The sequence below is a fragment of the Aulonocara stuartgranti genome, assembly GCF_965226115.1.
Source record: "Aulonocara stuartgranti genome assembly, chromosome: 1".
NCBI classification, from domain to species: Eukaryota; Metazoa; Chordata; class Actinopteri; order Cichliformes; family Cichlidae; genus Aulonocara; species Aulonocara stuartgranti.
The window spans coordinates 25,536,214-25,608,302 of NC_138939.1; the positions used below are offsets into that span (position 1 = coordinate 25,536,214).

General features: G+C 39.4%; 3 protein-coding genes and 1 long non-coding RNA gene across 4 annotated transcripts; all 4 read right to left on the minus strand.

Moving 5' to 3' along the window:
* Positions 1–21,114: 21,114 nt before the first annotated feature.
* LOC309705371 (G2/M phase-specific E3 ubiquitin-protein ligase-like) lies at positions 21,115–25,115 on the minus strand. The gene is made up of 9 exons (XM_082531156.1): positions 24,966–25,115; positions 24,808–24,899; positions 24,530–24,582; positions 22,947–22,986; positions 22,771–22,838; positions 22,551–22,637; positions 22,157–22,470; positions 21,420–21,592; positions 21,115–21,250 (listed from the first exon to the last, which is right to left on the minus strand). The coding sequence occupies exons 5-8, from the start codon at positions 22,782–22,784 to the stop codon at positions 21,558–21,560; spliced, it is 450 nt and encodes a 149-aa protein (XP_082387282.1). The 5' UTR covers positions 22,785–22,838; positions 22,947–22,986; positions 24,530–24,582; positions 24,808–24,899; positions 24,966–25,115; the 3' UTR covers positions 21,115–21,250; positions 21,420–21,557.
* A 5-nt stretch (positions 25,116–25,120) lies between these two features.
* LOC309706100 lies at positions 25,121–26,104 on the minus strand. The gene is made up of 3 exons (XR_014276677.1): positions 25,659–26,104; positions 25,354–25,472; positions 25,121–25,272 (listed from the first exon to the last, which is right to left on the minus strand). It is a non-coding gene; the product is annotated as an uncharacterized lncRNA (long non-coding RNA).
* Positions 26,105–32,500: 6,396 nt separating this feature from the next.
* LOC309708972 (uncharacterized protein) lies at positions 32,501–36,533 on the minus strand. Its single transcript, XM_082537370.1, has 3 exons — positions 36,325–36,533; positions 33,048–33,207; positions 32,501–32,855 (listed from the first exon to the last, which is right to left on the minus strand). The coding sequence occupies exons 1-3, from the start codon at positions 36,523–36,525 to the stop codon at positions 32,716–32,718; spliced, it is 501 nt and encodes a 166-aa protein (XP_082393496.1). The 5' UTR covers positions 36,526–36,533; the 3' UTR covers positions 32,501–32,715.
* LOC309709258 (uncharacterized protein) lies at positions 36,530–46,952 on the minus strand (the record flags this gene model as incomplete). The annotated part of the gene is made up of 6 exons (XM_082537812.1): positions 46,794–46,952; positions 44,863–44,895; positions 37,353–37,570; positions 36,929–37,016; positions 36,595–36,850; positions 36,530–36,541 (listed from the first exon to the last, which is right to left on the minus strand). Coding segments are annotated over exons 2-6 (576 nt in total). The 5' UTR covers positions 44,865–44,895; positions 46,794–46,952.
* Between the last annotated feature and the right edge of the window lie 25,137 nt (positions 46,953–72,089).

The following is a 72,089-nucleotide window of genomic DNA, read 5'->3' on the forward strand; positions in this document are numbered from 1 at the left end:
ACTTGACTTCTGAGGACAGATTTAAGCCCAAGAGCCACTACTTTTCAAATGCATCCTCATTCTGAGTGTTTAAGCCCCAACTTGATTTCTGTCATAGACAGTGTATGCACACTCACACATATAGATATATGTATATTAATGTACAGCTTGCAATATCAGAGTCTTTCCTTCTGGAACTCTACCCACACTTTCTCCTTTTCCAACGATATTCCCAGAACTAAGCCTCTGATTGCGCCACACAGACAGCTGGGGTAGACGTACGTGCAGACGCATTTTAAGCAGAGCAAATAAATCTATATCAGCTGCTTTCTGGAGCTCTCAAGTGTGTCTTAAAAACATGTATGTATGTCTTCTTGTCAGAGCCTTGGGTAATGTGCTTTGGTCCGGTCAGGCAACTGAGCACAACATGCTTGACATGCCCCTGAGAGAACAGTGTGAAAATATACCCAGTATGTGCGTGTGTACATCTCTGGCAAACCATCTTCAAGGTATTCTGTGAAAGCTCTGGATTCACTAGATGAAAAAAAAAAATCAATGAACTAAGATTTAAATATAAACCGTCACTGATTTGATTATCTGTGACATCACAGTGTTACACAGATTTGTTTTTGTTGCTTTCTGTGCAACTAATCAGACATTTTTCTATTGTGTCTCTGGGGAGAGTATCCCCCATTCAAAGTATCGCATCACTGACAGAAAGCCCTGACCATTAAAACAAAGGAAAGCATAAGTATTGATTGTCACTTGAATCGCCACCTTATCGTGCTGGAGTAGACCACTCTATTTAGAATAGACTACACATTTCATTGCGTGTCTATCTGTCTATCTACTCTTAGACACCAAACACTTTTGGGTTGATTACTGAAAAAGTAATGTATTGCACATTACTCGTCCCTTTTGTTAAAAGTAATACTGTACATCTTATACTGTGCTTAATTATTTCCCAAATAAAGTCATTTGTTACACTGCTTTTGCATTACTCAGCCACATGATCTGAAATAAGCTGTTTCACTAGCTGGGCCCACGTCCTCATTTTAGGTTTGACAGCGTTTTAGTAGGTAAAGGTGAATGAACTGAGCTGCGGTTTGGGGAAGGCCTCGAAGGGGCCTGGCGACGGCTCCCAGGCCTGGCAGATCCCCATGTACTAAATAGGAGTAAAGAAGTTAAAGAATCGAGAACAAGGTGGGAGGGTGGGGCACGTAAACGAGAATGAACAGCTTGCAGAACCTATGTACACTCAACAAAAATATAAACGCAACACCTTTGTTACTGCTCCCATTCCCCATGGGATGGACGTAGAGACCTAAAATTCATTCCAGATACACAATATAACCATCCCTCCCAAACAGTGGTCACAAATCAGTCCAAATGTGTGGTAGTGGGCACATCTGCTATATTGAGATAATCCATCCCACCTCACAGGTGTGCCACATCAGGATGCTGATCTGACATCATGAGTAGTGCACAGGTGTACCTCAGACTGCCCACAACAAAAGGCCACCCTGGAATGTGCAGTTTTGTCTCACAGCAAAATGCCACAGATGCCACAAGCAATGAGGGAGCGTGCAATTGGCATGCTGACAGCAGGAATGTCAACCAGATCTGTCGCCCGTGCATTGAATGTTCATTTCTCAACCATAAGCCGTCTCCACAGGCGTTTCAGAGAATATGGCAGCACATCCAACTGGCCTCACAACCGCAGACCTCGTGTAACCACACCAGCCCAGGACCTCCACATCCAGCAGGTTCACCTCCAAGATCGTCTGAGACCAGCCACCCAGACAGCTGCTGGAACAATTGGTTTGCACAACCAAACAATTTCTGCACAAACTGTCAGAAACCGTCTCAGGGACGCTCAACTGCATGCCCGTCGTCCTCATCGGGGTCTTGACCTGACTCCAGCTCGTCGCCGTAACAGACTTGTGTGGGCAAATGCTCACATTCGATGGCGTCTGGCACGTTGGAGAGGTGTGCGCTTCACGGATGAATCATGGTTCACATTGTTCAGGGCAGATAGCAGCTGAGAATGTCCCAGTTCTTGCATGGCCAGCATACTCACCGGACATGTCACCCATTGAGCATGTTCGGGATGTGCTTGACCGGCGTATACGACAGCGTGTACCAGTTCCCACGAATATCCAACAACCTCGCACAGCCATTGAAGTGGAGTGGACCAACATTCCACAGGCCACAATTGACAATCTGATAGACTCCATGCGACGATGTGTTGCACTGCATGAGGCAAATGGTGGTCACACCAGATACTGACCGGTTCTGGGTCCCCAGACCCCCAATAGCGCAAAAAAGTGCACATTCCAGGGTGGCCTTTTGTTGTGGGCAGTCTGAGGTACACCTGTGCACTACTCATGATGTCAGATCAGCATCCTGATGTGGCACACCTGTGAGGTGGGATGGATTATCTCAATATAGCAGATGTGCCCACTACCACACATTTGGACTGATTTGTGACCACTGTTTGGGAGGGATGGTTATATTGTGTATCTGGAATGAATTTTAGGTCTCTACGTCCATCCCATGGGGAATGGGAGCAGTAACAAAGGTGTTGCGTTTATATTTTTGTTGAGTGTAGATGACAACCGGAAGGAGCTTGTTTGGAGGCGTGGCGTTCCTGAAATTCCGATACATAATCTCCAATAGTTCCAGATGCAATCGCTATTTTATATGATCTTTCTTTTAGTCTTTACATGTAACAACAAAAATGACGACACAAAACAAAACTGAAAACCGGTCCAAAGAGACAACACTGCAGTGATCTTACTGTAGGAACATGCACAGGCTACAAGAATGACATCTTCGTTACCTGTTAAAGTCTAGTTTCAAGCTTTGCGGCTGGGTTCTTTGGCAGCTATCTGCTAGCATGGTCTCTGCGCAGATGCTTGAAAAGAGCCAATGTTGTGTTCTTTCGCTTAAAAGGGAGTTTTTCCCTCCTACTGTCACCTAGTACTTTCTCATAGAGGGCCATGTGATTGATGATTGGGGTTTCATTCTAATATTGTGGTGTCTTTAACTTACAGTTTTAGCAGTTGGAATCAATTGTTGTTGTGAATTGTTGCCATATATAAATAAAATCAATTTAATTGGATTGAATACACCTAACATTGATGAGGATCTACAAAATACTCGACATTATTTCTGATAAATTTCAGGACATATTGTCAGTTTTATTTCACAGTGATAATGACAGACCTAAGTGCATGAAAATCAATGAGCATCCTGGAAAACACTGTGCAAAGTGGAGTGCAGCAATATTTACCCTTGCCTCGTGTTGTTGTTTCATGTTCGTGAAGGTGGTGCAGAGCTCATGAGCGTTTCCAGTTTGATCACTGCCATTTCTCATGTCCTGTCATTCAAGCTTTGCCCCTAAATGATTAATCTCAGATCATTCGCACCTGCAAATAATCACGGCCAACATCATTAACCTGGTTGACCCCCTGTTCCCTGTCCAGCTCATTTTTCTCGACTGCTGAGCCTGTTATTCTGTCATTCATCACTCCACTCTGACATCATCTCCAAACACCATGAGAGGAGAACAGCATGTCTTATTGATCTACCGTCATTGCCTAGAATTGACCAAGACGAAAGTGATATAATACTCAGACTTTGGTATTACGGTAAGTGTATAAAAGAGGAAAAGAGAGACAGCCCTTTGTTACTGAGTATAAAATCCTTGCCTAGAGAAATTATGGTGCTAATAAAAACGTATATGATGCTTTCTTAATTTTTTAGGAAACCGTTTCTACTTTTTGCATATTTGTGACACTTTCACACTTTCAGATCATCAAACAAAGTTTAATGTTAGAAAAAGATAAATACAAAATATAGCTTTTGAATGGTTAAACCTACCTGGTCCTATGTGAAAAAGTGTTACGCCCTCATACAAATTTCCATCAATTCATACAGTTCCTGAAGCAGCGACACAGCCCCCGATGTCACACTACCACCATCACATTTGTCTGTTGGTATGATGCTCTTTTTATGAATCTTATGCCAGATGTAAGCAGAACCAAAGATTTCTGACTTTGTTTCTCGGCTGTTTCTTCAAATTGTGGCAGGATGTGTTACTTTTTGAGATCTTTTAGCCCACTTTACTTTGTCAGACATGTTCTGTCTAACTGATTTCTTGATTTAACAGCTCTGGCAGTAATCAGGCCTGGCTGTGGCTAAAGACATTTAATTCAGTTTTCCCAAAAATGTGGTTCATCACAATTCTTAACTATGGGGCCAATTCGTTTTTCACATCTGGCCAGGTAGATTTGGATAGATTTTTTTCCCCTTAATAAATGATCAAATAAATTGACTTTATTTTTGGATTATCTTTGTCTAATATTAAAATTTGTTGGATGATCTGAAATATAAAAGTTTGTCAAATGCAAAGAACTCAGAGTTCTTAATTATATACAAATCATAGATGGTAAGAGTGTTCGCTTAAACGAGGACCTCAATAGAATTTTGGAGATGTGTGTTTTAATGTAGTGTTCCATTCATCTTTTTTTCCCACAAGAAACAGCTATGAACTATTTTTCTTGCCTGTTACATTTTTCCCCACTTTTAACACGAACAAACAGAGATGATGTGATACTGAGCTTCTTCAACTGACAATGTGCTGATAATGTATTCACAACTTCACAAAAAGCTTTATTTCTTCTGTTTCTGCCAGCCTTCTGCTTCTGGTGTCCTAAAGCTCCATTCACACAGGAAGCAATTAGCAACAATGTGGTGACCAGAGACATAGAAAATGAGCGATACTCACCGACTTCAAGTGATGACAGGCAGTTCTTTTCCACAAGCGGCGGAAATACCTAATCCATAATGATGCTGTGCATTTTCACTGAGAAATATCAGGTTATATACAGGTTGGCACTGGCACATTACTGCAAAATGACGTAAGTTGGAACCTCTGCTTTATGATGGAAAAGAAGTAAAAACAAGATAAGAGTGCAAACAGTAACATCGAGAAGTCATGGTAAAAGTCGAGCTGAACCTTCAATATTTAATATTCAATTATGAAAGCGATTTAAATGCAGGACAAATCTCAAAGGCAAAACAATTAATGAAAAACAGTCTGTAATGACCCTCTAGTCAACCTTCTCCCTGCTGGGACCCAGTGAGCAGAGCTGTACTGTTAGGGAAATTCAAATTACTCAGTCTAAATCCACAATGTGAAGAGGTGTCAGCCAGCTGTCTGTAACCCAGTGCTTACTTTGTCTTTAGGTTAATATTCCTTTTGGTTTTCTAAAATTCTTTGTAATAATCACCTCTAACATATTTGTCTAGCCTTGAAGTTGTGAAGACACAATAGCACACTGGTATTGCTTTCTCTATTTTTGTTAAAGACTCTGGCTATGGACTTTAAATCTATTGCTTTCTAAATATTTATTCAGCTCACCGTATAATACACAAATGCTTCCCTCCTTGAAAAATAAACTTCAAACAGGACTTACTCATCTTCATGCTCTAAGGCAATGTTTTAATTTCCTCTGTCTGCACCAAAAACTGCGTGCACAAAATACTACTTTTAAAAGACATCTGTTGTAGAGAAGCACAGAAAATGAGCATTATAACATATTTTTTTCAAGGTTTGTGTTGAAGGTGAAATTTCAGCTGTTGTGAGACTAAGGTCATGCCTTTGTAGAACAGTTCTTCAAGATATACGGTTCCTTCCTTTCAAAACTTTACTAAAAGAAATACTTGTCAAAACATGTTTCCCATTTGTTAGTCTCTTTTTAAAAATTGAAAAGCATTGAGCAAGCCCAGGTGTGATGACAAAATACATCTTAGGATAGTCAGAGAACTGAGCTTTTGTTTCTCTGTCGTATACCAGTCAGCAGGCATGTCATATTTGTCACAGTTTATATGGTACTTTCTCTTTCAGTCATGAAGCCTTGTCTCAAGTCTCCAGAGCTTGTGTGGGAGTAATTGTCCCAAACAGGGAACTGAAGTTTCTGTCATCAAGACATCAGACCGGATAGCAGAGGCTTCTGCCAGACATCAGTATCTTGGGCTTAATCAAAATGGGTTTGATGGCAGAGCTATTGAGTTTCACAGTTATATCAGTTACCACATACTTGTCGAAACCATTTGGGCATTGCAAATACTGCACCTACTGAATTCTATATGATCTGTGTTAGTTATAACTACTGCATGCATGCTGCACTTGCTCTGCTTGACACCAATGGCAAACTTGAGGGGCACAAAAGCTAATGTCATATTTTGCATGTTTTTCATCTCTCTGCCACATTTCATGGTATTTTCATGGTGTTTGTGATGAAAGCTGTACATATCAAAAATCACATCTAGAAATGCACAACTGTGGCAAGGTTAACATGTAGGCAGACAAACGTCATCACATGTCTTACCCCAACCTACACGTGAATGTTTTTTCCTTACGTGATCAGATAATTTGATATTCTTGCTGATTTTTAAATAAATTGGTAAATCTAATGGAGTAAGATTGTCATTGTTTCAAGCTGGAAAGATGATTTCTATGCATGTCAAAATATGACAGAAGCCACAACATTTTTATCATAATGCCTAAGAATAACCTAAAGCGCTGACCATAAAACTGACCTCTGGAAACTGGCCTGATCAAAATAACTTATACTTACTTACCTGTAGTTTCCTATTAAACCAGCACAGATTTGTGAAGATATTAAGATAGAAAGAAGCTTAATCATTAAACTATTTTAATCATTAAATTTAATCATTAATTACTTAGATACAGATACAGGAAAATGAAGAATGACAAAAAGGTTTTCTCACTATTTTAGGTCACGTGTTATATGATTCTTTTTCCCCACACAAAATGATCCATATGAGTTCCACCTACTCTAGTCAGATGATCTAGGAAGACCTATAAAGAACATAAAAACTGTAACAGTAAAATGCAGCATTGCTAAAATAAGAATAATAAAGTATAAAAGAATAATAGAGAGGTGTGATCTGTGGCTTGGCTGTAGGTCAGGGTGGTGCAGTAGGTTCAAGGGATCTTGACCGGCGAGGCCAGCAGCTATCATCTAATCATGCCTCCCCTATTTCTGTGGCACACCAGGACCTGGAGGAAAGAACTGAATCTGGGACTGTAAATAACTAAAAGGACTGTTAAGCACTGAATATATTTATTTTATATTTTCAATTTATGTTGATATTTTTTTCCAATGTAATGGCGGCACTTTCAGAGTCTGACAATTCCGCATAGCCTAATAAAGAGGATGTGGAAATTACATTAGTTTGAAATTAATTTTATTTATTCTTGGTGATAAACGGTTTCAATCTTCTAATCTGCGTGATAGTATCTGCAATTCCAGGAATGTAAAACAGATGTAACAGCAGATTAGATTGAACTACGAAAATATTTATTCATTTTTTTTGCATTACCAACTGAATGCATACGAATTCCAGTGAAAAGGTAATGCACAGTTTGTGATGCTGTAACTTTACAGCTGGGGTTCATTTGGTTGTTTTAGTGAGGCCCAGCATAAGTTGCACATATAAATCATATTTGCCAAGCAGAGAACCACTGAACCCATGCAGTAAATAAAAGAATTTGCACTTGTAGCTGATTCTAAACCAAAACTCGAGCATAACCTGTTCCCATAGTGACGTAGAAAAAAAGCCACTGTCGTGACACTGAAACTCTGGCTTTAAGCTCAACGTAGCTCTCTAACTCTTTAATCTCACTTTGTAGTGTGCACCTCATGGCTTCCTCAGCCCTCTTAGACTCTTCCTTTTTTAGTGTGTAGCTTCTTCGCCCTCGTAGCTCTTGACCTCTTACCTTTAATGCTCTCGCGTTTTTGCCTTGCTTTTTTCACTTGTCCCCATGTTGGTCTCTTTAATTTCATTTTTTCTTATCTTTCAAAGATTTTTCAGTATTTGTTTTGCAGAAATTAATTTTGATGTGCGCTCTCCATGTGGATGTTTTTCTTTATTTTTTAATAAGTTAAAGCCAAAAACCATGCCACAGATTCTATTGCTCCATATAGATAAGGAATGTAAAAACACAGAGATTAAATCACAATCAAGGAATCAAGGACTAACAGCTTCTTCCTGCCAACCACTTTTTCCTTGACAAGTCAAAATCAAGTGGCTGTGCCCTGGCTGAACCTGCTCCATCTACTCTGGCCAGACTGTCAGAGTGTCTGAAAGGCAACTATAAATGAAGGCCTCCAGAGCTGAATTAGGAGAAGACGTTCGTGTCATTGTCGGTCATCTTCAGCACAGAAGGATGTGTTTATCTCCCAAGCCAGCTTGTGATTTCAGCAGTAGGCAAACCAGTTTAACTTCATCTGCCTCGTGGTAAAAGTAATGTCACTGGTACACTGAAAATAATCATCTGAAAATAATAATAAAAAAAATATATATATTGAAATTGCTTTAAATTACTCTGAATAATTTATTCAGTCTCAGAAAAATGTGATTAACTTCAATGGCTCTTTATTTTATTCATTTGCAACATGAGATTCAAATCTATAACTTTCTTTTTTTTATTGCCTCATGAGTTTATGGCACTTTGCTCATGTTTCTTTCTAAGCTCGAGCATTCATCTGCTCATCGCTTCTCCTTGAAAATATCTGGTAACATCAATTATTGCATTCTTGTTCCTTTTTTAGATAGATCCTTGTAAATACACATATTTTACACATTTATTTTTAATTCTTGTGTTTTTTTCCTTCATGCAGAGGTTTAGAAGAAATCTATGAACTGGCCAAAGATAGATAAAATGGCTTGAAAAAATGTAAAAAAACAAAATTTCAACTTGCTGAGCAAGAATTAAGCAACAAAGTTGAGTTTTACACAATAAACCTTCTTAAGAGTTGTCATCAAAATAGCTTACAGGACTTAATCATTCAGGATTTCAACCAAATAAAGATAATATACCAAGTTCTGACTGAAAGATTTCTAAAAACAAACAAAAAAAAATATCATACATTTGGATGGAAATGGAGATAGACAACTAAGTAACTAAAGAGCTATGACTAGGATAATATGTATATATTAGCACAGGTAAGATGAGGGTTAAATTGTTTTCAATTAAAGTTCATGTTGAGGGTCCCCAGAGGACAGAGATCATGTGGCAGAAAGAAAACAGTGAAAATGGACCAAACGTCAACTAATAAATTACTCACTATGAATACGATTATTCACTATGAAAAAGTTTGGATTCTGAGCTTATTGTTCAAACTGAAATCTTAGTCCGCCTGAGAGTAATTATTTTCTGAAGTGTTTAAATATTTGGTGTCTGGGACACTGAGTTATTAAACATTTAGCTTTAAGACGTGCTGCACATGAACAGTGCTAAGCTAGAGAGGCCATCAATGACCACATATCTTTTCTTTTTTTAATTTAATGGCTTGTTTCTATTAAATAAAACACAAAGCAAGTGCAGGAGATGTTCGGGTGTGGAAACACAGTCATCATTTCATCAGCACAACAAGTGGATAAAAACCTGTTTTTTCTTTAGCTTTTCTAAATGTGGGAACTAAAAACCTCTTAATCAGAGTGTGAACTGGAAGCAGTGTTGTAACACTTTTGCTGCCTACTTTACCCTACCAGTAGAAGAAAAACAATGAAATGTAAGTCACATGGACACCTTCTTATAGGTCTTTGGCTGTCACTGGACTCCCCCCACTCAGTCAGACTGCTAGAAACTGTTTATCTTTATGTGAATTGTGACACCAAATACTTTAAAGGAAATGTATTTAGAATTTTACATTTAAAAAGTCATACTGTCAATCTTTCACAATCATTATCAGCTGAGGACTAAAGCAAGAGGAGACTCCAAGAACAATCATATTATTGTGTATCTTATGAAAAGGTCTTGTATCAAATGGCGTGCACGTTCTCATGTGGCAGACATGGTGATGTTAAAAATGACACTGTGGAAACAAGGACTTCTCTATTGGAAGTTTCAGGCCTTTTGTCCTTGTATTGCTTTCTTATTTTTAATGAGCTCCTGTGTGTATAACCTGCATGACAAAAATGTTATAGTAAAGCAAAAAATTAATTGTGATTTGGAAACTTAAAGCCACTAGTACATTTGAACATTTATATAAATGTAGAGAGACATGTCTGAACCTGCATTTCACCTTTATGAAACAGTCCGTGCTTCATGGTAGTGTTAGCACACTCCACCATACAATCACTTTCAGGCCCCATCTTATCTTAATGACCTTGTAGTACCATATCACCCTATTAGAGCACTTCGCTCTCGCTCTGCAGGCCTACTTGTTGTTCCTAGAGTATTTAAAAGTAGAATTGGAGGCAGAGCCTTCAGTTTTCAGGCCCCTCTTCTGTGGAACCAGCTTCCAGTTTGGATTCGGGAGACAGACACTATCTCTACTTTCAAGATTAGGCTTAAAACTTTCCTTTTTGCTAAAGCATATAGTTGGGGCTGGACCAGGTGATCCTGAATCCTCCCTTAGTTATGCTGCAATAGACGTAGGCTTCCGGGGGATTCCCATGATGCATTGAGTTTTTCCTTTCCAGTCACCTTTCTCGCTCACTATGTATTAACAGACCTCTCTGCATTGAATCATATCTGTTATTAATCTCTGTCTCTCTTCCACAGCATGTCTTTTATCCTGTCTTCCTTCTCTCACCCCAACCGGTCGCAGCAGATGGCCGCCCCTCCCTGAGCCTGGTTCTGCCGGAGGTTTCTTCCTGTTAAAAGGGAGTTTTTCCTTCCCACTGTCGCCAAAGTGCTTGCTCATAGGGGGTCATATGATTGTTGGGTTTTTCTCTGTATCTATGAAGCGCCTTGAGGCGACTTTTGTTGTGATTTGGCGCTATATAAATAAAATTGAATTGAATTTAATTGAATAGCTAAAAAAAGACGCTCAAGAACACAGAATGCCCACTTAATCAGTGATTGCTCCAGAGAAATGGACTTGCTGACCACATTTACAATATTGTTTGACCACAGGAATTAAAATTAATATCCTCTATTTGTTTCCATTTAAAAAAATAATTTGCAAAGATTTAAAGAAATTTTTAAAATGCTGTATTCATAGCAAAATGTAAATGAAACGTTTCTGTGCACAAAAAGACAAAATCAGACGTGCCATGCAGAAGAGACAAGCAGAAGAGTAAGAGTTCAGTCATCACTTTTAGCTTCCTTTCTGGTGCCATTTATCTAGCGAAATTAAACTTTTCTGGCCTTCAGGTTAAAAGCTTCAGTCTCTGCAAGGTTCCCATATGGATTACTATCAGTCTCCACGGAAACTGTTACAATAACTTTAAGTTTTATTACTAACCTCAGCCACCTCATATTGGACTGCATCTTTGCACATTGTCCCCCTGGCACACTTACGGCAATTACATCAAGTTCAGTGGTAGAATTATATATCCAACCTACCCAGCAGATGTAACCCATCCCATGCCATTAAGGCCAAAAAACTTTTTTTTTCTTTTAATACTTGACGATAATCTATAGTATTTTTTGGCATGTGAGTAGCTCTAATAATGCAAATCAGTTCAAATAATTCAAACAGTGAATGAATTTGCATGAAAGTGATGGAAATGTTCTCGTGCCCTGCCTTTTCACATACCCCAATAATTAGGTAAAACTTTTTCATTCACATTTCTACATACTAACATGAAGTAATAACAATGGCAAACACTGTAACAGTCTAAAGATTTTTGTGTTAATGTTCTCACTGTGAGCATCTAGCATAAAGTACTGCTTTGAATAAACAGACACATTATCAGAGCTGTAGAGTTTTACCAGGTGATGACTGAATCTTTGCAGCTTGCGTGACTGAAAATATCAAGTGTCAAAAAGAACCCACCTTACACACGTTAAGTGCCCTCAAATGGATGTGGTTTTGCTCAAGTGCTTTGCTTAAAAGACTTTATTCAAACAAACATGTCTTTGGACTGTGGGACGAAATCAGAGAACCTGAAGGAAAACCACACGTGGAGAACATGCAGACTGTGCACAGGAAGGCTCAAGCCAACAAGAGAAAACTTTTAGCTGTCAGGCAACAGTAACCACTACATTATTGTTCGGTCCCATATGAGATTAATTAGTTTTCAGGGCCTCAAATGGAAATGTGTGTTGTGATGTTTCACTGTCGTTGTAACTGCACTGTGATTTTGCTTTGCTTGCACGTCCCCAAAGTCTGAGGTTAGAAGGATTATGTCTTGGCAGGATTGTGTTCATCCTGTAATGCACAAAAGGTCCCACTATTTATTGAATCAAGGTTCAATTTTCCAATTCGAACAATGTATGAGACTTACACAATTCAACATGCAAAATCAATCTGTCTCTGTGTGGGACTGGAATCATGCCTTTATCACAGCTGAAGGGCACAAAGTGTGTTCTAAGTGTTCATTCTATTTGTTCAGCTCTTTGAATAAATTTCCTGTTATTCCAAGAACAGCTCAGGTCTGTGGCATGCTGGCAGAGGTTATTGTTGGAAGCAGCTGCAGAGTCCAGGAGTGACAGGCGCAAATACAGGGAACATAAAGAGGCCTTTAAGGTGCACAAATAGTTAATGTGGGCTAAGGGTCAATGACCTCTGCTATTGAGCAACCATGCCTGGTGACTGCACAGCCTTTTGCATGGGACAGAAATGCTATTACATATTGTATATGCATGTTTTCTGCACTTTCAGCATCTGAATCTGTTTCCCCTTTGTGGTGGGAATTGTCTGGTTTGTCAGCTTGTTAATTATTCTTTAGAAAATCTGTATTTATCTACATGTCACACTGACATCATTCACTTTGAGCTTGCAGTAAGGAGCATAGTTTCTAAAATGTTGAGCTCGTTTAGGAGATGTGTGAATTTTAGCGCTGAAATTTATAGGGGCAGATTTTCATACTGAGATTTTTATACATTATAAAAATGAAGGGGATCCCGTGGGAGTGCAGTCAGATTTCTTCATACCTAGTCAGCTTTAAAAGCCTACTGCTTTGACATATGCGCAGCTACAGCCTCAGAATTCACAGAACTTGGGCCCTTCGATGCCATGTGTTTGTGTAGAGGTGAAAAGTAAAAGAATTTTAGAGCTTTGTGGAGATTTCACTAGTGTGCCATTTATAGAAACCAGTTTACAGTTTGCTGCTGGAAACTGAAGAAAACGTCTCAGAATCCTGCAGCTATATGTCAATAAGCCCATAATATGCATTAAAATGTAGCCACAACACCCTTTTCTCACACAATCCCATCAATGAACACAACTGAAGTTTGACATTTTAGATACGAACTGATAGATAACCCAGCTCTTATTGACTGTAATGGGAAATGCAGGCAGCATTTCATCTGTGGTGCATAATACTTCATTTTTTTCTCAAGGTCAGCTAGCCAAGCTTTAACTACAAAGAGAAGATATTTGTGATGCTTTATAGTACCACTGTGAGTAGCTCAGAGGATAAGTTCTAGAGGATCCATCATAGTTTTTGAGTTTTTCATGTATGCACCCATACACAGTAACAATGAGAGCTAGGCAGTTCGCTGATTTCATGTAAAACACAAAATTTTAAATAATTTCAGACAACTTTCATTAGTGAAACATCTGCACAAATAATTTCTTCAGTTTTCTTTTTTTTGTCACCCTTGGAAAGTTTGATAAATGCCCTCTCACTCGTCAGTTCTCCAGATCAAAATGAATAAAACTAAGAGATTCAGATGGTGATGCTCAGTGATGTTAAACTAGCAAATTATACAGATAGCTCTGTGAAGATCTGCATGTAGAGGCAGCAGCCAAGGAGCAATTTCGCAGCATGATTAATCATGCCGATTCCATGGTGGGCTTCATTTTGAGGAAATAAAATATGTTCCTTCTGTTCAGTTTAAAATGATATTAGGGTTAATTTAGTGTTAACTAACATGAATATAAGGATACGGGGGTGTCCAACTTTCACTATACAAAAGTCTACGTATATACCAAGCACACACAACAGATATTTAATAAGATCCCCATGTCTACTGTATGTGTGTGTACTAGCTCTAATTGGGATTTAGAGAAAGTACTTTTAAATCTATTACTAAAACTACTAATATTGAGTGCACGGGGGTCAGGCCAAAATGATAATTGGATGATAAAATTGATTCTCACTTCTGTTTTATTTGCTTCAGGCCAAGGTTGTCCTATTTCTATTTCTTTTTCTATCCATCCAATTTCCCTCCATCTGTAGTAGAAGCTGGCCACCATCGGAGTGTGGAGGAGGTTATTCAGCAATCGTGCACCCACTCAGACGTGAGGGAATAAGCGGGGCGGAACACAGAGCTATTTTAGTTTAGCTCCTCTGTATCTAGGTCTAAGTGATTAAAACAGAGGCTTCCGCCAATATTCTTCTCAATGAAGGTGTTTTTAAATCGTCACTTCTCTCAAAGTCTCCAACAAAACTTTGAAAACTATTTTCTTTTATTGAGGATGGCTCCTTTTTGTTTGTTTGCTTTTTCCCCCTTGTACTGTCAGTAACACTGACAAATTATTATTTCCTCTACAGTATTTCTTGTCTTTTTTTCAGCTGGTACCCAATGCATAGTGCAAATGCCACATTGACTCTCATGGGCCTCACATCTAACCCAGATCCTTCTTTTAACTTGAAAAATTGCTCCTTGCGCTACCCACAAGGGACTGCAAAGAGGAATGTCTGGTATGCCCACCCTGCTCTATTAGGTTACTTATTGACTTTAGCATCTCTCTTACTTCATTTTCCATGTCTTACTCCCAGAGTCCTTCCTTGTTCACCCCTTCGATTCCATCCCCCTCCCAACCACCATACAGGTTGGCCAGTTTCAGCTTCAGCTTTCCACAGTCAACACTGCAAAGAGGTTTGTTATGGAGACCTAGTTAAAGCAGTGAGCACTGGGGCAAAGCCTTCTGGGGTTGGGCTGAATGGATGAGCTGTCAGGCAACCAGCTCTGTGATGAGAGACCCAGACTTCATGCAGGCTCAGATGGGGGAAGATACTGGTTTCTGTCAAACCCAGAGCAAAAGAGGGGCCCCACGTCTGAACTGCCCTGAAAAAAAAATGGGTGTGAAACTAGGAGGGGCGGGAGCCTGGAGAAATGCTAAGGGGCTGTCTGGGGAATATGGATATGGACTTCGTCTTCACTTTATCAAGTCCACCTGTGAAACACACACATCCAAAGCCACACAAGTGTACATATTCACATTGTTCAATGGGTACTTCACTGTATTTTAATTAGATGGTGTTACATCCCAGTACATGTTACTGAAACATTTCATTGTCAGTGCAATATTCTTGATCCTCCAGTGTCTATATTCTTTTTAACTCTGTCCATATTTCATTTCCATCTCTGGATTGTTTGTTCCAAGATGTACCGCTGGGAACTTGGGAAGTGACAAGAGACTCCTGAGGAAGAAAGAGAAAGTAGGAGGGGAGAATTGGAGAGGAGTATGTAGAGGGAATAAGGAGACAAACAGGGTTCCCAAGAGAGTGTGAACAGATGAGAGAATGATGGTGTCTGAGAGCAGGACGTGGAGTGACAACATAGAGAAGAATTAGTAGAAAGAGCAGAATGGGAACGAGTACAGAACTTAGAAAAGAGAAAAAAAATGACAGTATTGGGCAGAGATGATTAAAAAATATCATTCTGAGCACATGTGACTAATATAATGCTGTTTTTTGTTGGTTTTTACTATTTTTAGCTTCACAATGACACTGATTATAACTTTCTCCTGATATGCAGCATAGTCAGTGATTACAAAACACCTCATTTTATTTGAGAAACGATCTCATTTTATCTATCTTTGACGTTACAGTTTATCTGTTTGAAGCTAGAGACAGGATGTAAGAATTCTACAAGTATAAGTTCATAGTCTAACTTTCGAGTCTGAAAACAAAACAACCCCAAAATAGATCCTGCTGAAATGAAAAGCCTTACTTCATTAGCTGTGATGGACGTCAATGCAGCAGTTGAGATTGTTAACAAGCTGAATTAAATGCAGAACCATGAAAGCTGTGATGAGAATGTTTTGCATCAGCTTTTGGAGTATATACATATATGCACAGTAATAACTGAAAAAATCTTTATTTAAAAATCTGTGGATCACAGTTTGGTGAAGTTAATGATAGTTGAAATAAATATAACAAATGTTTTGGTATTCTGAATCCACTATCAAATGTGTCAATATAAAAAAAACCTGTTTAAACTGTAGAATTAAGATTGCTGAGTAGATAGATACAGTTTTAAAAATAAAAAGCGCGTGCTCTAAAAAGCGTAAAATCATACCCTACTTAAAATGAGATGTTATCCTCAACATGAAAAAGTTGCAAAAACCAAGGTAAAGTGCATACAATAGTATTATGACTTCACTAGAATAGTCAGTGACATCTTTGAATCTTGATATATTTATTTACTGCAAAATAGTAATGAAATGAGTGCAAATAACATGCACATGAATTCAGCAATAGGCTAGAATAAAGGGGCACAAAGTAGCAGACGTATTGAGAAACTACACCACGCTTGAAGACAGGCAGGAGAGAAAAGTAGAACTGGCAGAGTTGAGAGGAGCAAAAGCAGGAAAACATCAGTGGAGAACTCATCACAATGCAGTGCAGCAGAGCAGCTCCCGGCCTGCACCACAGGAATCTCATCTTCAGGGCTCGGAGCAGGTAATAGGAATGCTCTAGCCATTAATGCTGGGAGAAGAAGAACAGGAAAAACCCTGTGTTCTCTGTTGAAGCCTTAGCCTTTCTATTGCCCACCTCTGATTCAGCAGCAAGCCACACCAGCACACCTAAAAGAAATGGATTAAAAGCAGTTCAGAACTCACATTGTGCCCAACTTACATACAGTGTCCTGCAAAACAAGACAGTGAAAACATATAAATACACCTTAAAAATGGGAGGTATTGCTCCTGCTTTGTTTCAGTTGTAAGACCATACATGGAACCCTTGTTTATGCAGTCTTCTGCATATCTATCTACGGTGGCTGGGAAGTGCAAATCGCAACAAATTAAAAAACCGCAACAAATTACAAAAACCCCACAACAAATTACAAAAAGCCCACAACAAATTACAAAAACCCCACAACAAATTACAAAAAGCCCACAACAAATTACAAAACCCCCACAACAAATTACAAAAAGCCCACAACAAATTACAAAAACCCCACAACAAATTACAAAAAGCCCACAACAAATTACAAAAACCCCACAACAAATTACAAAAACCCCACAACAAAATACAAAAAGCCCACAACAAATTACAAAAAGCCCACAACAAAATACAAAAACCCCACAACAAAATACAAAAAGCCCACAACAAATTACAAAAAGCCCACAACAAAATACAAAAAGCCCACAACAAAATACAAAAAGCCCACAACAAAATACAAAAAGCCCACAACAAATTACAAAAACCCACAACAAATTAAAATAAACCCGCAACAAATTAAAAATCCTTGACGGAAAGGGATTGTCTGAAATACCGGAAGTGACACAACGATTAGGCTTACTCCATATTTGTAGCTCAGAAAAGTGATTCGGGATGTAAACAAACGTCGAGAAACGCACTCCTCACAGCGCTTCCTCATTACCCTGACCGTGCTCGCTGCACTAAACATAGATGGAAAATGTTTTGTCCGTTTTGTGGCGTTAGCTTCTGCCTCTTCACCCCTTTTTGTGCTTCCTGTGGACGGTCTCTGGAGCTTTTGCGGGACACAGACCAGGCCGAAGGATCAGACAAGCTACAGTGCTGCATTAAATATTTCAACGAAGGTCACTCATATAGTGTTATCATGGACATGATGTTAACTTTGCATGGTGTAAAGATGAGTTTAAGGAGTCTTAAAAGTAAACTCAATAATGCTGGACTTTACCGAAGAAAACATTTTCACTCCAGAACAACAATCATTAACGCAATCAGAGCGGAGCTTCAAGGACCTGGGCGATTGTTTGGGTATCGAACAATGTGGCAGGTACTTAAACAAAAGCATCATCTTAAAGTGAAGAGGGATGATGTGATGAAAATACTCCGGGAGCTTAATCCTCATGGATGCCAGATGAGAACACGCAGAAGATTCATTAGGAGAACCTATCATTCGCTGGGACCCAACTACATGTGGCATGCTGATGGTTATGACAAGCTCAAACCATTCGGTTTGGCCATTTCAGGGTGCATTGATGGATTTTCACGCAAGGTTTTGTGGCTAGAATGTGGACCAACCAATAATAATCCAGTGGTCATAGCTTACTATTACTTGTCATGTGTTGGGAGCCTTGGTGTTGTACCGATGAGACTGAGAACTGACTGTGGGACAGAAAACGGCATTATGGCTGCAGTTCAGTGCGCACTACGTCACCATCATGATGACCACTTCAGCGGAGAGTCCAGTCACATGTTTGGTTCATCAACGAATAACCAGCGAATTGAGTCCTGGTGGTCCATATATCGAAAAGGAAGGTAAATATAACATTTAAGTTTGCCTGATATTTAAAGGTGTAACAAATTTGAATGTTGTGCAAAAGTTGATTTATAGTCAGTCTGCCCCAGGGCAGCTGTGGCTACAACTGTAGCTGCCTCCACCAGTGTATGAATGTGAGAGTGAATGAATACTGGAATTGTAAAGTGCTTTGAGGGCCTCGAAAAGTGCTATATAAATGCAATCCATTATTATTATTATTATTATTATTATTATTATTATTATTATTATTATTATTATTATTTCAGTAATTCAACTTAAAAAGTAAAACCGATATTAAATACTCATTATTTGCCAAACTAGACATTTTTAGCCCATTTAGTAATTATGATGATTATGATTTTGAACTTAAGAAAACCCAACTTCAAAACCAGAATATTGTGAAAAGGTTAAATATTTTAGACTTAAAGTGCCACTCTGCTATGAGCTAATTAATTCAAATCATCTGCAAAGGGTTCCTGAGCCTCTAAATGGTCTTTCTAATTTAGGACGACTCACAGGATGGACATGACTGCTGTCCTGACAGCTGTGGGGAAAAAAAACACATAATTGACACCCTCCATAAAGAACACCTTAAAAGACGTTGGCTGTTCCCAGAGACTATCAAAGCACATTAATAGAAAGTTTTGTCCAATGTAAGTGTGGATGAAAGGGGTGTCACATAGTGTAGTGGCTAAGACCGCAAGGCTGCTACTGAAGCATCCTGGTCTTCCATAACACCTCAACACATCCACAGACTGATAGCATCCATACCACGCTGCATGGAGGCAGTAATTTATGCAAAAAGGACCCAAACAAATAGAACATGTTTTTCATAAGTTCTACGTCTTAATTATTAACATTATAACAAATACTTGAAATGCCTCACTTTGTATGTAATGAGTCAATATTGGTAATTTCACATTTAATTTGAATTACTAAAATAAATGAACTTTTGCACATTACTCAAATGTTTTCGATTTTTGCCTGTATGCAATCCCTTTCAATAGAAAACATTTAAACTGACTGGAGTCTATATATGATTCAGTTAAAATGAACTGTAAAGTGCCATGCGATGACATGTTGTGAAACGATGCCATGTAAACTAACTAAACTATTTCTAAACAATTTTTTTTTAACAATTTCTGTAGGGCTCAGTTTTGGTTGGAGCTGTTTGCGGATCTTCGAGACGCTGGATACTTCAATGGAAGTCATGAGCATCAGTGCCTTTTGAGATTTTGCTTCACTGACATTGTTCAGAAGGATCTTGATGAATGTGTGAAGTTGTGGAACACTCATCGGATTCGTCCTTCAAGAACAGCTTCATGTCCAGGAGGCGTGCCAAATGAACTGTACTACCTACCCCACAGGTAATGGATAATAATGATCAAATAATTACTTTGTGTAAACCTATATTAATGCAATTGTCTTCCATTGACCACAGATACGGCTCCAGGGACTGTGGATTCCTGATTCAACAATCTGAACTGGACACTTTTCCTGAGTCTAGGTTGTCAGTAGTTGTATGTGGGGACTCAAACATACAGGAGTATCTGGATTTTGTAATGGAGCAAAATCATTTTCAAAAGCCAGTCTGCTGGGAGTCTGCCACTGAACTTTACATGAAGTTATTAGAAATTGCAAATTTCTAAAAAAAAAAACCCAAAAAAACCAACCTTTTTTTTTTTGGTTTTTTACCAAAACCTATAGCATATGCTGTATTTTTGGACTAGGCTACATGAGTTGGCTGAAGATGCCAAAAGTTTAAGTTAGTGTTTGTAAAAGCACATTCTTACTGCAATGTCTTGCAAATTGTGATGCTTGTTTAGCTGATGGAAGTTGAGATACAGTCCTGAACATTTCGATAAATAATAAAATCAAATCTTGCACTGTATTGTGGGTTTATTACAACTTTTAAGAGTAGAACAGGGTGCACTTTTAAATGCCTTTACTTTTAGCGGCACTGTCAAACCTTTGAACAAATCAAGTCAAGCCATTGTATTTTCAATCTCCTTTGAACATATGTACCTACATTTTAGAATAAAAAAAACACGCTCAAATACATAACTGATTTCTGGATAAGTCCTGTATCAAAAAAACCTACAGAATTTACAATGTAATGCCAAGAAGAAGCAGCTGTAAGTGACTGGGTTATCTAATAAAATTACACCTGGTAAACCAAAATGGATTTGTGCTGTACCACTAGTATGTCCCACCTTCTCCTATTCATAACATATTTTAAAAAAATCTTGACTTAAAAACTAGAGAAACAAATCAACAGCAGGTTTGAAATACAAGGCCAGACATCCTAGAAACATCCAAATCCTGGGGAGTTTTGAATTCCAAAATCCATGTTGGATTTAAACACAGAATATGAGGTTGTCATGGGTAGTTTCAATAAGTTTAAGCATGTATTTGCCATCGGGAATAAAGAGTCATCCAGGAACTGTAGGCTTGGTAGTGGATCTAATCCAGAAGGTGGCAGTGATGTTAGCCCAGTTGCAAACATCAGAACATCGCCCACCGACACAGCAGTTTGTGATTCTGCAAAGAATTAAAAAAAAATAAAAAAATTATATATGTATATGTGAATTCAACACATTGTCTTGTAATGAGTACTAAAAGAAATACTGGTATAAACCTTCACAGTCCAGCAGATAGTCTGACCAGTAGCCCACAGTTTGACTTTCCAGATGTCTCCTGTTACTTCCAGATGGGCTGAAGTCAGGTTTGAAAAGTCTCTCAAGTTCAAGAGCTGTGAGTTTCTTTTCCATGTGACACAGGACCGGGGAAAGCAAAGTAGGGTGTTGCTGGAGCGCACTCAGGAAATTAAGTGCTGAAAGACCCTCTTTAAATCTAAAGAATGAGGAGAACTTTGTGTCATTTACCAGTTCATAATACATGCATAAACTATGGACACACTTTGAACTTTGGAAACCTTGGAGAATGTAAAACATTTCAGTTGGAAATTATAGAATTATTGTTATGACGGTGTTGTGCATAGTCTCTTCTATAATAGTCTTACCTGTCAATTACAGATGAGTTTCGAGCAATTATATACCACCGGAGATAGTCAGACACAATGCCTTTCTTTTCCTCAACTGTGGAAACATGCCTTAGACAACCAGCCACCTGTAGCATAGTACTGTGTTTTATGACACAGTCACGCAGGACATCCACTGAACCAGCACTGTCGATCTGAAAAACCCATAAAAATGGACATACACAATGTAAGCTTACGTGTCTGATTTTCATTCCTGTTTTTTTCCCTACACAAAGAAAGAAGATTTTAATTTCATACAGATGAAGAAACTATAGTTCTATCCTGCATTCAAATCCTGCGCTGTCCTCACCTCTAGTAAAGCTTTCCCTATGTCGTCATCTGTGACTGAGGCAACTGTTGCTTTTACTGAAGTCTGGCCTGCAAGATAATGTACCAGCTCTTCTGACAGGAAATGGGGCCCTGGACCACCATGCACAACTGACACTGCTATCATCTTTCCTGCTAGGTAGTAGTCATCCTCTCTTACAGCTGTGAATGAATACAGTAAATGATAAACTCTCTCACACACACACACCTCTCTCTATCAATCGATCAGAGCCGATCGATGTCAGATCAATCGACCAGATAGACATACTAATGCTGTGTTGAAATAATCCAAAAAAAATGAGTTGCTTCTGATAATAATTAAAAACAAATTGATTTACAAGTCCCAAAAATGTTTTTAAATTAAGTTTATCAAAGATCTGATCATTGCATACCCTTTGCATTGTAGACGAGGAATCGATGTCCTTCTGGTCCATCAAAAATGGGACGATCTTTCATGTGTTTCATTAGCAGACTCAAAAACTCTCGTTTTGGGCCACCTACATCAAGTCCTTCTTCTAGAATGCCAGCATCATCAGTAAATTTAACCAACATGTCATTGGTTTCAGAGTATGACAACCGCCTGAAACCTCTGACTGCTCCATCCCAGACATTTGCTCTTGAGATGTTGAATCTGCTGACACTTCCATGATGAATAGCACTGGATAAGTTTGCAATGATGTCAGGTAGAGTAATGTTAACGTCTTCCCTGTAATCACAAAAATGAAAGACAGAATGCAAGACTATACAATTTAGCGTTGTTATTTGAAGTATTATTTGATATTTTACAGTGTTTTGGAATCCATCGGTGAAGCAACTTCAACCAGCTCTTCATCCTCGTCCTCAATGCAGGGGGCACACAGGTCTGCATATTTACTGTTGAGAAATTATAATTCCAACATTTGAAAAACTTGTGTTGACCCTATAACTATCTTTACCCATTTCACAAACCCAAACGTGTACTGTAGTTACAGGTTTAAAATTACGTATAAGACACAATTTTATTTACCTATAGGGACTCATGACTGGATTTGTTTCGTTTTGGTGATCAAGATCCTCTGTATCAGATATTACAATCTGAAAAACAAGAACAACAAAGATTGCATACTGTACATAAACATACATAGCATTGTATTATTTCAACAATAGCAAAAAACCTCATGCTGACATAAATTGCCCAAATACCTGACATGGCTGTATGGTAGATGAAGGTCCTGGAGCATGTCTGAAACAGAATTGGAATTAAAATGTCCAGATAAGAAGCTCATACAGTTTTATATTTTTTATGATACCAACATTATAAAAATGCTATGAAACCAATAAATATTTGTATTAGGGCGGGGCAATAAAATAACAATATGTATTGCACTATACTTTTTTCTCAATGAAAATATGAGACTATTGCAATAGAGCTATCCATCCATTTTACATGCTGCTTATTCCTCTAATCCCTCTTTTTTTCATTGACATAAGAATAGTCAATCCTTATCAAGTTGCGCAGCAACCAATTGCTATGGGAACAGCGTCATGTCCAGTTAGGGTGACTTGTTACCTGCAGCACAGTGAAGTAGCAACACCACCCGTGGAGATGTTTGGGCACCATTTACATCTAAACAAACCATTAAAATAAATATACAAGGAGAGATTAGGAGAATTTGCTTTTATTTCTGCATGGTCCTGGGTCGTTGACCCAGCGTTTTGTGTTTATTCTGATTTTGTATTAGTTTCGGGTTGAACCTGAAGTTTGGTGTATATTCAGCCCTACCTGTGTCTGTCCTTGGTGCTCTGTTCATGTCCCCGTGTTGTGTTGTAAATCAGTCTGTGTGTTTCCTGCTTTACTTTGAAGGCTCGTGTTCTGGACTTCCTGTTCTATTCTGACGGTCTGTGTCTGTTATTGTGTTCAGCTTGTGTCCTCCAGTCATCATGTGTATTCAGATCAGCTGTTCTTCCCTCCTGTGTGCGATTACCCGATTACCTTGTGTATGTGTGTGTGTATATAGTGGGTGTCGGTCTGTGTTCGTTGTCGGCTCGTCTGCGTTCTATGGTGTTCCGTTCCTGTCTCTCTGCCCCGCACCCCTTTTGCATGGTCTCAGGTTTGTCATTTAGTTCTCCCCAGTTTAGGTTTCTGCAGTTGTTTTGTCATGCCTCACTGCCTGTTTTTGCCACAGCAATACTTGTAAATAAACACTCGAATCATCAGTCACTGCCGCATTTTGGGTCCTCCTTTTCCCCCACACCACACGGCTCACCCCGCCAGCCGTGACAATTTCTTAGCTTATTCATATGATATTGACAAAAACTGTCAATTTTATGTCTGTTCTCCTGTAAAACTTACTGTAAACTAAGATTTATTTTTAGAATCATTCTTTTTGGTTTTTAAATGTAATTGACCAAGCAATTGAGTGATATGGTGTTTGTTGTCTTTTGAAACTGGAAATCTTTATCCCTGACTTTTTATCTAGTTTTTAACATGTACCTTTTTTTAGTTATCTGAAAGGAATGTAATATGGTAATACATCTGTCTGTCTGAACGTATGACAGGAAATAAATATTTAAATCAAAACAAGCTTCTGAGGATTTCACATCTTACTTATGAGCAACGGCACATTTAATATGTACAAATCTAGCTGTTTATATTGTGATATTTATTTATTTATTATTTATCTATTTATATTATCAATATTCCCTGAAATAAAACAAAGAAATATTGTGACATATTGTATTGCCCAACTCTAATATATAGCAGAACAAGCTCTGAAATAACTTACTCCTTCTCTGCATGTTTACCATTAGGGGTACTCTGGTCTTGTGGTTTGAAAACCTAAGATGAAAAATATGCACTTTTCAAAGCTTTCAACAACTTCGTATTGCATTTAGTTCATCAAAATAATAATAATAATTTTTTTAAAGAACATACAATCACACAATGAAAATAATCCACCCATGGATGTTACAGAATTATGATCATTATAGAGAAAAAAATAGAGCACTCAGCCTGGGCCACTCACAGGCCTCTGGCATGGTGGAGGGGGGAAAAGGTACACACCAATGTGTCTGCCTGGTTGAACTCAGCTGTGCTTCTTGATGTAATCACAATCTCAGGGTCTGAGTCTGAGGTACCATCCTCTGCAATCAGAGCTGAGAAAATAAACACATTATTAGTTGTTGTATATGTAAATACATCAAAATATAAAATTAACAAACCTTGTTTGAAGTGGCTCTCTGGGCAAATGAAAAGAGAAATCCTGTTGTAGTTCTTTCCTATTTCATCTTTGTAGTCTGCCAGTCGGAATGGCCTTTCTGTCCCAGGCACATTTATCACCTCTGTGCAGTCGGGATACAAAAGGACATATGGTCCCTCCACCAAGTCCTTGTTGAATGTTATCATTTTTTCTACAGCCTGCTTCAGGAGGTCAGGGGCTGTAATTTCGGGGCTAATAAATAAGGGCAGTGTTTTCCCTCTTAGCGGTTTTAAGTCCGTTTGTTGTTTCGCCATTATTCCTATATTGATCTAGAAACAAATAATAAAAGCAAGATCACTTTAAGAATAATTGCCAAATCCTCGTTTATAAATTTACCTGTGATGGCTTACCTTGACAGGTTTACTCTGTTGCTTGAGTTTTAATTTTGCTCCACAGTTGAAGGCTTGACGCTCTTTGGATTTTGATTTTTTGTACTCCATGAACTGCTTGTATGACGGACATGTTTGTTCTGGTTGAATGAAAAACGTTTAACATCAAAACGGGGTTATAAGCACTCTCCATTACTAAACGTAGACGAGAATACAGTATAAGGAAACATAAAAAGAAACAAAAGCCAAAATGGTAAATAAACGTGCTATTTAACTGAAATAGTATAGACTGAAGAGAAAAAAAGTGAGTAATATATCAAAATTACTTTGTTCAGAATTTTTTGTATGTTTTGATGTCCCTGGGGAGTCTGATCCTTCGGCCTGGTCTGTGTCCCGCAAAAGCTCCAGAGACCGTCCACAGGAAGCACAAAAAGGGGTGAAGAGGCAGAAGCTAACGCCACAAAACGGACAAAACATTTTCCATCTATTTTTAATGCAGCGAGCACGGTCAGGGTAATGAGGAAGCGCTGTGAGGAGTGCGTTTCTCGACGTTTGTTTACATCCCGAATCACTTTTCTGAGCTACAAATATGGAGTAAGCCTAATCGTTGTGTCACTTCCGGTATTTCAGACAATCCCTTTCCGTCAAGGATTTTTAATTTGTTGCGGGTTTATTTTAATTTGTTGTGGGTTTTTGTAATTTGTTGTGGGCTTTTTGTATTTTGTTGTGGGGGTTTTGTAATTTGTTGTGGGCTTTTTGTAATTTGTTGTGGGCTTTTTGTATTTTGTTGTGGGGTTTTTGTAATTTGTTGTGGGCTTTTTGTATTTTGTTTTTGTATTTTGTTGTGGGGGTTTTGTATTTTGTTGTGGGCTTTTTGTATTTTGTTGTGGGGTTTTTGTAATTTGTTGTGGGCTTTTTGTATTTTGTTGTGGGGTTTTTGTAATTTGTTGTGGGCTTTTTGTAATTTGTTGTGGGGGTTTTGTAATTTGTTGTGGGTTTTTGTAATTTGTTGTGGGCTTTTTGTATTTTGTTGTGGGGGTTTTGTAATTTGTTGTGGGCTTTTTGTAATTTGTTGTGGGCTTTTTGTATTTTGTTGTGGGGTTTTTGTAATTTGTTGTGGGCTTTTTGTATTTTGTTTTTGTATTTTGTTGTGGGGGTTTTGTATTTTGTTGTGGGCTTTTTGTATTTTGTTGTGGGGGTTGTGTAATTTGTTGTGGGGGTTTTGTAATTTGTTGTGGGCTTTTTGTAATTTGTTGTGGGCTTTTTGTATTTTGTTGTGGGCTTTTTGTATTTTGTTGTGGGGTTTTTGTAATTTGTTGTGGGCTTTTTGTATTTTGTTGTGGGCTTTTTGTATTTTGTTGTGGGGTTTTTGTAATTTGTTGTGGGCTTTTTGTATTTTGTTTTTGTATTTTGTTGTGGGGGTTTTGTATTTTGTTGTGGGGGTTTTGTAATTTGTTGTGGGCTTTTTGTATTTTGTTGTGGGCTTTTTGTATTTTGTTGTGGGGGTTTTGTAATTTGTTGTGGGCTTTTTGTAATTTGTTGTGGGCTTTTTGTATTTTGTTTTTGTATTTTGTTGTGGGGGTTTTGTATTTTGTTGTGGGGGTTTTGTAATTTGTTGTGGGCTTTTTGTATTTTGTTGTGGGCTTTTTGTATTTTGTTGTGGGGTTTTTGTAATTTGTTGTGGGCTTTTTGTATTTTGTTTTTGTATTTTGTTGTGGGGGTTTTGTATTTTGTTGTGGGTTTTTGTAATTTGTTGTGGGCTTTTTGTATTTTGTTGTGGGGGTTTTGTAATTTGTTGTGGGTTTTTGTAATTTGTTGTGGGCTTTTTGTATTTTGTTGTGGGGGTTTTGTAATTTGTTGTGGGCTTTTTGTAATTTGTTGTGGGCTTTTTGTATTTTGTTGTGGGGTTTTTGTAATTTGTTGTGGGCTTTTTGTATTTTGTTTTTGTATTTTGTTGTGGGGGTTTTGTATTTTGTTGTGGGCTTTTTGTATTTTGTTGTGGGGGTTGTGTAATTTGTTGTGGGGGTTTTGTAATTTGTTGTGGGCTTTTTGTAATTTGTTGTGGGCTTTTTGTATTTTGTTGTGGGCTTTTTGTATTTTGTTGTGGGGTTTTTGTAATTTGTTGTGGGCTTTTTGTATTTTGTTGTGGGCTTTTTGTATTTTGTTGTGGGGTTTTTGTAATTTGTTGTGGGCTTTTTGTATTTTGTTTTTGTATTTTGTTGTGGGGGTTTTGTATTTTGTTGTGGGCTTTTTGTATTTTGTTGTGGGGGTTGTGTAATTTGTTGTGGGGGTTTTGTAATTTGTTGTGGGCTTTTTGTAATTTGTTGTGGGCTTTTTGTATTTTGTTGTGGGCTTTTTGTATTTTGTTGTGGGGTTTTTGTAATTTGTTGTGGGCTTTTTGTATTTTGTTGTGGGCTTTTTGTATTTTGTTGTGGGCTTTTTGTAATTTGTTGTGGGCTTTTTGTATTTTGTTGTGGGCTTTTTGTATTTTGTTGTGGGGTTTTTGTAATTTGTTGTGGGCTTTTTGTATTTTGTTGTGGGCTTTTTGTATTTTGTTGTGGGGTTTTTGTAATTTGTTGTGGGCTTTTTGTATTTTGTTGTGGGCTTTTTGTATTTTGTTGTGGGGGTTTTGTATTTTGTTGTGGGGGTTTTGTAATTTGTTGTGGGGGTTTTGTAATTTGTTGTGGGCTTTTTGTAATTTGTTGTGGGCTTTTTGTAATTTGTTGTGGGCTTTTTGTATTTTGTTGTGGGCTTTTTGTATTTTGTTGTGGGGGTTTTGTAATTTGTTGTGGGGGTTTTGTAATTTGTTGTGGGGGTTTTGTAATTTGTTGTGGGCTTTTTGTAATTTGTTGTGGGCTTTTTGTATTTTGTTGTGGGGGTTTTGTATTTTGTTGTGGGGGTTTTGTAATTTGTTGTGGGGGTTTTGTAATTTGTTGTGGGCTTTTTGTATTTTGTTGTGGGGGTTTTGTAATTTGTTGTGGGCTTTTTGTAATTTGTTGTGGGCTTTTTGTATTTTGTTGTGGGCTTTTTGTATTTTGTTGTGGGCTTTTTGTAATTTGTTGTGGGGGTTTTGTAATTTGTTGTGGGCTTTTTGTAATTTGTTGTGGGCTTTTTGTATTTTGTTGTGGGGTTTTTGTAATTTGTTGTGGGCTTTTTGTATTTTGTTGTGGGCTTTTTGTATTTTGTTGTGGGGTTTTTGTAATTTGTTGTGGGCTTTTTGTATTTTGTTGTGGGCTTTTTGTAATTTGTTGTGGGGTTTTTGTAATTTGTTGTGGGGTTTTTGTATTTTGTTGTGGGGTTTTTGTAATTTGTTGTGGGCTTTTTGTATTTTGTTGTGGGCTTTTTGTATTTTGTTTTTGTATTTTGTTGTGGGGGTTTTGTAATTTGTTGTGGGGGTTTTGTAATTTGTTGTGGGCTTTTTGTAATTTGTTGTGGGCTTTTTGTAATTTGTTGTGGGCTTTTTGTAATTTGTTGTGGGCTTTTTGTATTTTGTTGTGGGGTTTTTTAATTTGTTGCGGTTTTTTAATTTGTTGCGATTTGCACTTCCCAGCCACCGTATCTATCAGTTTCTTGAAGCTCACAGATTAAGCTGGAACTACAAATAGAGGCATGTTTACACTAGCTCTTACTATGCTCCAGTTATCTTCAGGTTGACATTGTTGAAGATTTCAAGGAACACAATACACAATCTCTTTATAGTGTGTGCTTTCATCTTTTATTCTAAAAAGAATTACCAGAAAACAATTTCATGAGGTTATATTTTTCGAGATCATTTACAAGGAAGCCTTGATAAGATAACCCCATTTTCAGTTCTCTGTAGCTCCTTTGAAAGAAAAACAAAGAAAATTTAAGTGTTTTACATTTTAAAAAGTCACTCATGGGTGGGCTGTATTGCGTGTCTGTGCATTCTGGGATTAAAAACAAAAAAGGATTTAACAGATTTGATAGTTATCTAAATCTACTGCAAATTTGTAATGTCAGTGTTGAGATAAGTATAGCTGGTAGGGTGCCTGAAAATATAATAATATGCAGACTCACCAAATCTGTTCAGTTTAGCTTAGCTTCCTCAATGCCATATTCAAAGAAAAAAAAGCATAACTACCTCATCTACCTCATGTTTCACTGCAGATTCATGTCAGTCAAGATACTGATCTGTTTTAGGGAGATGATTTTTTTAGGGAGCCACAACCATCTATTTCCTCCAAATTATTAATCTAAGCAAAACATTTTCTATCAGAACAATGTAAAACAAACAATTAAACAAATAAAAAGACCAACTTGTCCAATTTTCTCAAAATTATTTAAGACACTCAAGATATGTAAACACTTTACCAAGGGTGATTTTTGTTGCTGTTTTGGTTTTTTTGGCCTCTTTTGGTGTCTGTGATACTTTAACTCACAAAGATCGAGAGGTTACAGCTGCAGGACAGGGGCTGTGGCACCAAAGCTGTTATTTTGCAGACATTTTTGTGTTTGCAGACAGTTATTCTATTCATTGCGCAAAGCCTATGTTTATTCAACTATTATACATTTCCATCAAACATGCCTTGTCTATGAGAAAGGGCTTTGTTTATTCATATTTTGGTGGGCTAACTAACCCTTAGTTAGTTAAGGCGTGCAGCTCTGATCATGACACCATCTGTTTGCCTGTGTTCAAAAATGTTAAAAGCAAGGAGTCAACATGCTCACGTTTGGCAAAAATGGGCCGATGTCTTTCAACAATACCTTCTACACCGTCTTTTTCTAAGAGTGCAGTGTGGTTTTTTTCCCTTAATTTGGGAGGTACTTAGGTGTCATTCATAATTAAACTTTGACCAGATTGCTAGGTCAGACACTAAGTCAGTTGTTCATTAAGAAGGCATCTTCGAAATGAAGATGCTTGTCTCTCTTCCTGCTAACTAATCAGCAGCATAATCAGCTCAGTCTGTTTCATGGTCCTTTGTGAACAGTGGAGTTGAAGCCATGTATGCCAGCTTTTCTAGGTGGCAATCGCCATCACTCTGTAAGTAGATCAATTGTTATTGAGCGAGTGTCTCTCATTGCTTTTCCATATTTGTGAAATCCTGGCATGGATTTAAGTTTTCCCTTGGACCAGTTCATCTGGTCATAATCAGATTTTTTTAAAATCAGTTTTCGTTCTTGAAGGTTAATATTACCTCCAAATCATTTCTGTTCTGTCGTTTGGGTTAACGTTGACTTAATGCGTGCAGCTCTGATCCTGACACCATCTGTTTGCCTTTTCTCTGCTTTGCCTTTTTCCCCCCTCACAGCCAACAATATGCAACAGCTATTTTCCTGCAAGTACAGGACAGTCACAGCGTGACTAAACAAGATTTCACAGAGACAATAGTTATTTGGCCCAAACATCAGCTAAAAATCAGCCGCAACTGCCAGCTTCTTCTTTTTTTTTCTGTCAGGGAAATGCTGCATTCTGCTGCACTGCACCCCAGCCAACATTTATATGTGGGGCCCATATGGTTTGGAAATGGGCTGAAAAATGGGCCCCATATAGGATTGTCCGCGGGTTCCGTAATGGCCCCATGTTAAATGCCCATATAGGTGTTATATTGGTAAAATCTAGGAACTAAATGGGCCCCAACTGGGCAACATACACAGAAACCCACCCGGGCCCCATCTTTTAATTTTTTTTGGGTACCATGTGGGCACCACATAGGCTAAAAAGTGGGTTTTAAGTGGGATTGTCCGCGGGTTCCATAATGGCCCCATTTTATAAGCCCATCTTGGTGTTATATTGGCAAAATCTAGGAACTAAATGGGCCCCAACTGGGCAACATACACAGAAACCCACCCAGGCCCCATCTTTCAAGTTTTTTGTGGGTACCACGTGGGCACCACATAGGCTAAAAAGTGGGTTTTAAGTGGGATTGTCCGCGGGTTCCATAATGGCCCCATTTTATAAGCCCATCTTGGTTTTATATTGGTAAAATCTAGGAACTAAATGGGCCCCAACTGGGCAACATACACAGAAACCCACCCAGGCCCCATCTTTCAAGTTTTTTGTGGGTACCACGTGGGCACCACATAGGCTAAAAAGTGGGTTTTAAGTGGGATTGTCCGCGGGTTCCATAATGGCCCCATTTTATAAGCCCATCTTGGTTTTATATTGGTAAAATCTAGGAACTAAATGGGCCCCAAATGGGCAACATACACAGAAACCCACCCAGGCCCCATCTTTCAAGTTTTTTGTGGGTACCACGTGGGCACCACATAGGCTAAAAAGTGGGTTTTAAGTGGGATTGTCCGCGGGTCCATAATGGCCCCATTTTATAAGCCCATCTTGGTTTTATATTGGTAAAATCTAGGAACTAAATGGGCCCCAAATGGGCAACATACACAGAAACCCACCCAGGCCCCATCTTTCAAGTTTTTTGTGGGTACCACGTGGGCACCACATAGGCTAAAAAGTGGGTTTTAAGTGGGATTGTCCGCGGGTTCCATAATGGCCCCATTTTATAAGCCCATCTTGGTTTTACATTGGTAAAATCTAGGAACTAAATGGGCCCCAACTGGGCAACATACACAGAAACCCACCCAGGCCCCATCTTTCAAGTTTTTTGTGGGTACCACGTGGGCACCACATAGGCTAAAAAGTGGGTTTTAAGTGGGATTGTCCGCGGGTTCCATAATGGCCCCATTTTATAAGCCCATCTTGGTTTTACATTGGTAAAATCTAGGAACTAAATGGCACCCAACTGGGCAACATACACTGAAACCCACCCAGGCCCCATCTTTCAAGTTTTTTTGTGGGTACCATGTGGGCACCACATAGGCTAAAAAGTGGGTTTTAAGTGGGATTGTCCGCGGGTTCCATAATGGCCCCATGTTAAATGCCCATCTTGGTGTTATATTGGTAAAATCTGGGAACTAAATGGACCCCAACTGGGCAAAGTACTCAGAAACCCACCTGGGCCCCATTTTTCAAGTTCTTAGTGTGTACAAGATGAGGAAAACATGAGCTAAAAAGTTGGAATGGTATTATCAGTGGGTTCTGTAGTTGCATCTTACTTCTTGTTTGAATTGGCTAATTTCTGGCACTGGGCGGGTCCCATGTAGAAAAACAGCCACAAAATCAAATTAACAGACGGCCAATACGGCTTCTGTGACACAAAGACACTAAATATATTAAAGCTGACTGCAAATAGAAACATCAAGAGGGGACACAAAACACATTTTGTTCACATTTATTTTGTCACACAACTGTGGGTTTAAGTAACTGTATTCCAAGGAGTGTGAACTTAAAAAACTAGAAATATCAAACTACATTCAAATTGCTTAGAGTTGAAACTGTAGCAACATGGGAAAAAATAAGAAGGGAAACTCAGAACCTTGTCTTGAATCAGCAGAGGTGTCTGTTATGTTTTTTTACAGAGCCGTTAGTCTATTTTGTCCCCTAGCAGCCCTCAGTCCTCCTCTGTCTCTAGCTCCAGTGAACCATTTGGAGAGAGCTTTCTCTGCTTCTTGCAGGTTGACTTTTGCAGTCAAAGAATTCTTCTTCAGTGCCTCTGCAAATGAAGAAGAAAAATGGGTAAGCCAAAGTAAAGGTAACCATAGCTTACTTCCTTTGGTAATGATTTACAAAGAACAATGTTTATTTCACTTTCTTGCCTCAAATATATAAGATGGCACAATAACCAATCTCACTTACACTTTCAAACACTTTATTAAAAAAAGTGTCTCAAGTGAAATTAACTTACCATACACAACATTAAAGAGGCGCAAATCTCGGAACTTTTTCTTCCCATGTCGGCCAAGCAAGTTGTACTCCACGGCAAGCTCGGGTGATATGAGGAATTTCATCATTCTCCTTGTAGCATCATCTACACTTGTTCCCCCTATATCTGCTACCATGGCAACCTGAGGGGAACATACAAAAAGGACAGATTAGATCATAGGTGTCAAACTCTGGCCTGCGGGCCAAATTTGGCCCCCAGCCTACTTATATTTGGCCCGCGAAGCCATACCAAATTACTATTAGAGCTGGCCTACTGGTATTATACAGCTAATATATATATATATATATTGTTTAGTATTAAGCTTTGCTTGTTCCATATTCAGTTTTTCAGAAAAATGTGTTTGAGTCCATAAGAAAAGATTCATTCCTATATCTGGAGGAATAAATATATTTCAATAAATATTAACGTTAGCCCGCGACTTTGTTCCAGTTTTGAATTTTGAGTTTAACACCCCTGGATTAGATACTGGCATCTGGGTAGGATGGGTAGGATGCCTCCCTGGGGGAGGCGTTTTGGGCACATCCAACCAGGAAGAGACCCAGAGGAACACCCAGGACATGCAAAAGGGACTATGTTTCTCTGCTGGCCTGGAAATGCCTTGGGATTCCGCTGGAGGAGCAGGGCCAAGAGACTGGAGAGAGCGAAGTCTGGGCCTCTCTACTTAGTACCGGATTGGGTCACAGGGGGAGCAGCCTAAGCTTAAGATAATGGACCAGGAATGGAGGATAAATGGACGCTTTACATATTACTTAATGTTAATTGTGTGGAGATAAAAAAATACTACACAGCAAAATCTCCAGTTTTAAATTAACACTGGAGAGTGTCTATATGGGTCCACACCTCAGAGTGTTAAATACAACACTGTTGAGTGTTAAATTAACACTTTTGACAGTGTTATATGTTTAAAAGTAACCTAGTCAGTTTTGAAGATTAACAATGGCTAACACTGAGCAGTGCTGATTTTCTAATACTGGAAAATAACTCAAAATGTTAGAAATATTCCAGTACCGTCATGGAAAACCACCATGGTGGAAAACCAAAACAGCAAAAGTAAGAGGGAATTCATGACGATGTTTACGTGAAGCGAAATTTTCAGTGTAGTTTGGATCTTCTTTTGCTGCTGGTTCAGTCAATATTGTTTGAAAAAAGATAAAACCTGCAGCTTCAGAATCTAGCACAAAAAACACAAAGTGCCGTCGGCTGAGAAAGGCCACATCTCACTGATTCTGATCTGTCGGCGGGTCCGCGCTTTGTGTTTACATCTTTGTGCAGAATGCGTGTGCCTGCTCTCATTTACTTTCTCCAAACTAAAATAGGTTTTATTTGATAAATCTATAATCAAAACCCACCCCTATTCCTTACCCCTTTATCATTTATCCATAATGTTAAGCAGGACACCTGTGAATATTTTGTTGTTTTAGCTGTAAAAGTGTCATAAAATCAGCTGTGAGTGTGTGTGCTTTTTTCCATTTTTTCAGGATTACTTCTAGTTTCCACATCTGCTAGGTTTTTTTCTCTACTGTATACTATAAGAGTGTAATCGGGGATTAATAACAGAAAAGGGCAAAAAACAAACTTGAAATTTTACTGTTGTTTTAACTGAAAAAGGGACTCATAATGTACATGAATAAAAGATTTCGAATAGGCAATTTGAATTATTAATTGTAAAACAGAACAAAAACAATTTTGTGACCTTTGGCCCTGTGGTTTGTTTTTGGGCATCTCTTTTCTTCTAAATAAGTCCAGCTGTGTTGGGCCCCTGGTAGAGCTCTGGTTGGAAGAGACAGGTTGGAAAAACCTGTCATCGGCGACGGGTTGGGGGCTAAAAGGTTAAAATAAATAGGAACTGGCCAGAATTTGCATAAACTATCATAGCAGAACAAATATAAGAAATCTATCCGTTATCAAAATCAGAATCAAATGCTTCATTAGAATAAAAAAAATGTAACTTTCTGGAAGGTAAACATATGGTATAGGGCTGCCACAAACGATTATTTTGATAGTCGACTAGTCACCGATTATTTTTGCGATTAGTCGACTAATCAGATCATCATCCATTGGACATAAAACGTACAGCTTATTGCACCAGCAGCATCTGCTCTTATATAACTATCATTAGCTTACAGCTTTAAGTGTTTAAGGTCTGTGCTAACTAAAAATAAAGAAAGACAAGATGATAGTTTATTAAATTTTAATGAAATTTGCAGATTGTTTCGGTGAAGTTTAATAAACTCCTTGCTATCTAAAATATAACAGGACACCGGAGTAAATTCTCCAGCATCTCACACTTCTGATAATCAGCTGTCTGCTTGATGTTTATTCAGCTGTGTAAAAACTATAAATTTAATCTCAGCCAAACCGATTTACTCAGGAACAAATAAAATACAAAAAAAGCCAAACAATAACAGTTTTAAGTTATCTAAGTGACTCATATATCATGTTTAACCTGAGTAGCGAAAGACGGCGGTAGGTTTGAAAACGATTTGCCGGGAGTCCGGTGTTCTCACGGCTCTAGTGAGCCTAGCTATCGAGCTAGTGGGTAACAGACGTCTCCGAAAACGTCGGAGCGCTTTTGAAAATATGTGGTGTCTTGATAAACTGAGCAGATATTTGAGGTTTATACAGCTACATTCTCGCCTGAAAATATGCTAAACGTTTATTTTGTGACCCAGAAAGAATAATAAGAGTAATATTAAAACTAAGTAGCTGCCGCCATTGTTGTAAACTGAGCTGGGCTGCGCTATGAATTCTGGGACAGAGCTACTTCTTCTTCGGGGTTTAACGGCAGCTGACATCCTTGTACATGCAGTGCTGCCATCATCTGTTTCAGTCCGTTATTACACTCTTAAATCCTACTACTTATTCCTGCGTCTTTTGTGATCTTACAAAGCTTCAAACGACGTGTCGACTATTAAATCAGTCGTCGACGATTTTGATAGTCGACGTAATCGTGACTAGTCGACTAATCGTGGCAGCCCTAATGTGGTATAAAAGTAACATCTCAGAAAAAAAAAAAAATCATAGCAACAGAAAGACATGGTAGCAGATGTGATGGTCTCTGGCCTGCTTTGCTGCCTCAGGACCAGTAAGACTTGCTGTGTTAAATGAAACCAATTATGCTGTATACCAAAAAAAATCATGAAGGAGAATGTCTTTCAGAAAATATATCAAAGAATTTTTCTGGCTACTGTATAAAGAACAGTGGCAAGCAGAATGGGGAGGAAAAAAAAAAACTTACTACAGCAGACATGAGACTGGAGTCCTCCAGTTTTCCATTAAGAGCCTCAACATCGTCTTGGGTTTTAAGAGGTAAAACAACCCCTTCAGGGACCTCCGTAACTGAACCGTTTTTCTGCTTCAGCAAGGCATTTAACATCTTGCTATGAACCAGTTGAGTCTCCTTCACTTCCTCTAAAATGGCAAGTACTTTCGAGAACATGGCTTCACAAGTGGGGCTGGTGGCACTCCGGGCAGTGGGGCTGGCGGCACTCCGGGCAGTGGGGCTGGCGGCACTCCGGGCAGCGGGGCTGGCGGCACTCTGGGCAGCGGGGCTGGCGGCACTCCGGGCAGCGGGGCTGGCGGCACTCCGGGCAGTGGGGCTGGCGGCACTCCGGGCAGCGGGGCTGGCGACTACACTATTGTTTTTTCCAGAGGGTCGCTGAAGGAGTTGTTCTGGAGGCGTGGGTGGAAGTTCTTCATCTGAATCAGAAGGCTCACTTGATTCAGTGTGGCTGCTCAGTTGATTGATCAGTTTAACACTTGGCCTAGAAAGGTTAAGCACAGAACATTTATGACACTGCAGGAAATAAACTTCATCTTGTTTGTATGCTAGTACCACTTACTTTCTTTTTCTTATGCCATTCTCATTGTCCGTCAAGTCTGATGAATACTCTGCTTGATGCAACTTTGCCCTGGCATTTGCATAAGTTGCTATAACATAAATTGTACAGAATACAACATGTAAGATACAATGTAAAGAAGAAATAAATCTGCAAAAACAATGACAATGAAAAAATGGTTTCCAGTAGAATAGAATAGAATAATCCTTTAATTGTCCCACAAGGGGAAATTTGGTTGTAACAGCAGCCAGAAAGACACATATAGAAACAAACAGTACACAGGACACAGAACAGAAACATACAATAATACAGTAATACAGGGCCTTACAATTTCAAAAGCCTCCAAGTAAAAAAAAAAAAAAGTTCATGTATAAACTTTTAAAGAAAAGGAAATACAGATGTAGTGTACAAATAAAGTCAAACTTACCTGCATTTCCCATGACACGGACATTGCAGAGTATCCAGTTGCTGGTTGGTGGTGTTCCTTCCTTTACAGCCTTTGTCACATTCACCAATGAGGCAGGAGGCCACCAGCATAATTTTCTCTCTGCGTCATGGAACCACTCTGATGGAATGATGTCTACCTTCTTGCAGCCATCAGAGTCAACTTCATCCACAAACTCGACCACACTGAATGAAGACATCCTGTAAACGCCATTAAGTTACATGCTGTGTAGCTGAGGCAAAGCTACAAATGCATTACGAAAAGGTAACAAAATAATTGGTTTTGTAAATTTAGTTACAGGAGCACTAGCAAGATGACCTGACAGTTTTGACAACAAATGTACACCCAGAGATGTTGAATCAATAGGGTAGTTAAAAAACGCTGTTCCAGTCTCAAACAGTTCAAACAAAACATGTATTTCTCCGATGAACAGCACAATGTTCCGCACAACTGCAACTTTGCCTTCAAGATCAAAACAATTTGTTCCACTGGAGGTGGAGATTATTTGATTTCCATGTCTGTACATCTTGTACTGAAAAGAATGATGGACAAAAAATTCAGTCATCATAGGTCCAGATGTATGTGGCTGTGTGAGTACACCCTCTGGCATTTTGCAAGACCTGTGAGGATACAATTGCTTTTCACAAACTCGTCTGACAATTTGCTGTACAGGATCCTGTGGTCTTCTCACCATCTTTTTTAACTGTCCCAAATAATTCTCAAATGGAAAACATGAAACCAAATCCAGAGGGCCATACTTTGTAGCATCATCTGCTAGGTGCAAAAGACTGTGTGTATTGTTAACTAAGAATTTAGTCCCATAAATCTTAGCAAAGTTGGCAACAAAGCATCTCAATAATTTTTTTGCATAATAGCAGTACTCTTTACACAAAGGAGACAAAAGTATCCTCATAGCAGATGACAAAACCAGGAAGTTCTTGTACTGTGGATTGCACAGTTTCTGGAAAAGCACAACTGGTCCAGTATACAACAAAAATTGTCTTAATTCTGTAGCTTTCCATTGTCTGTACTCCATTAGGGACCGTGGCTTTCTGGAAAACGTGCGTGGCAGACTTTGCCTACACTGTTTTAAGTGATCTGAAATGGCAGACAGAGTAGAAGTAGGAACCCGACACTGCAATGGTCCCTTAATCCACAGGGCAAGTAATTTACGTACAATACCCAAGCAAATTAAATGCATATAGTCTAAGGGAAAGGCTGAAACCATGCCAATGCCTAGCTCTTGAAGAGGTGATTTGGAGTTGTGGTGATCTTCATCTAACATTTCTTCAAACTGAGAATCTGATCTGAGACTTGAATCCATATCTGGAAAAATAACTTTCCCATCAACATAAACACCATACTGTGTACAGCGCTCACAAGAACTGTAGCCACCATGACCTTTGATGCATTTTAAATAAGCTCTAGCTGGGGTGTCACAGATAAAAGCATCTGGAAGGGGTACATTGAAGTGTTTTCCATTGAAAACAATACCAGTTTTTGTGACCTTTTTTACATCTTCTATAAAATCATGCATGTAGTCGTTCACCGACTCAGGTTTGCAGGGACCAGCATATATACCCATCATGAAAACATTTGCTTGTGGCAGTTCAACTATCTTACCTAAAATAGGCCACAGTTGCATATTAGAGCTCTTAAAGAGAGGCAAACCATCAACATTCACACGAATGGTTAATGTATCAGTTTTCAGTTCATGTTGATTTATCATTTTCAGTTCTGACAATACTGCACTTTCAAGACCAAAATGGTAGTAACTTCCCCTGCCAATTTGTTTCACTTCACAGTCTTTTAATGTACTGAGCAAAGTTCTGGGATCCTTTGGCAAATCGAGACCAAGCTCCAAAAGTATGGTTAAGAGCTCTGACAACACAGAATGAGACACATTTCGGTTTGCTGCCCATTCAGCAAGTTTCCTCTTAGCATCAGAGTTTGACTCCACATCAGGAAAGTCACAGTTTTGTTCTTCATCCGCTTCACTATCCATGTAAAAGTCATTACTATTAAAATCCAGAGGTAAATCTTCATCCAAGCTGTTACTTGAATATTCCTCTACATTGTCCTCTGCCTTGTTGATAGTCTCATCTTTATTTTCTATATCTTCAATATTTTCCACTGCTTCATCCACAATCGAATGTTTGTTCGCCACATCTTCAGTGTATTGCAAAGCCTGGTCCACGGCCTTCTCTGCAAGTTCCACAGCATCTAAAGCAAGGCTCTGTAAATGCTGCTGAACTCTAACTTTAATTCTCCTTCTCCTCGTCCGTGATTTGGCAAGAAGGTAATCCATTTCACTAAAATACACAGAAGATTGTGTGCAGAATAGAAGTGTGAGCCATTTTCACACATACGGCAATCCATAAAATTGCAGAAGATATTCTGAAGAGGAATACAGTAGCTTGCAAAAGTATTCACCCCCCTTGAACTTTTCCACATTTTGTCACATTGCAGACACAAGCAGGTAGGGCTGGGCCATATTATACCATTCACGATAATACCGGTATAATGTTAGGCAACGATAGGAAAATGAAATATCGCGATAGAATGGGAGTAAAACGCGCATGCGCAGTGCCTTTGTTTTCATACGCACATGGCCGGTCGTTGAGTGAAACAGATGAACCAGAATTGGTTTGTAAAAATGGTGCAACTTCAGTGATGTGGAACTGGTTTGGTGTTTGTCCGTCAGATACACAACAAAGCACATTTTTTTGCTGAACATGCAAGCGGCCATCGTTATTGTCGTATTTGTCGGACTAAGATGCTCTTAAATCTGGGAGTAATCTGGGCCCTAAGCTCCGTATTCTTCATGTCAAACAACACTGCAGCATCACTTAGAGTTAAAAACTGTCTAAATTCTTTCATCTTTAATAAAACGATCAGCATTGCTGCTTTACCAGGTGTAACTATAAAGTTTAACTTCCAGGCATCCATGAAAACAAAAGTTATTACATTTAACGGAGTTAGAAGTTAGCAGGAAGCTAGCGGAAGTTAGCTCGCTAGTTTCGCTAGTTACCTAAGCATGATATTGCATGTTCTGACTGAGAGATTTCTGAAAAAAAATCAAACGTACAGCTCTGCTATCACTTCCAACATAAATGAAGACAGGAAACTAAACAGCAGTGACGTTTGTAGGGTTACTGAAGTTGGGCTAGCTGGTATATAATGATGTGCTACGTGATCGCTAGCGACACAGCTATGTTAGCATAACATAAACAGTGAAGCTGGAGGACGAACACTAACACTTTTCCACTTATAAAAGTTAATGTGAAGGTTCTTCATGGTTAGAGACAAATGCAATCGCATGGCAGGATGCTGTAAACGGACCAAACTTCAGTCAGGAGAACAACTGAGATAATCCATCCACAATACGAGGTTAGTTATTAATATACTGCAACAACATGGGAATAGAGCAGCTGCAGAGAATTCAACATTAATGAATCAATGTTACAGAAGTGGAGGAAGCAAGAAGAATGAGTTTAATAAAGTTTGATTTATCTGACTGCTTTGTTTCGCTTAATGTGCCTTATAATCCTGTGCACCTTATGGTCCGAAAAATGCGTACTGCACACTGCAGTTTAATGTTGCAAAGCACCTCTTTTTAACTTCAGTGGATATTATATATATTATATATTATATATTATATTATGGTTATGCTCAGGATATGTCAGCCCATTTCTACTGGAAATGCCTTTTGGTTAAACTTTCAGCAAGGAATTTGCATTTGCACTGTTACATTTCTATAAAGCTTTAATGTACATAAAAACCAGCTTCTTGTTTAAGTGAAAATAAATGGAAGGTTGTCTTTTTGCGCTAGTAATGTTGTGGAGTTGTATTTTGTCTCGCATCAATTATATCGTCGGTTATATCGTTATCGCAAATTTTCAAATATATATCGTGATAAATATTTTTGGCCATATCGCCCTGCTCTACAAGCAGGAATCATTTTTATTGGAATTCCATGTGAAAGACCAACACAAAGTGGTGTACACGTGAAAGTGGAATGAAAGTCATACATGATTCCAAACATTTTTTACAAATAGATAACTGCAAAGTGGGGTGTGCGTAATTATTCAGCCCCCTTTGGTCTGAGTGCAGTCAGTTGCCCATGGACATTGCCTGATGAGTGCTAATGACTAAATAGAGTGCACCTGTGTGTAATCTAATGTCAGTACAAATACAGCTGCTCTGTCACAGCCTCAGAGGTTGTCTAAGAGAATATTGGGAGCAACAACACCATGAAGTCCAAAGAACACAGCAGACAGGTCAGGGATGAAGTTATTGAGAAATTTAGAGCAGGTTTGGGCTACAAAAAGATTTCCCAAGCCTTGAACATCCCACGAAGCACTGTTCAAGTGATCATTCAGAAATGGAAGGAGTATGGCACAACTGTAAACCTACCAAGACAAGGCCGTCCACCTAAACTCACAGGCCGAACAAGGAGGGCGCTGCAGAGAAAGAGAGAAATGCAGCCAAGAGGCCCATGGTGACTCTGGACGAGCTGCAGAGATCTACAGCTCAGGTGGGGGAATCTGTCCATAGGACAACTATTAGTCGTGCACTGCACAAAGTTGGCCTTTATGGAAGAGTGGCAAGAAGAAAGCCATTGTTAACAGAAAACCATAAGAACTCCCGTTTGCAGTTTGCCACAAGCCATGTGGGGGACACAGCAAACATGTGGAAGAAGACACTCTGGACAGATGAGACCAAAAATGGAACTTTTTGGCCAAAATGCAAAACGCTATGTGTGGTGGAAAACTAACACTGCACATCACTCTGAACACACCATCCCCACTATTCTTCTTTCACGTGGGATTCCAATAAAATCGATTCATGTTTGTGGCTGTAATGTGACAAAATGTGGAAAAGTTCAAGGGGGCCGAATACTTTTGCAAGCCACTGTATTTGGAAACATTGTTTGTAAAAAACACTTCAGCCAGAGTGGAGATTTTCCATCAATCTACACTGTAAAATGTATAAATCAGCAAGTGATAAATTCTCACTGCTGGTATTTTCTCAAAGAGTTGTATGTGATAGAAATTGCTGTTTATAGTCCTTCTGTACATCTGCATGTTGCTTCCCAATTAAAATCTATAATTGTGGGGATTCATATTCATGTGATACTTATAACAACAGTTATCAAGTATACCAATTTAACTTTGCTGATGTGCTTGAAGGAAAATGGTTATTTCCATGTATTTCCCTATTCTGCCTTTAATTTTGAGGAGTTCCTTCTAGCTGTTATAGTGCTGTGGGCTCAAAATGTGGTCATAAATATTTTGTACTTGTAAATCAGGATTTGTATGTGTAAAAAAGATTTGTGTGTGTGTGTGTGTGTAAGAAAAGATTTGTGTGTGTGTGTGCATAAAAAAAGATCTGTATGTGTAAAAAGAATTTGTGTGTGCGTAAAAAAGATTTGTGTGCAAAAAAAAAGAACCCTGCAAGTTACAAGTATGAATTTTGACCCTATTTTTCTTCCTTTCATCTGATTGGTCAATGTCATGTCACAAATGTAACAATCCAATCAGAGAACAGATGGGTTTGGCTGTCGGAGGGGCGCTTTTTTGAACTGCAGGTCTTTGAAGGGAATAAATGCCCTTTTACATGCCAACCCAGCGTTTTCCTTCATCACCACGAAGGAAAACAGTCTGTGGTCATCCGACTTTGGTGATTTTTGTGTCACAGGTCTACGTGCTTAATACAGGGACTTCCACAGCCTTTTCAACAGCGCTGCGGGGGGGCAATGTTTTGGAAATGACAGCTTTCATTACAAAGCTTTCTCCGTTATGAATTAGCATACATGTTTTTATTGAACATTTGAAGAACTAGCAAAAAAACCCAGAAACTCTTGTAGAGGACATAAAGTCAGAGATAGAAACGACAAGGAGCAGATGCATCTAGTACAGGTAGAGCTGCTGCAAAAACCCACAGAGCCCAGCAGCCAGCGCTACAAATTCTGGATCCTTTGCTTTTAGTTAGCAGTTAGCATTAGCAGCACATCCTGCGTCTGATGTGAAAGCACTTTTATGCTGCGCACTGTGACTCACAGCAATGGTCCCGGGTCAGCCCTGACTTTGTGTTAAACTAATCCTAAAGTAATAATGGTATTTCTAACCAGTGATATACCACAACTTTATCCTTTCAACAGCTGCTGAGAGTTAGGGGACCTAGCTGCTATCGGATATTTATATAGAGATCCTCCAGCTTCAAACTGTATCACCCTTCAAGGACCTGCAGTTCAAAAAAGCTCCCCTCCGACAGCCAAACCCATCTGTTCTCTGATTGGATTGTTACATTTGTGATTGACATGACATTGACCAATCAGATGAAAGGAAGAAAAATAGGGTCAAAATTCGTACTTGTAACGTGCAGGGTTTTTTTGGCCACACACAAATACTTTTTACACATACAAATCCTGATTTACAAGTACAAAATATTTATGACCACATTTTGAGCCCATACAGTGCACCTAAAACAAAAAATCTGCAGTGATTTACATTTGTTGAATGATCAATTTTGTAAATTAACAGTCTGTTTGTGTGCACAGCTTACAAAACTGTACTGTAAGGCATGCTCTGATTGCATGCTAAAATGTTGTTGCTTAAAAATAAAATCTGTAATACATGATAATTAAGAACATCAGCATAAAGACTTATTAAAAAGTAGATACACAATTTCTATAGAATGGAAAACAACTCAGTTAATTTTTGTTCCTATGAATATCAGCATCTTAAACAACTCCAACAACTACGACGAAAAACGCTTTCCTGCTCCCCTCACCATCCGCTGATTAACACTGAGCTGCTGCTGTCAACACCATCAAACTTATTTAATGTTTAATGTTATGTTATTTTTAAATCTTTACCAAAGCTTAACGACTATGGATGCTCACACCTGCTGTTAAAAAAACTGTTAGAAATTACAGGAGTAATTTCTGTTTTTTTTTTTTAAAGCGGCACTGCATTTTTATTGGTTACCATGTTTATTACCACTTTTATCAGTAAAAACCTTCCTATAAAGTATAGATTTCAATTCAACTCACCTTAATGAGCAGCACTACTTACAGTCCTGTGAGCTCTGGTTACTGACAGCAGGTGTGAATGTTTGGAGTCCTAAACTCAGATAGAGATTCGAATAACAAGGGAATGTAAAATGTTTTGATGCACCTGACAGCAGCAGCTCAGAGAGAACTCCAATTGTGAGGGGAGGAGCAAAACTGTCAGAGTTGTGGGACATGTGAAGAGAGCACTGTTGGCATTATGTTAGCACAAAACATTGAAATTTCAGTAGATGTCTAATTATGAAATTGGTCATTGACTCCTGCAGCTAAATAAACATTTATACCGATTACCAGAAGAAAAAAAATAGTAATGCACTCCTTTCACAGATGTACCATTAACCATCACTTTTCAAAATAATCCGTGCAAGCTATTGAATATGGCTAATAAGTAATACAAATAATATGAAAATGACTTACATGTCAAAGATGGTGTTTGAGATCCCAAAGAATCTAAATGTCATAAGGAAATAAAAGAAAGTACATGAGAAAGAAAAAGTTGCAAACGTTTCCATTTTTTCCAGGATAATTCAATATAGGAGATTTACTTACTAATGCACAAAATGAACAGTGTAATTATAAGTTTGAAATGCACTGCAAGTGTTTATATGGTAAACTGATCAACTCCAACAGCAAACACTGGCAGTGCAAAAATGTACCTAACTAGCTGACAAACTTTAAAGTCACGGGAAGATATATATAAATGGTGACATATCCCAGAACAAATCTGAACATAAAAATATTATTAATTGTCTATCTTCAGCAACTGTGTGCTGTACAAGCAGTATAAAATTTTAACATGTTTCATTTACAGTTGAATGACACAAAATCACTTAGGGGGGCACATATGACCTGCAGGCTGCACTTTGGACATCCTGCAGTAGACTGCTACATAGACTACTTAACTATGCATAGGGGGATATTTAGTGAAAGACTTAATTTTATTAAATAGTTAATTAAGCCATCAATGGGAGTTAGATTTAATACTAGTGTTTTACACAGCATTCAGCTATAGTAACATGTTCTGCATTTTCCTACATCACCATCTGATCTGCACTTACTTATTAAATTAATAACTGCCTTGGACCAATAACTAGATGGAACAGCACAGTATTTAAGGCTACGTCCACACGTACACGGGTATTTTTGAAAACGCAGATTTTTCTGTGCGTTTTCACCTTTCGTCCACACGTAAACGGCATACGGTTACTGAAAGCGGAGACTTTTTTGAAACTCATGCCAGGGTGGAGATTTTCAAAAACCGTTTTTGCGTTTAGGTGTGGATGAGGGAAACAGAGGAAACGCAGCATCAAAGGTCTGTGCCTTTTTTGACATCACACCATGTGCCAGGTTATTGCTTCGGTGAAATGAATTTCTACAATGACTTAGAAAAAATACCATTACTGTTAATTTTACTCTATGCAGTGTTTCAATGCTTACATATACACAGTTACTGTCCCTCCACACATAGGACTCAGTTCTGCTTCTATGCACCATCTTTGTTTACTCTTTCCCACCCAGGCTTCATGACTTCTGATTGGCCGACATTTCTACACGTTAGGAATATATCGCCACCTGCTGCTTTGGCATGTTCCTAGCAGCGTTTTGGCTTTTGCGAGTGGACGGGATTTTTTTTTTTTAATTTTTTTAACGAAAACAGAAAATGTCCGTTTTCAAAATTACCCATGTACGTGTGGACGTAGCCTGACAGTGATCCAGGCAGTGTTTAGGCTGAAAAAGCTGTGTTTGTCCCCCATCCCCCGTTCTTTTTGCACACCATAAATGCATATCTGATAACATTACCATTTAAGCTGCAAGCATCTACTGCAGTAATTTAAACAAACATCTCATATTTTACACCCCTATAAAGTGAGCTTGCCACATTGCACATGTATGTCACGTGGTACTGTACGACTAACTGCCATTTTGTTTACTGAGTAGTGCATAATGGCCGCATTACCTGAGCGGGAATCCACTAAAGCACAGTACTAAAAAATAAAAAAAATCATTACTTTTTGAATTAATTAAAAATAGCTGGTTGCAGATGCACAGAGGGAGAAAAAACGCGGTGTACATTATATTACGTAAATTCACAAACTGTATAGAGATATTGGTGCGATGGAAACAGAATAAGATAAGATAAAATGTACTTTACTGAGTAGAATATAGGCAGTAGGAGTTTTGTGAGTAACTTTTAATTATATTCGCCAAAGACAATAACAGCAAATTAACCCAGTTCCACCTGCTAGCTAAGGATGTTATATGCCTCTCTCCCTTATACCGTTTAGGACAAGTATAGAAAGCAACTAAAATAACCATTGATGATAACTTATCAAACCTTCAGTATTTACCTTGGTGTTAGTTTTAAATTCCTTTAAATGATGTCCTCCACGTACTCCAGGAACCAGCAAGTCAAAAATCTGCTCACAACTGAGGACAGACCACACTAGTCCATAGGCGGCGCAATCTGCTCCTCCCTCATTTCAACAAAAAAGACTGCGAAGACTGGTTGCCGCTCACTTTAAAAAACAACTTTATTTAAAAAGTCGTTTTATGCCTGATACAAACATTTTAAAAGGCAAACCATGCACAAGTTAAAAAGATAAATTTTAGTTTTTAAGTATAGGAATGGTTAATATGTTTTAAAAAATCATATGTAATTATTGTCAAATAACATAAAAATAAAACAACATAATAATAAAAGCATAATTGACAGAATATATCATAATGATAACAATAGCAACACCTCACTTAAAAGAATCAGAATCAGAAAGGGTTTTATTGCCAAATGTTGAGCAGGTTTACAACATTAGGAAATTGCTGCGGTGCTTGGTGCAAACATACTGTCATAAACGCTTAAAAATAAAAATAAGAATTAAAAGTGCTAAGTAGATAGATATATACATGAGTGCAGGTGGTGATCAGTGCAAACATGGAATGATGCAGTGATGCAGTAGGGTCATGTGTTAGTGGTGGGAACAGTCATACGGTTATTGTTCATGTGTCCAACAGCAGAGGGGAAGAAACTGTTCTTATGGCGAGAGGTTCTGGTGTGAATGGACCGGAGCCTCCTGCCTGAGGGGAGCAGGTCAAACAGACTGTGTCCAGGGTGAGGTTGAAGAGTAAGCTTTATACTGAGGAGCTTTTACATATTGGATCTGATCAACCAAAACTTTCAACTTCTACAGTCTTTTTAGTTTTTCAAGTGAATTATGCTTCCACATATGTAGCTAATGGTCTTTTCTCTAATGCAGTATAGTGTGTCTGATTTACTGGAAATCGTCAACTGCATGTTTGCTAATGTGAACAGTCCTAATTGAACAACTGGAAATCCTGAATTTGCACAAAATGGCAAATCTGTATTTTTCTCTGTATAATTCACTTATATCTTAGGTTTTAATGTGTATTTTTTTGCTTTTCTTGATATTGCATGCTATAATGTTTTTTTTTCTATTCTTATGTCCGTTTTCATCACATTTTATTGCTGCTGTGACAAGTGAATATCCCCAAGAGGAATCAATTAAGTTCTTATTTTATCTTATCTGAGCCTGACCATGCAGAGCACTGAAAGTTCAAATACTGAGGCTAAAAACTGAGAGGGTCAAAAATGAAAAGTAAAGAATATTTGACTGTGCCTAAGGATATCAGAAGTGATAGACTGAGGTTGTGCCAAATATTTTAAAGTTAGGGTGATTTGTTAGAGAATGGTACTCATGGGTGCCGTCTGCAGGTTATAAAAGAGAGTTATGTTCTTACTTCCTTTTGAGATTCTTTTTAAAATTTGACTTTCACAACTCCCTGGATTGTGTGCAATCTGTGATGGGCTTGTTTGGAATAAATCCTCCTTTATTCAAATAACACTTTCTCAGGCTCTTCACAGAAGAAGAATCCTCACATTCAAAATGCACAGCATGTGCTACCATTTTAAACCCATGTACACATTTACCATCACTGACCCAACTAGGACCTACATTGGATACCCACCCATATGGCTTTCATGTGAGAAACCCAAGTGGGTCCCATATATACTAAACAATCTTGAGCCCATGTAAAATATATGCCCATATTAATTTAACATAACCCATTTGGGGCCCACATAGACATGTTTTCAGGGTCTGACTTGCATTTGCCCATGTGTGACACATATAGTTTGACCAGGTGGGCCCCACCTATGTCATCAGTACCAAAAATATATACTGATTACCTCACTTTGCCCCACCTGGGGCACACAGCAAATGCTTTTCTTTAAATGACTGTGTTTGCCCATGTCTAACCCAGGTGAAAAACCCAAGTGGGTCCTACGTGTGTTTCCCATTTTGAAACAAGTGAAGTGTTTCCCATGTTTGACCCAGCCAGGACCTACTATATGTTTCCACTTGGTTTTGCCCATATGGCTTTAATGTGATAAACCCAAGTGGGTCCCATATATACTAAACAATCTTGAGCCCACGTAAAATATATGCCCATATTAACTTAACATAACCCATATGGGGCCCACATAGACATGTTTTCAGGGTCTGACTTGCATTTGCCCATGTGCCACCTATATAGTTTGACCAGGTGGGCCCCACCTATGTCATCAGTGCTAAAAAAAAATATTGATTACCCCACTTTGCCCCACCTGGGGCCCACATAGACATGTTTTCAGGGTCTGACTTGCATTTGCCCATGTGTGACCCATATAGTTTGACCTGGTGGGCCCCACCTATGTCATCAGTGCTAAAAACATATATTGATTACCTCACTTTGCCCCACCTGGGGCACACAAAAACAGCTTTTCTTTAAAAGACTATGTTAGCACATATCTAACCCATGTGAAAAACCCAAGTGGGTCCTACATGTGTTTCCCATTTTGGACCAAGTGAAGTGTTTCCCATGTTTGACCCAGCCAGGACCTACTATATGTTTCCACTTGGTTTTGCCCAAATGGCTTTAATGTGAGAAACCTAAGTGGGTCCCATATATAATAAACAATCTTGAGCCCACATAAAATATATGCCCATATTAACTTAACATAACCCACCTGGGGCCCACATAGACATGTTTTCAGGGTCTGACTTGCATTTGCCCATGTGTGACCCATATAGTTTGACCAGGTGGGCCCCACCTATGTCATCAGTGCTAAAAATATATATTGATTACCTCACTTTGCCCCACCTGGGGCCCACATAGACATGTTTTCAGGGTCTGACTTGCATTTGCCCATGTGCCACCTATATAGTTTGACCAGGTGGGCCCCACCTATGTCATCAGTGCTAAAAAAAAATATTGATTACCCCACTTTGCCCCACCTGGGGCCCACATAGACATGTTTTCAGGGTCTGACTTGCATTTGCCCATGTGTGACCCATATAGTTTGACCAGGTGGGCCCCACCTATGTCATCAGTGCTAAAAATATATATTGATTACCTCACTTTGCCCCACCTGGGGCCCACATAGACATGTTTTCAGGGTCTGACTTGCATTTGCCCATGTGCCACCTATATAGTTTGACCAGGTGGGCCCCACCTATGTCATCAGTGCTAAAAAAAAAATATTGATTACCCCACTTTGCCCCACCTGGGGCCCACATAGACATGTTTTCAGGGTCTGACTTGCATTTGCCCATGTGTGACCCATATAGTTTGACCAGGTGGGCCCCACCTATGTCATCAGTGCTAAAAATATATATTGATTACCTCACTTTGCCCCACCTGGGGCCCACATAGACATGTTTTCAGGGTCTGACTTGCATTTGCCCATGTGCCACCTATATAGTTTGACCAGGTGGGCCCCACCTATGTCATCAGTGCTAAAAAAAAATATTGATTACCCCACTTTGCCCCACCTGGGGCCCACATAGACATGTTTTCAGGGTCTGACTTGCATTTGCCCATGTGTGACCCATATAGTTTGACCTGGTGGGCCCCACCTATGTCATCAGTGCTAAAAATATATATTGATTACCTCACTTTGCCCCACCTGGGGCACACAACAACAGCTTATCCTTAAATTACTGTGTTTGCCCATGTCTATCCCAGGTGGAAAACCCAAGTGGGTCCTACATGTGTTTCCCATTTTGGACCAAGTTAAGTGTTTCCCATGTTTGACCCAGCTAGGACCTACTAAAAGTGCCCACTTGGCATTGCCCATATGGGTTCAATGTGAAGAACCCAAGTAGGCCCCATACAAAAAGCCCAGTTTGAGCCCATGCCCATATGGTACCCATCCAGCCCGAGCAAAAACCAGGTGGGGCCCATATATACATGTTGGCTGGGACATAATAGCTTTTAGGTCATGGAAAGATATTCATCTGGAGCTTCCAAAGATTAGGAAGCCAACTGCTTTGCTATGTCTTATGGTAATGAATGGTTGTTTTTAATAAGCTGCCTCTCTCTCAGGAAGTGAGACTAATATCTCAGCCTAAGTAGCAGGGTCACTCAGGTCAAATCCAGATGAAATTGCTGCTCACTTTTAATTCCAAAATCTTATCTAATGAAACATAAAAGGAAAAAAAATTAAATATTAAAACCTTTTCTGTGGTATTAGAGTGCCAACGTAATGACTACATTATGAAACACACTGTTCTTTAAGTTAAACTTGCGTTGAACTTAAATATTTGCTTTCATGGTTTGCAAAAAAAATTTTATTTTATGAAAATGATTAGGTCCAGTCAAACATAAAAGTCCCAGAGGTAACATTTCCACTGACTCTAGGTTAAATGTTAGTTGAATAATAGCATTAGATGAAGGATCAATCTCCTCTTCCCAATAAAAGCTCATCAAACACTACTTTAATTAGCAGATGTGACTTATCAAATACATCTTTGAGACTAATAAAACATTATTTGCATGTTTTAATAGATCAAAGTGCACTAAATTGAAGGTTATTCTTAAAATATTCATACCACAGCTTAATGAGCAGTTCATTTTCACCCAGGCTTTACCATCTCACTGGCAGCAGGTATAAAAATAACTAAAGTGAACATAGGTTCACTAGTGGGGCTGCTTTATACTTCAAGGGCTGCTCCAAAGCTCATATACTATTCACATTTTGAGTGTTGTACTCAGCATTGAGGAGGGAAGTCACATCTGCCCCAGTGTTTCCCTTCTCAACCTTCAGAGGTCCATCCCCTCTATTTCCAAAATTAAGCAAGTATGCAAGAGGGACCCCAGATCGATGAACACTCATCAGCCTCGCCATCTGGCCCCAGTTTGTTTTCTTAGCAAATGAAGCTGATTATTGAGCAGGGCGGCTAATGGCATTGAAATCTACTGGGCTGCTCCTGGTTTACTTGGCCATCTGAATTTTCCAGAGAAATTTGTATAATAACAGGTATTGAAAGAGCTTCAGATGCAACCCATTTAGTACGCAAGCATAGCGACATAATGGCTGATAGTGCATGCAGGTGTTTTTAGTCAGCTTTTTATCGCCCACACATAACTGATTTGGGTGTGTGGTTATAAGTGAAATATGCTTGAAAACCTCTACAGAGAGCTGTGCAGCTGCAGTTTTTTTCTGGCCTCGTGTGAGCTAAAGTTACAATCTCTTATCACCTGAGAGCAGGACAGCAATATGGCCGTGCCTACCTCATCGTGTAGTTCACCCAGAATTGAAATACAATGAAAATAAATGAATTGTTCATGGGATCTATTTGTATGTCGGATTCTTTAAGTGTGCTGTCTCCTTCTGTTTGTCAGCTTTATGTTGTTGTTCATGCCACCTGTTTTTGACAAAAGTCTAAAAAAGCCAAGATGACTTCATATTCTGATTTAAATTTTATTCTACTTTACCAATAGTTAAAAATGTTTCAAGAAGGAGCATTGACTGTATAACTCAGTGTCCAGCACAGCTATCATTTCTATACATTATATACAGATACTGCAGCAGATGGTTTCTTCCTGTTGAGTCTTTCTTTCTCACTGTCGCTAAGTGCTTCATTGTAGGGGGCTGTTTGGTTGGTAGGATTTCTATGTATTATTGCATGTTCTTTACTTTACAATATAAAGTGTCTTGAGGTGACTCTTGGTTTGGTTTGTCATTCTATAAATGACATTAAACTGAACTGAAATGAATAAAGTATGAATAAGTAAGAGTAATGAAGTATGAATCGAGTAAATAGAACAGTGGGGGTTGTTTCCATAATTTAAGACATCCAGACATTTTAAGGTTATCTGCTCATTTTTACCAACTTTGAAAAAAACAAAACAAAACAGTTCTTCTGTACTCCACCTGCTTTACACAGGGATGTAAATTGTCAGATATGCACTGTGGTGCTAAATGCTGTATTCTCCCCAGCCAGAAAGACCCCTCACCCCACACAGATGTTCATCCAATTCCCTGAGTTCAATGAAAGCACCCAGAGCAACCACTAAGTCATGATTGCAGTGACAAGGACACAATCCTACAACACCTTCACAAGCACAACTACTGCTAGTTCTGTTGGATTAAATTTATGATGAAGCTTAACCTGACATGACAGATGGTTTATTACACAAAACCATCTGAGAATTTAACCTTGAAAACTGGAATGGGGTGGGCATTTTCAAAACATATTTGGCAGGTGTTTGGATGAGCCATCTGTCTATCACAGGCTACCTTCAACCAATTGCAAGTGTACCCTATCATACTTTTGTCAAAGCCAGACTGAAAAAGAGCAAAAGTAAATGTTGAAGCAAAGCCAAATCAAGTCAAAATCCAGCTCCCTTGCAGGTGAAATAAGACACTGAAGTCATTTTATTAACTACTATAGAGGGCTTATTTTACCTCTGTGATATTCCCATAGCCCATTTTCACTAAAGGGGTGTGGGAGTAACGCAAAACCCCCTCTCCTCTTGAACAAGTATCCCATTAGCTTCATTTTTAAGATGCGGTTTTAGGTCTAGTGGTAGTTCAGTATGTTTTAACTGAAGTTTCTAAAGGTCTGAAATAGCCAAATATTCTGTGCTTGTGCTATCAATCACTTGTCTACTTAATAGCAAATGAATTGGAAGAGAAGTTTGTCTAACATGTGGTTAACATTATTAAAGGGTGTATTTTGACCCAAATCATGCACTATGCCTAACCAAAGAGTGACGTGCCAAGTTATGGCTAAAGACGGTTATACTGAACATTTTTCATTTATAATATCTAAAACTGCTAAAATCACTGTTTATTTTGGCTTCAAAATATTACACTATTAGCAGATCAGTCTATCTTCTCCAGCTAACTTTCAGTTTTACATTGTGATGTTGACTCTCACCACAGTCGGCAGACAGTGGCAGGCACTCGTTGTTGCATTAACGAAGCTGAATGATCTGATTTCCTCACAGAGAAGAGAGTTCTCTCCGTGAATACCACTCAATTAGAGTACTTCCTCAAATATAATAAGAACTTTATTTTATTTTTATTCTCAAGAAAACTCACGGAGCCAATTCATCACATGGCTACTGAGAAATATATGCCTTTTTGGATACTCATGCTGAAGGAAAACAGACACGTGTAACCCGGTACCTGAGTTACCAGTGCAGACATGAAATGCACTTCTAAGTACATTATATGTGACTCATAGACAAGGAGAAGTAAACTTCCATACTGTTCATGCTTCTCAGGATCCCTGGGAAGCATACAAACAGCAATCTATTGTGTGATGTTCAACAGGCCCCATTTCAGAGAGTGTTGCTGGCAGACCTTTGTGCTGTGTCATTCATTTGATGTAGGTGGTCCTCAGCTAGAAAAGCTGATGTCACTGCTGAACACCAATAAGGATTTAGCATTTTTTGAAATAAAATTGCTGTTATTTTTGTGGGCCTGGTGGTTGTGTTGCCAAGTAACTGTTAATTATTTTCTCAAATATTAATTAGAATGTTGTGTTTTCAGCTACTGAAAGCAAAGGACTTGTCGAACAGGTTTTTTAGGTGCTAACAAACTTGGTTATTGTTGTACTGCTTATACATAAACACATCTACACATATATACTCACTATCACATGCATATATTCAGTCAACAAAGTGTGTATAAAGTATAAAGCCATGAAAACCAGCTGCAGTTTTACTTTGACTTATTCCAGACAGCCCAACCTCCTCCTTGAAATGGGCCACGTGACAACCCTTAAGGAAATAAATGCCGTTGAAAATTTAACGGTAGAAAGTGCCCATCCCCCAAGAAGTCTATTGACACTACCCTCTGGCCGGTGCCTGTGTTTGTGTGAAGCACACGCCAGCAGTCCAGCCCCTCCCATTCAGAAAGATATACTTCATTAGCTTTCTCAATACCCAAGCTTCTTTTATTGCTCTTTAACCCAGCTGCCTGCCTTTCAAAACTGTCCATACAAATTCAGTTGTGTAACTCAAAAATTATGGCCTTGAACGGCTTTGACACAATAAAAAGAGCAAGTAATGTATCAAAAAGACATTATTATTATTATTTTTGACTAAATAAAGACAAGCAGTCTTTGCCGGCATACTCACAGAGTTCTGGATTTTTTGTTAGAAGAGATTTTGAACGTACGCTCGTGAATGCTACAAGATATCTACTAATCTAATGCACATACATCTTTATATGTTTTTGTGTTTATCAGTATATAATGTGATCATACAGTGATCTGAAAAACACATCCTCCTTTATTTTGGCACATTGTTATAAGTGTCTGACTTCTGTTTAAGTCATTATGCAGTATTTATTTTTGTGCTTAAAATCACTTGTAAATACTGTATAATCAGATGGTATATATACGCGATTTCTGCATAGTACTCATTCTTCTCCAATATAAGAGCATTTTAAATAATTTTCCACAATATCTTTATTTTTAAATGTCCTTTATCATCTTGGGAGAGTAATAGAAAGTGGTTGTATATCATATAGAAAATGTAAATTCATACAGGGATATTTCATTGGTCAAAACAGCTAAACACTATGAAACGTCATGATGTGATTGGTTGAAATGCAGGAATCAGATTTTTGGTCCTGTTTGAATGATGCAGCCGCCAGATGCCAGGGTTGCTGGGGTCCCACTCACAGCAGAGTATTGCCAAGAAAATCTCTTCATCCGTTAAAATACCGTGAGGCCCTGTAACTCAAGATCAATAGCTCTGAGACAGGATGTGATATAGTTCTCCGGTCAGCTGATGCACACTGTGTGAGTGAACAATTCCAACAATAGTGAGAGCACGTGCCCCATTGTTGCAGTGAAACTGAGACATAAGGCCTTTCCCCTGGGGTTTCCTTCCACCTCCCATCTGTCTTTGTGCCTTTGACTGGTAGACAGCATGTGGTTCCAACGGTGTCTACACAATGTCAAGACCTTTGGAAATGTTTTGGTTTAAAAACCCACAGCCAGCAGAATTTATTCGCACACAGTATGTGGCTGTTTTAACTAGACCATAAAAGTATAAAATATGCTGCTGCTGAGCAATACCACTATGTTGCTATTAATGGAGAGCTACATTTTTTTGTTTTGTTTTTATTTTAATGTTTTTTAACCTCAAATTACAAAAAAGTCACAATTAAATAATACATGTAAATACAATTAAATATAAAATAAAAATGTACATACTTGCATATATATACAGAAATAAATCTGATAGCTTGCATTTGAAATACTCCCTCAGAATCGTCCTTTGCTTATTGTTACTTCAGTTTCACCTCACTTTTCAGTAATTAACATGACCATCTGCTCAATGAGAAAAGTGTGTTCAAATTCATCTAGAACACTAAAACAAAAATGTAACACGTTTGGGGGACCAACTTCCGTCAAAAGATGGATCTCAGAAATCCATTTTTTATTCACATTACACCATAGTAAAACATGTGTTTGGACACAGAAAATTTACAATGATAAGAATTAAAAGTGTATTCTAAAGTTAAAACTTTAGAAATTGATGGTAACAACACATAAAAAAAAGAAAAACGTTGGAATAGCATCATGTTTACCACTTCTTCCCTACTTCTTTTAACAACAGTCCATATATTTCTGGGAACAAAAGAGCATTTGCTGGACTGGTCTTCAGTCTGCTCAACAGTCCTGTTTAGCAGTTCTGAGTCTTCTTGTATTTTCAATTTAATAATCCTCTAAATGTTTTCAGTTGGTCAGTTCAGCACCCAGAGTCCTCTACTACAAAGCCATGCAGTAGAGCAGTGGTCCCCAACCTTTTTTGCGCCACGGACCAGTTTATTCCAGACAATATTTTCACGGACCGACCTTTAAGGTGTCGCGGATAAATACAACAAAATAAAACTAGTATTAGAATTTATTTATTCATAAAACACGTGAAAAGACCCAGGAAAACCGTGTTAACGATAAAAACAATAACAAAATAATGCTGAAAACCGATAAAAACCCTGAAAACCATACATTTCACACCTGAGCCTCAACTCTACCAACTCAACGGTACCAAACGACTCACGGACCGGTACCGGTCCGAGGCCCAGGGGTTGGGGACCGCTGCAGTAGAGGGTTTAGCATTGTTGTGCTAAAACATGCAAGGTGTTCACAAGACCTTCGGAGAGAAGTCATTTGGATGGGAGCACGTGTTTTTCTAAAACAGTGGAAAGTCACCATCAATACCTTTCAAGATTCGTGGTGCTCTTCCTCATGTACACACTGCCAATAGGAACCAATGTACCCCCATACCATCAGAGTTACAGGCTTTTGAAGTAAGTACTGACACACCAGATTTTCTGTCTTCTCTTTAGTTTGAAGGATGCTGCATTTTCCAAAAAGAATTTCAAATTTCAATTTGTCAGATCACAAAATAGTTTTCCACTTTTCCTCGGGCCATTTCTAGTGAAATGTGCCCCAGAGAAGCTGCCCTCTTCTTTGCCTGATAAAGCGTTAACCTGTATTTTTGAATGAGATGGGAAATTGTGTTCAAAGAAAAGTATTTGTGGAAGTGTTCCTGAGCCCATGTAGTGATTTCCATGGCAGAAACACACCAGTTTGCAGTAAAATCTTGGCATCCAATACCGATGTTCAACCTTGTGCACAGAGATTTCTCCAGATTCTCTGAATCTGTTGAAGGTATTATGAACTCTAGATTATGATTAATTATAGCATTCGCACTTTTACGTTTATTCTGACATTGTTCAACAATTTATAGATGCAGTTTTTGCAGATCAGTGAACCTCTGCCAGTCTTCACCTCTGAGAAACTCTCAGATGCTCTTTTTACACCCACCCATTGACCTGTTGCCAGTTAAATTAATTTGTTACAAAGTCTTCCAACAGTTGTTTCTTTTTGATACTACTTACTTTTCCAGCCTTTTGTTGACCCCAGTCCCAACATTTTTTGAGCAAAGTTGCTACCATCAAATTCAGAGTAAGCTAATATTTTTCTTAAAATGATAAATTATCTAGGTTCAAACATTTCACATAGTTGATATGTTTTGCATTTATGGTCTGTACCACACTTTTCACAAGTGTTTTCCAGAGGGGGTCACGAGCTGTTCCTTAGGCCTGTGTGACTGAGGTCAAAGTCATTCTGTTGTGTTTTGTTTATTTCATCTTAATCTGTGAGCATGGAATAACTTACCTGTAGCTGCATGCTATTTATTTTCCAGACTATGTTTTTCATTACAAGCCTGCCCTATTAATCACTACAGTCCCTAGTCATTGCCACTTCCAGCATTAACCCTCTCAGGCTCAAATTAAACTTTTCGTTGTTAATGCACAACCAAGTCCTGCAGTGGTACTTCTGAGTTAAAAAAAAAACAAACTCATAAAATATGTATGTGGGGTAATCAGGTTGTTAGTTTTTAACTGTTGCAAATCGGCAACGCCTGCCTTGAGATGGTTAATGAATGGCTTTATACTACTTTACCAGCATTAGTTTTAAAAGCCAAAGACATGTAGATATTTCTCAAGACTGATGGGATTCTTTATTTCCATTCAGTTTTATTTACATAGCACCAAATCACAACAACAGTTGCCTCAAGGTGCTTTAAAGATCCTACACTAACTTGGGGGGTAAAAATGCAAAATACTGCAACTCAAATTTATGTTGCAAATTAATTGCCAATGTGACTGTCAATCTAGTTTTATCAGAACCAAAAGTGCAATTTGGATATTTTTTCTTTCTTTCTTTTCTTTCTTCCAGAATCTTGTATTAGCTTGTTGGTGCACTGGCTTCAGCTGTTGAGTTCTACATTTGTTCATGAGCTTTTTTCCACACGCATTCAGACTCTTGTATCTTCACTCTCACAAGAGGAAGATACACTTTTCATTATTCGTTAGCTATTAACAAAAACACGAGCGTGTTCAAATAATTGTTTTTAAATCTGCACACAACAGCGAGACTACAGGAAAGATTCGATTTTTCTAATATGCAAACTATATATTCTCTATTCATTAACACGTCACCATGAAAGCAAAATAAAAAAAATGGATTTCTTAGTATGTCGAACACAAAAATTATAAATCTTTTTTTTTTTTTTAACTTTGCTGGACTGATGCAGTCTTCTGGCATTTTAGCCCTTCAGTGACATTTGTTTGAGTGATATTATTTGAACTGGGTCAGAAAACGTTTGTGTTCCAATACAAGCTCTTAGGGAAATTAATGGGTCACATTTGTTCACACAAGTGCGCGTTGTCTGGGAGGCATCTTGCCCTGGTTTACCTCTGGGTGATGATGGAATTATTTGATAAAGTTATCAGCCACAATGTTAAACCCACATACAATATTCTTCAGGTGCCTTGTAAGCCACTAAGACATCCCTGAACATGGGCCTCGACCTGCATGTGTAACACTTGTCAAATTCTCAATCAAATTGAAATCTGGGAATCATGACCTGAGGGTTCCTAATAGATCATTGAATTGTAACACTTTGGTCCTTATTGTTCATTTAACCTGGCTTTAATATTGTGTCTGATTTAAATGCTTTTCCTTCTGTATTTTTCTTCTTCTTGAATTCTTGAAGCGTAATGCACAAACGTAGCCTTAGATTTGCTCCAGCTGGTTGCTGAGAGTATTTTTCTCTTTTGTTTGCTTGTTTTTGGTGAAATAATTGCCTCACCTTAATCTTCTTTTTCTTGCAACCAGCAATTTCTGGGTTATTTTTGTTATCGTTGTTGTTGTTTTCACTGCTGATAGTTTTTATTTAACCATTGGCACTTTTACGTACCCATCAGTATTTTTATCCACACTTACTTCTGTATAGATTGGGAACTCCTCCTGCACTAGTATGATGGTAAATGGTAAATGGCCTGCATTTGTATAGCGCTTTTCTAGTCCCTAAGGACCCCAATGCGCTTTACACTACATTCAGTCATCCACCCAGTCACACACACATTCACACACTGGTGATGGCAAGCTACATTGTAGCCACAGCCACCCTGGGGCGCACTGACAGAGGCGAGGCTGCCGGACACTGGCGCCACCGGGCCCTCTGACCACCACCATGATGTGTTTCTTTCTCTCAGAACATCAATACAAACCTTGTTAGATATATTGTGCATTACATAAACTAATATAATGTTGCCAGTGAGAACCCTTCATTGCGTTGTTTGTTCTATCATAGGGTTGCTACCAAACTATAGATGCCTTACTGGCATTTGAATTAACTGTCTGTGGCTTGTGGGTGTCTTACCCTGAAATGAAATTTGTATATTCACAGAATATACATTTTTATTTTAAAAAAAAAACAGTAGTTGTCATAATTTGTGGGAAAACTATCACAAAGTTTTTGTAAGATTCAAATCTTAGCTGTACCACATTCGTATAGATATATCTCAACCTACAATTTGAATTTACCCTGCACATTACACCTTTACTATATTGCTGTTAGGCATCCGGAAAATCCAAATCCAGTGGCGTGAAATGGGACAGTCTTATTGTGTTGCAACGATTATGCCTATATGTACCTTCATAGGTCATACTGATATGAAGGTAATTGAAGGTGCTGTTGTGGTGTGAAGAAAGACTTCATCTATTTTGTATTCAGTACACTAGAGTTTGTTAATGTTTTTTTAAAGCCGTTGATGACAAATATAATTAATAGTCTGAATCATACTTTTAGCTCCCAGATATTAGTCTGGGAGCAAACAGAAACAGTCATACTGGTTCAGATAGCAGGAATACTATCTCTTCATCCAAATAGTTTCAGTCTGATTTGGCAAGGGTCGAAGATGTCTAGAGTAGATGTCTGCCATTGCTGCAATACAATGTCTCACACCAGTGAGTCCATATATTAAAAAAGTCAGCAGCATTCCAATATGTTCTTGTTTCTGTTATTGCAGAGACCTATAGCTTGATTACTTTTTAAAGAAAGGCACTTCAAGCTGATGTATACTTTATATCATAAAATGGAATATCAGAAAAAGGTAACTCTGGGTCCAGGATTTATTACCATAAGATAAGACTGGCATTGTTTTTGTTTTTATTACTTTGCTTAGGATAAATAATCATTTTCCCCAAAATATTTCCTGATTGTAATCTCTCATTTGGGTACCCCTGTGAAATATGTATTGTGCACTGTATTGCATGCATGCATATGCTATCTAACAAAGGTTTCAAAATGTTGTCTGTTGCTAATTAATGAAATAAAGCAATGATTTTTTTCCATATTTTTAACTATGTAATGTTTTATTAGATAATATACTTTTACATAAAAGCATTTATTCTCTGTTTATTTTGTTATACCTTCATTCTTATTAGCTGACGTCCCAACTGATACAAAATTCTCAGAAATATCAATCACAGGCTTTGCAATTCATACTTTTTTCCAAGCTAATATTACCTTTCTCATCCCAAAATGCAGAAGCAATAATGAGTAGAAGCATCAATCTAACTTTCTGACACTTTACGCTTGAAGAAGAATTTTCATGTCAGGCAATAACTGCTAGTGAGCCTCAGTGGCACAAGCTCTGGGTCTGTGCCTACACCAAAGCCTAATGGGATAAATCAGCTCTTGCATAACTGGGGGCAATCACTCACTTCGTCTCCTTTCTGACAGGACTCAGTTATGGCTTCTGGGTAATATCATTTCTGTTATCTTAAGATATCAAATTTCTGTCTTTATTGGGAAAGACCTTAGCAAATGGAAGACAGTTTGCTTGCCTTGGCAAGGCAGGATGAAAAATGAAAGCATATTTATCCACCTCACAAGCCACATTTAGGATTGAGAGCTCAGGACTTTAGTGACACATTTAAGGAATCAAAATATTTCACTAACTTTGGTGTTATGGCTCTTTTTTAAAGGCTTACTTATACTGCCTAATAGATGCAGAACTTCTCTAGAGACCTTCAGATTTATGATAGTAGGCCATAGGCCATGAGAATAATTAAACAATAGGCTTCCCAAAATTTGTTTTTTATAATAACAATAATAACAATGTTGATGGTGTGCACAAAATAGCAGTATAATGGATATATGGATTTTATCAATACAGTTAAGTATGGACTTAAAACTTAAAAAACATATAGTTAGGGCTGGATCAGCTGACCCTGGATCCTTCCTTAGTTATGCTGCAATAGGTGTAGGCTGCTAGGGGATTCCCATGATGCATTGAGTATTTCTTTTTCATGTGTTAAAAAGAAATCATTGAATCATACTTGTTATTAATCTCTGGCTCTTTTCCACAGAATGTCTTTTATTCTTTCTTCCTTCTCTCACCCCAACCGGTCGCAGCAGATAGCCGCCCCTCCCTGAGCCTGGTACTGCCGGAGGTTTCTTCCTGTTAAAAATAAGTATTTCCTTCCCACTGTCGCCAAAGTGCTTGCTCATATGATCGTTGGGTTTTTCTCTTTATGTATTATTGTAGGGTCTAATTACAATATAAAGCACCCGGAGGTGACTGTTGATGTGATTTGGCACTATATACATGTAAATAAAACTGAATTGAATTGAGTTGAACTGAAAGAGATTTGTGTGCTTGAGAGGAGTTTTGTCCAGATGACCACTCCCTCCCCTTAGATTTACATATACATCCAGCTACACTGCATTTGACTGTAAAAAATTTAAATATGATACATTTGCTATGTTCTTACTTTCTCACCACCTATCCTTTTCAGGAAACCAAACATGTTAGAACAGGCAGGCCAAGACTTCCTGGTAGCTCAGAAAATGCCTGGTAACCTGATTAAGGTTATGCTATGATATGATAGTTGAATCCTAATCATTATCTTTTCCATTCTCTTCTTTAGATCTAACCAAATGCAAAAGAATAATAACTAAAAGTCTAAAAATCCTGTTTTATAACTGCAATCACAGTCTCCTCTATTAATATCTTATGGATTAGAGCTCCACCACCCTGCCTGCCTACCTCCTTACCTGAATGTCATCTGTCTTTTAAACTGTAATGTATTTTGTCTGAGAGAAAATACACTTCCTTTGAAAAAAAATGTGAAAGCTCTTTACCTGTATGGAAACATTTTTAGGAAACAGGACTGAACTGTAGACTGCCGTATTCTAATTTAGGCAACTTGTATCTATTCCTACCTGATGACTTTGTGCTGTTTTATTTTTATTGCCATAGATGATGTGAAGCAGTGGAACGAAAAGGTAAAAAAGGAAAAACCTCTGAAGAAAGTCACTGTGCAAAACTATTAATGCCGCTGGCTTTAGCACAGCAAGAAAGCCTAACACACTGATCAGAAGACTTATGGTTCATCAGGAAAAATCTACTGATGTCAGATCTACCACTGTGAATGAAATCAGTTGTGCTAACACTCTTTCCACACTTCTTTTGGCAGGACAGAGTGATGCTTTGGTGTAAGAGTCCAAAAACATAACAGAAAAAAACTGATTTCTTGCAGCATTACACATAAAAATAGAATTAGAAGTAACTATTTGGAGAATCCTGGTGAGTGGTGTAACTCCCAAAAGGGATAAAACTACCATTCAGTGAAATCTTGTCAGTACAAAAAAGATAAGAAGTGCGGGGATAAAATGTTGGAATTGTGTTTTACAAGAGGTTACATGGTGCTGCACCAAAAACACTATTGTGATTCCTTTGATTGCAACCATCCAACCAATCTGGAAAAAAAGCACAAGGAGGGTTTCATTTCAGCACTGTATACTATATATCTATATGACCAGTCACCCTGCGACTGCCAGCAACCTTTTGCAACCATTTGCCATTTGTTGGGGAATACATATTATTCCCTAGTCACTAACAGTCAGGGGGCCACTAAGTGGTGACTGGGGCCTTAGTAAGAATAATCAGTGCACCTGTTTTCAAAGATATTCAAAACAGAACACAACCCCCTTCCCACTTTAACACAACAATAGCGACAGACTAATGGCCTCAGTAATAACGTTTTAAAGTAATGGAAACTCACCCAGAAATGACCAAATTGATTGGACGTGGGAGGATTGAGAACTGCTGGAACCAGTTTCAAAGGTACTGCTGCTGATAATTAGGCTCATACTGTGGTTCTGTAACAAGCTAATGCCAAAGAGAAAAGCCTGACTGTTGTTGGACTGTTGATGCTAAAAACTGCCACTGAGCCTTGATGATTTTTCTTTTGAAAAACACAATTGCTTCTTCTAAAAGGTGGAATGTTGTATGAAGTGTAAAATGCAAATTAAAACAGAATTCACCTACTGACAGCAACATGTTGCAAAAGAACTGTGCAATAATGGAGAGTAAAAATATATAATGGTGAAAAATCTCACAACTAATTCGTTTATTTAGTAACATATAGTACAAGAAGACAAGAAGAAGAGACAAGTAATGGAAATCGTGCATGAGGTCATGAGCAACTCCACTATCAGTGACCAAAGTTGCACACACAATGCAGCTTAAAATTTTGAGATGCAAAGATAAAAAAGATATGCAAACAAAATTCAGAAATGGAAATAACAGCAGTGCCAGATGATCTTAAGTGAGAGATCGATCAAATTGAAAGGTATTTGATTAGCTGCCGCAGAGGTTAAATTGGGCTGGAATAATCAGGAGTGGTGTTCCAGCACCTTCAATTAATGATCAATTAATGATCATTAACAAAAAAAAAAATTTTGTGCCACGGACCGGTTTAATGTCAGACAATATTTAATTGCGTTACTTTATTAGCAGCGTCCCCCTGAAATGCGCCACAAAACATTGAGAGTAACATCCTCCTCTCTGCCACTTAATGCTCTCAGTTCGCTATGGGAACGCGTAACTATTCCTTTCAAAATAAGACACACAACTACAACACGGGAAAAAACCCAGAGAAACCAAGTTAATGATAAAAACTCTGACAACTCATTTCACACCTCAGCCTCAACTCTGGCGGGCCGGGGGTTGGGGACCGCTGTTATAGACAGTACTGCTGAATGAGTTACTTATAGTTTTTCATGTACTCCCAGCTGATAGCATTGAGAGACTTGCTGAGTAATAGGAACATTATAACAAAACATGACCTGCTCACACATCCTCCTTCCTTCTTAGTCCTGTGATGTATTCAAGGTGCAGATGGAAAGTTGCAGTCAAATTACACTACCAGTGCAAGTCTGGACACACCTTCTCATTCAATGTTCTTTTCTTTGTTTCTACTGCTTTCTACATTGTGTACAGTAGAAAATAAACCAGTTCTGTGGTTGGTGGGGATGTACACAGAAACTGAAGGAAGTTTACCATAAAAAAAAAAAGAAATAGTTAGCAAAATGTGTTAAAGGAGGAAGAACTAGTTATAACAACACTGTTAGATGATGTTAACTGCTTCCAGTTACAGAAAAAAATTTACATTTCTTTGGATCTGTTAATAGCATAATTTCTCTGTGGTAAACTTGGTTATCTAAATAAATATTTAGTTATATTCTTTTTATTTGAAAGGTTAAATTAAAGATACATAATTGAATTAAATGTAACTGACAAATAGGTCATGTCCATATAACTTAAACAGATCACCTTAAGCGACCGTGGCTCAGGGGGTTGGGAAGTGTATCTGTAACCGGAAGGTCGCCGGTTCGATCCCTGGGCTCTCTGTCTTGGTCGTTGTGTCCTCGGGCAAGACATTTACCCTACTGGTGTTGGCCAGAGGGGCCGATGGCGCGATATGGCAGCCTCGCTTCTGTCAGTCTGCCCCAGGGCAGCTGTGGCTACAACCATAGCTTGCCTCCACCAGTGTGTGAATGAATAGTGGCATTGTCAAGCGCTTTGGGTGCCTTGAAAAGCGCTATATTAAGCCAACTTAAGCTTTTAAATTGAAATATGGTGGCATGATAAAATTACATTCATTCAACAGATTACTTTTTTGAGTGTACAAATCAGACAACACCCTGGAGCAAGCATATGGCGACTCCTTTTTAACAGGAAAAAACTTCTGGCAGAACTAGGCTCATAGATCAGGGTCAACTGATCCAGCCTTAAGTATCCGGTTGTTCAGTCTGACGTCACTAGCCGTGTCTGGGTCTAAACTCCGCTGCAGGTCCATATATCAAACGATCACTATGGCATTACTGAGAGTTGAAAAACTGTCTAAAGTCTTTCATCTTTAATAAAATGATCAGCGTTCTGCTCTACCAGGTGTAACAATTGAGTTTAACATCCAGGCATCCATGAAAACGGAATTTATGACATTTAACGGAGTTAGAAGTTAGCAGGGAGTTAGCTCGCTAGCTTCTATCTAAATACAATATAGCATGTCCTGACTGCGGGGTTTTGGAAACAAATTAAAACGTACAGCTCTGCTATCACTTCCAACATAAATGAAGACCGAAAACTAAACAGCAGTGACGTTTGTAGGGTTACTGAAGTTTGGCTAGCTGGTATATAATGATGTGCTACGTGACCGCTAGCGACACAGCTATGTTAGCATAATATAAACAAGCTAACTTTTTTTCCACTCGATAAAAGTTAACGTGAGTGTTCTCGGTGGTCAGGAACAAATGTAATCGCATGGCAGGATGCTGTAAAAGGACCAAACTTCAGCCAGGAGAACAACTGAGATAATCCATCCACAATACGAGGTTAGTCATTCATATACTGCTGCATGGGCTGGGCTGTAGTTACATCCTAAGGTTTTAAAAACTGAGCTTAAATAAATGATTAGCGGTAATAAAAGCAGAGGGAGGTCAACAGTGATCACTGACTGTTTTAGGAGCTTTTTGAGATCAAATAGAAGAAAATACATAACATTAAACATGTTAACAACACAAAAGCCATATTAAATGCAGACTACTTTAGACCCGGAAGTAGGATTCGTCGCGTCATCACTGAACAACCGGATAGGCTTTATCATAAAGTCTTAAGCTTAATCTTTAAAGTAAAGAGGGTGTGTGTTTCCCAAAATCCAAACTGGGAGCTAGTTTAATAGATCTGTCTCTGTCAATATTCTTGCTGCTGTATTTTGGATCAATTCCCTTTCAGGGAGTTTAAAAGACAAATTGATAATAATGAATTATAATATTTGTAGAAAAGTCTGTGTTAGTGTGAACTACATTACCCAGCAGCCTCTGGGCAGTCATGGAATTCATGGGACTCCTGAGATAGCCTGACTTCATTCCTAGGCTAACGATGTAGGAGAGAGCTGCTGGGAAGAAAAGCGAATTGTCACGGTGAGTGAGGTGAGCCGTGTGGAGGAAATGAAGGAGGATCCAAGTGCAGGCAGTCGTGAAGGTGTAAAGGTTTATTGAACATGAAAGTAAATACAAACGGAAAATGGAGCTGGAACTAAACTATACTGGGAAACAACTAAACTACAAAGCACAAACCTGAATGAGAACGAGCAGAGGAGAATGACGATGGACAGCAGGGAGAGCACACGGATGTGACATGGTAGATACACAGATGACGCAGGGTGGAATACACAGACGGACCAGCAACAACAATGACTGAAGACATGACTTAAATACACAGAGAACCACAGGGGAATTACACACAGGTGGTGGACACAGCTGGGAATAATCAACAAGACGAGACAAAGGTAAAACTGAACACACTCACATGAGACGCAGACCTTCACAATAAAACAGGAAACAAAACACACTTTACTAAGACACAGACTAGACAGAGACAGACTCGAAATGACATATGAAACTAAACCCACATCTTAAACCCAGATAAACAGAACATGGAACTCTAATAATAGACATAAACATTACCATAACACGACAAGAGAACAAGAACACAATCCCTGATGCAAACTTAAATCAAAACACAATAAACTCAAAATACTGGGTCCAACAGACCCAGAACCGTGACAGTACCCCCCCTCTAAGGGCTGGCTCCCGACAGCCCTAAACAAAATAAAAAAGCAGGAAGCACCAAGCCAGGGCGGGCGGAGGGGGTCCAGGAAGGAGGGTCCGAAACAAAAAACAAGGAGCACAGAGTCCAGAACCAAAACACGACTGTTCACTAGTCCATAACACAGTCAGGAGGCCAACCGTGCACACGGCAACGGCGGCGACGGGCAAACAGTTCTGGAGGCCGACCGTGCACACGGCAACGGCGGCGACGGGCAAACAGTTCTGGAGGCCGACCGTGCGTGCGGCAACGGCAGCGAGGAAGCAGGTCCGGGGGCCGACCGTGCGGACGGCAACGGCGGCGAGGAAGCAGGTCCGGGGGCCGACCGTGCGGACGGCAACGCGAATGCAGTTCTGGAGGCCGGCAATGCGGAAGGCAGTGGCGGCGCGTAGGAGGTCGTCCACGCAGAAGGCGGGGGTGGCAACAGAAGTCCGGAGGGCGACCACGATGCCAGCGGCGGCGACAAACCTTTTCCGGAGGCCGTCCCCGAAGGCCATGATGCCACCTTATAGGCCTGGAAAATGGCCGGCAGAGGCTAGGCAGAACAGGTCGAGCTGGCTCTGACGGCGGCGTGGCAACCACAGGACCAGACGAGGCAGGACCAGGCGAGGCCGGACCAGACGAGGCAGGACCAGGCGAGGCCGGACCAGGCGTGGATGAAGGCACGGAGGCCGGACCAGGCGTGGATGAAGGCACGGAGGCCGGACCAGGCGTGGATGAAGGCACGGAGGCCGGACCAGGCGTGGATGAAGGCACGGAGGCCGGACCAGGCGTGGATGATGAGGATGCTGAAGCTGGACCAGACGAGGCTGAAGTGAAGGCTGGACCAGACGAGGCTGAAGTGAAGGCTGGACCAGACGACGGCGTGGGCGGAGCTGATGGAGCAGCAGGCAGCTGAATGGGCCCCTCGGACCCTCCAGCTGACGTGGCATGAGGCTGGTGCGGGGCTCCTCGGGCCCTCCAGCTGACGTGGCATGAGGCTGGACGGGCTCCTCGGGCCCTCCAGCTGACGTGGCATGAGGCTGGACGGGCTCCTCTGGCCCTCCAGTGGAAACAGACACTGAAGCAGCAGGTACGGAGACCTCTGCCAGTGTGGACACTGGCTGGGACTGAGCAGCACAGTGGCTAAACTCAGGCAGCAACAGTGGGATGCAGTCCTCAGAGGGCTGAAAGTGTTCCCCAATACGCTCAGCAGAGGACTGAGGCGGACGGGTGAACTCACTTGAACTCTCAGGGGGTGCTGAGAGCTGAGACTGGTCAGGTGAGTTCTCCGGTGAGGCTGCTGGCACTGGCGTCTTGACCTCTAGGGGTCCAGAGTTGGCTGGTGACTGACACCCAGCCTCTGGGGAGGCTCTAGAGGGAGCAACTGTCTCTGACATGGCCAGCGTAAGAGAACCAGCAGATGTTGTGGTGGAGTGTGTTCCCTGCTTGTAATGAACAGATGAAAAACAGTTCTTTTGGGGTTGAATGGACTTAACTTGTTGTGCAGGAGGAGTTGGTGAAAATGATGGCTGAATAGGTGGCTGAGCTGATAATAAGGCTGATGAGTCTTCTACCAACTGAGCTATTGACTGGGCTATGGATTGTAACATAGTGTCTACTAAGTCTGGCTGAGACTGTAACTGGGCTATGGGTAGTGAGGCTGAATGTGATGGAGGTGACGGCTGGGCAGCTAACTGAGCTTCTGGCTGGGAAGCTAACTCAACAAACCCAGCCCCAGTATAAACAGTCACAAGATCTGGCGAAACAGACAGTGCGTCTTTTCCACTCACCACAGCCGGCAACTCAGGAGTCCTAATCTCCGGCTGTGGGGTGACGCGCCAGCGGCGCGATCGTTGCTTCCTCCCGGGAAAAACCTCCGGCGGGCCGGGAAAAACCTCCGGCGGGCCGGGAAAAACCTCCGGCGGGCCGGGAAAAACCTTCACCGCCCGGCTGGGTTGGGAAGCGGTAGCGGCTGGAGGATGGAGGTGAAGTTCGTGGAGAACGTAATCCTGCACGAGCGGATGCAAAGAGTCCAGTAGCCAGGGATAACAGGTAAGGAGGTGTCGTAGATCGGCTTCAACGGAGTGAAGAGGCGCCCCTCCCTCATGCTCAAGCAGCCGGTAAACCAACTTAGAGGCGGAGCGGATAACGGCCTCCTGAAGCTCCCTGGGTGGGGTGACTGCCGCTGGATCCATATCTGGCTGGTCCGTACTGTCACGGCGAGTGAGGTGAGCCGTGTGGAGGAAATGAAGGAGGATCCAAGTGCAGGCAGTCGTGAAGGTGTAAAGGGGGTTTATTGAACATGAAAGTACATACAAACGGAAAATGGAGCTGGAACTAAACTATACTGGGAAACAACTAAACTACAAAGCACAAACCTGAATGAGAACGAGCAGAGGAGAATGACGATGGACAGCAGGGAGAGCACACGGATGTGACATGGTAGATACACAGATGACGCAGGGTGGAATACACAGACGGACCAGCAACAACAATGACTGAAGACATGACTTAAATACACAGAGAACCACAGGGGAATTACACACAGGTGGTGGACACAGCTGGGAATAATCAACAAGACGAGACAAAGGTAAAACTGAACACACTCACATGAGACGCAGACCTTCACAATAAAACAGGAAACAAAACACACTTTACTAAGACACAGACTAGACAGAGACAGACTCGAAATGACATATGAAACTAAACCCACATCTTAAACCCAGATAAACAGAACATGGAACTCTAATAATAGACATAAACATTACCATAACACGACAAGAGAACAAGAATGTCATGGTCCTGGGCCATGTTGGCCCAGTGTTCTTAGTTTTCTTGTATGTTTGTATTTTGTTCCTTATTTAGGCCATGTTTTCTGAGTTGCCCTGTTGTGTTGTTCCCTAAGTGTTTTCCCTTCGTGGCCTTTACCCCCTGTGTGCCCCTCTGTGTATCTGTGAGCCCTCGTCTCTCCTTATGTTTTATTCCATGTTTCCCCTGCCCATTATGTCCAAGTTCTCCCCGTGCTCTCTCTCCCCCCCCTGTGTGCCCTGTGTATTTATGAGCCCTCGTCTCCCTTTGTGGTTGTTTCATGTTTCCCCAGCCCGTTATGTCTGTGTTTTCCCCGTGCTCTCTCTCCTCCTGTCTGAACCTCTGTGCACTTCCTGTTTACTTTGTGACTCTCACGCCTGTACATGTCATGTTCAGTTCACCCCGCCCTGTCTCGTTATGATTATCAGTGTCACCTGTGTTCCCCGTGTGTTCCCACTTTCCTCGTTAACTCTCTGTGTATTTCTGTCTGCGTCTCCCTCTGTTCGGCGTGACGTCGTCCCTCATGCTGTGTGTGGATCTCCCTGTGTCTCGCTGTAAGTTCTTAGTTTGTGGCTTCCCAGTTTAGTTTAGTTTGTATGTTTGTTCTACCGGCAAATAAAGCTGTGTTTTGAGTTCATTCCCTCGAGTCTGTGAGTCCTGCATTTTGGGTCCAACTCCCGCCTGCCGCACAGCGATTCATGACAAAGAACACAATCCCTGATGCAAACTTAAATCAAAACACAATAAACTCAAAATACTGGGTCCAACGGACCCAGAACCGTGACACGAATAGCCCATTTGTTGTGAATGGTGTGTGTCATATAAACAAACCACACCATATCACCCCTCCACATCCTCCTACATTATGCCATACCTGATTGTACCATCAGTCTGAGTGCAAATAAACCTCACCTATTACAATCTACTCACTGGATGTAGGCCTCTCCTTCTGACCGAGAATAGTTATTGCAGCACAAACCAGCATTAACTGACGTGCACCATTCTGTACAATAGTCAAGTCTAGAAGTAACAAATGTTCAGCATCACTCTGATAAAGGGTATTTCTAATTTTAGAGATAAATGCAAGCAAAAAAGTCACATTTGATGTACAGTGTAAATAGAATTTGTCCTAGCATGGAACCCTGTGGAACTCCATTATTAACTTTAATGTGTGTCCATTTACATACAGAAATTGGAATCTGTAAGATATGATTCAAACCATTGCAGAGCAATATATTTGAAAAAACTGCATGCTATGATTTTTGTGATAAAATATTATAGTCAACGATATTAAACACTGCACTATCAGAGGACATAAAAAGATCACGTGTACCTTCTCTTCAGATGTTTCTGTAGAGTGATGGATTCTAAATTCCAACAGAAACTCAAGTAATAAATAATAAATTAATGAGAATAAACCATTCCTCTGCAGATAATCAGTTATCTCTTTAACAGCTAGTTTTTCAATATTTTTTGTGAGAAAAGAATGGTTGCAGATTGGCCTATAATTAGCTAAGGCAGCTGGGTCAGGTGATGGCTTTTTAAGTAATGGTTTAATTACTGCCACCTTATAGGCCTCTGGTATGTAGCCCAGTATTACAGATAATCTGATCATATTTTAAATCAAATGATATTTTAAATCAGACCTAAATGCAGGCACACGGAGATGAGGGTGGAGAGCAAAAGGCAAGCCTTTATTTCTGGCAGCAATAACACCACGAACAAGAGGTGACAA

Bases quoted from the DNA above. Each gene is read 5' to 3' on its own strand.
- LOC309708972 (XM_082537370.1), bottom strand. From the start codon at position 36,525: ATGTTCTCGAAAGTACTTGCCATTTTAGAGGAAGTGAAGGAGACTCAA. The intron at 33,208-36,324 runs GTAAGTTTTTTT...TGTTCCCCTCAG, and splicing joins CCAGTCTCATGTCTGCTGTA to GTTGCCATGGTAGCAGATAT. The intron at 32,856-33,047 runs GTAAGTTAATTT...CTTCATTTGCAG, and splicing joins CCTCTTTAATGTTGTGTATG to AGGCACTGAAGAAGAATTCT.
- LOC309705371 (XM_082531156.1), bottom strand. The intron at 22,471-22,550 runs GTAAAATATCAA...TTGTGATTACAG, and splicing joins CCGATGGATTCCAAAACACT to GGAAGACGTTAACATTACTC. The intron at 21,593-22,156 runs GTATGCAATGAT...TGGGTTTTTCAG, and splicing joins CCTCGTCTACAATGCAAAGG to ATCGACAGTGCTGGTTCAGT.